At 48.9% G+C, this 71,325-nt stretch overlaps 2 protein-coding genes and 1 long non-coding RNA gene across 8 annotated transcripts; 1 reads left to right on the top strand and 2 right to left on the bottom strand.

Annotated features, from left to right (window-relative positions):
* The first annotated feature begins 3,362 nt into the window (after positions 1-3,362).
* Positions 3,363-7,115, top strand: LOC111771459 (small integral membrane protein 10-like protein 2A). Of its 2 annotated transcripts, none has more exons than XM_070257208.1 (3): positions 3,363-4,075; positions 4,991-5,154; positions 5,940-7,115. In XM_070257208.1, the coding sequence occupies exon 1, from the start codon at positions 3,534-3,536 to the stop codon at positions 3,768-3,770; it is 237 nt and encodes a 78-aa protein (XP_070113309.1). In that variant the 5' UTR covers positions 3,363-3,533; the 3' UTR covers positions 3,771-4,075; positions 4,991-5,154; positions 5,940-7,115. The 2 variants fall into 2 exon arrangements, with proteins under 2 accessions (XP_070113309.1, XP_070113308.1); XM_070257207.1 differs by having other exon boundaries at positions 5,780-7,115.
* Positions 7,116-33,542: 26,427 nt separating this feature from the next.
* LOC102147668 (uncharacterized) lies at positions 33,543-43,714 on the bottom strand. 2 transcript variants are annotated; one of them, XR_011434672.1, is made up of 3 exons: positions 40,197-43,714; positions 39,333-39,475; positions 33,543-39,119 (listed from the first exon to the last, which is right to left on the bottom strand). It is a non-coding gene; the product is annotated as an uncharacterized lncRNA (long non-coding RNA). The 2 variants fall into 2 exon arrangements; XR_002805572.2 differs by having other exon boundaries at positions 39,333-39,472; positions 40,197-40,490.
* A 10,796-nt stretch (positions 43,715-54,510) lies between these two features.
* On the bottom strand, positions 54,511-66,043 carry LOC111771466 (uncharacterized). Of its 4 annotated transcripts, none has more exons than XR_011434671.1 (4): positions 65,766-65,880; positions 61,840-61,959; positions 60,975-61,114; positions 54,511-60,761 (listed from the first exon to the last, which is right to left on the bottom strand). XR_011434671.1 is itself a non-coding variant. In XM_070257205.1 (4 exons), the coding sequence occupies exons 1-4, from the start codon at positions 65,922-65,924 to the stop codon at positions 60,477-60,479; spliced, it is 744 nt and encodes a 247-aa protein (XP_070113306.1). In that variant the 5' UTR covers positions 65,925-66,037; the 3' UTR covers positions 54,511-60,476. The 4 variants fall into 4 exon arrangements, 2 of the variants coding, with proteins under 2 accessions (XP_070113306.1, XP_070113307.1); XR_011434670.1 differs by having other exon boundaries at positions 61,840-62,133; positions 65,766-65,875; XM_070257205.1 differs by having other exon boundaries at positions 61,840-61,999; positions 65,766-66,037.
* Positions 66,044-71,325: the final 5,282 nt, after the last annotated feature.

Below are 71,325 nucleotides of genomic sequence, written 5' to 3'. Positions count from 1 at the left end.
AAAATTACAGAAGAAAATTTGAAGTGAGTTTCTTGTAGACAGCATATAGTTGGGTCATGGTTTTTGTTTTTGTCCTTTTTTTTTATGTTTAGGAAGATTAGCCCTGAGCTAACTGCTGCAAATCCTCCTCTTTTCGTCGAGGAAGACTGGCCCTGAGCTAACATCCGTGCCCGTCTTCCTCTATTTTCTATGTGGGACGTCTACCACAGCATGGCTTGGCAAGCAGGGCCATGTCCCCACCCGGGATCTGAACAAGTGAAGCCCGGGCCGCCAAAGTGGAATGTGCGCACTTAAGGGCTGCGCCACCAGGCCAGCCCCTGTTTTTGTCCTTTAATCCACTCTGCCAATCTATGTCTTTTAATTGGTATACTTAGACCACTTACATTTAAAGTAATTATTAATATATTAGGACTTAAGTATGACATTTTATTATACGTTTTCTGTTTATTTATTGTTTCTTCTTCCTCTATTTCCCTTTTCTTATCTTCCTGTGAGTGACTTGAACATTCTTTAGAATTCTGTTTGATTTGTCTATAGTGCTTTAGAATATATGTCTTTGTATAGTTTTTTAATGGTTACTCTAGGCATTACAATATACATATTAACTGATCATAGTCTACTGATATTGACAAGGTAAATCACTTCCAGTGAGGTGTAGAAATCTTACTTCCATTTAGGTCTATTTAATTTCCTTACTTTTAAATATAAATGTCAAGTATTTCCTCTACATACATTAAGCACCACATTAGATGACATTATAATTTTTGCTTCAACCATCAAAATAATTTTAAAAATTCATGAGGAACATAGTCTATTATATTTACCCCTACTTTTACCCATTCCAGTTTTTCTTTTTCCTTCCTAAAGTGCCATTCTCCTTAGGTTATCATTTCCTTTCTGTTTAGGGAACTTCTTTTAGCCATTCTTTGAGGGTAGATCTGCTTGTCAAAATTTTTCTTTTCCTTCATCTGAGAATATCTTTATTTCCCTTCATTTTTGAAGCATGTATTTACAGACATAACATTTGTGTATGGATGCTAAATTGAATCACCAATTAGTCTTGCTCCATACCACCTCCTTTAGTTTTCTTTTTTCTTTCTTTGTAAACATGCTTTATTTATTTATTTATTTATTTATTTATTTATTTTTGCTGGGAAAGATTTGCTCTGATTTAACATCTGTTGTCAATCTTCCTCTTTTTTTTTCTCCCCCAAACCCCAGTACATAGTTGTATATTTTGCTTGTGAATTGTGAACTGAACCTGGGACACTGAAGCCGACCATGCCGAACTTTAACTACCAGGCCATCAGGGCTGGCTCTCCTTCAGTTTTCTTGATACTTCAGGTTTGCCTTTTTTTCCTTGTGGCTAGGACAACTGCCCAATCAGTGTATATGAATCTGCTGGGTTTCTTAAATAGTCACATGGATACCATAGATGATACCGAACCTCTTAATCTCAAGTTCGTGTGCCCAACAGGCAGTAAGCCAATCACTGAGATACCAGTGCTTGGAGATGGAGAAAGGCTTATTAAAATTGGCCAAAACAAGAAGGCAGGAAGATAGGTTCTCTCAAATTTTCCCTAATGAGAGAAGAAAGCAGGGGTTCTTTATAGAGCTAAGGGGCTTGGGAGGAGGAGTTTCAGAGAAACAAAGGGGAAATTTGTCTTTCTTTCACTCCAGGTAAGCCCTTGGACAATCAGAATTCTGGGCATCAACAGCAGCTGGGGGCTGGTTATCTGGTGATCATAACTTCTTTAACGGTATTTTTTCTTCTGTAAAACAAGCTCATAAATCCTTGTGACCCACAAGTCACTCCTCCGGTTAAACAAGAAAACAGCAAGTTAACAAGATTAACTTCTTTTCATCTGTGTCTGTGTGGGGATCAAGGATGAAGGGTAATCATGTTCTTATTAAATATTTACAGTAACCCTGAGGTCCCCAACTTCATAGAGATGTTCAGGTGTGACAGTGAACAGGCATTTTGAGAGGGCCTTAATACTCAGCCCAGCCTTCCCTGTGAAAACTGGGATGGGGTCCTGGTAAATCTACTTCTTGCAGACGGCTTTTAAAACTCATGACTATGAGGAAGCGTGAGCGTTTCAACAGTCTTGAAAACATGATGGAGTTTCGGTTGGATTTGGCTTAGACTAACAAGTTTAGATGCAACAGTGAAAAGGCCTTTATGCCCAGGAGCAAGAAAAAGGCTATGAACCAGAGCAAATGAGACCCTGAGAAGCTCCTGTGCAGCTCGCAGGGCAAACAATGGATGAAGAGCGTTTAGAAATCACTAGGGGGGAGCAAGGAGTTCAGGACATGCCACTCCAAAGTATGCCACCTTAGATATTTTGATTATTTTGAGCTGAAGCCACTTGAAAAACAGCAAATGCAGGGAGAGGCTTTCTCTGAAATCCCCTTATCTGCCTAAAGACAGATCCTCCAGAAGGAACTTGACCGGCCTAAGTCCCTTCCTTGGAAGTTTCACCAGCCGGGGAAGATAGCCTCTTACTAGAGGAGAGGGGACTGTTAGTGCACACCACCCCAGGCAAACTGGCACAAATCACCGCGCCTTCCATCTGCTCTTCTAAGGACCCGTTCATCTTTTCTGAAAATCATTCTCTCCCCGAAATTGCCTACATCTTCCTTCCTCCTCCCCTTTTAAGATTACGGTATATAAGCTTGCAAATCTCACTGCCTTTCTGAGTGTTCACTGTTTTTTCCCTGTGATGCTCCTGTGCACGTAATATTAAGAATTAATAAATGTGTATCCCTTTTCTCCTGTTAATCTGCCTGTAGTGGGTTTATTGCACAGACCGAAGAGGGGTACTGAACCTAGGAGAGTAGAGGGAAAGTGTTTCAACCCCTACAGGTGAAAGGAAGGACAATGGGGCAATTCACGAATAAAGAAATACACATGAGCAGCAAACACACCAGAAAGGAAAAAACGCGCGTGTGGGTTTGCTGACGCTCCACAGAGTTACCAGAGAAATGAATGCGAATTAGAGAAAGCTACAACGGGTTGGCTGGCCGGGTTTTCTGCGGAGACGCGGGGGAATGGTGTGAACGGCGGAGCGCGCTGTACAGAATCAGCATGGCGGTGCAGACCCCCGGCCCTCCACTCTGCCCTACAGCGTTCCGCTAGAGCGATCTCTGCGGGTCACCGACTTCCAAGCCGCTCAGGCCCTGGGCTCCGCTCGCGGGAACCCGGGAGGGGACGGCCTCATGGGTGGGGCTTGCCGTGGGCGTGGCCGTGGGCGGGGCTGTGTCGGCGGCGGCTCTGCGGCGCCCGGCAAGGGGCGGGGCTCCGCTGGGGGCGGGGCTCCGCCGGCGGCCTCCGCTTAGGGAGCCGGCGAGGGGGCGGAGCCGTCCCTGGGCCGCGGAGGAGGGGTGGCGGCTGCGGCACTGGCTGTGGCCCGAGCCCAGCCGGGGAGCTGGAGGCTGAGGGCGGGCCGGGGCGGGTCGCTCTAGACCTCGCGTCCACCTGCCCGCCCGCTCGCGCTCCGGCCGGTCGGCGGGGCCTGCCCGGGCCCGGGCCCATGGCGGCGTCGGTGGCTCTGACCGCGGCGGCGGCGGCGGCGGCCCTGTCGGGCCTGGCGGTGCGGCTGTCGCGCTCGGTGGCGGCCCGAGGCTCCTATGGCGCCTTCTGCAAGGGGCTCACGCGCACGCTGCTCACCTTCTTCGACCTGGCCTGGCGGCTGCGCATGAACTTCCCCTACTTCTACGTCGTGGCCTCCGTGATGCTCAACGTCCGCCTGCAGGTGCGGATCGAGTGAGCGCCCGCGGCCACAGCGGCCCGGCCCGACCCCCTACCGCCACCGACCCCCTGCGCCAGACCCCGACCCCTAGCCACCGACCCCCTGCGCCAGACCCGAGCTCCAGCCTGGGCCGTCACCAGCCCACACGCGTCGCGGCCGATGACAGATTGCACAGAAACTCGCAAGACGGGCCCTTTCGGTCGGGCTCGAGAAAATTATTTGAGTGCAGCCAACCTGTTGCCTCACATTGGCCGAGGGGGTAGGGGACCAGAAAGAAGCAATTCTGCAGCAGGAGCTCGACTCAGCTGGCCCTGACCACCAAGGTAGGTGACCAGAGGTTGGACTGGCGGGCTGGAGGGAGGCGGTTGCCATGACATCTAGATGTCCAAGTCCCTTGGGGGTTTGGGGGAAGGGACCCCAGGAAGCCCTCCCGCAAAGCTGCGGAGCCGAGCAGGGGCAAGGCAGGGCAGACGCAGGCTCTCTTGATCCCCGTGTCATGATGGCAAGATGGGGGGAGGGGCGGCGGCAGCCTAGGCAGCTCGCATCTGCATCTCAGAGGGTCAGCCCATCACCGACAGAGACCGGGGCGTCCCTTCCAGTCCACAGCCCAGTCCCCACCCCCCTGGGCCGGGAGCAGACCCTAGAGGAGAAAAGATGCTGCCACCCTTCTCCTCCACCCCCTGGGGTAGACCACCTGGAAGGATGGTTGTATTCTTGGCCACACATTCCCCAGGTCTGCCCCCTTCTGGGTCCTCAGGCCCCTGGGGCTCTCTGCAGCTCCTGGTACAGCCCTTTGCAGACTGCCTCCTGCCCTGTCTTTGGGGCCAGGGACCGCTCTCTGCCTGCTCCTGCTGTCCCGGTTGCTCCCCTCCGCCCTCTCTGAGGACCTCCCCCAAAGCCCTGCGTTTGCAGACAGGGAAGAGTGGGAAAGACTCTTCCTCTCTCGCCCTCCCCCCAGGGTCTTGCTGTTCCACCATCTCAGCCATGCTCCCTCCAGCCCTCCCAGGGCCCTCCCGGTGCCACAGAATGCCCTCCCCCAGCCCTGGACGGCCTCCAGCAGCCCACCGTGTACCCAGAGGATCTGGGGAAATGGGAATCTCCTTGAGCAGAGGGCAGCTCTCTGGCTGGGTGGGGAGAGCAGAGGGAGAAGGGGCTTGTAGAGGAATCAACAGTTGGGGAAACGGGGACCTCTGGGGTGGCGGGCAACTCTCAAGTCTCCCTCTCTTTCTATCTTTCAGGAACTGCTGTGTGTAGGTGGTGACCCGCCCCTTCTCTGGCCTTGTCAAGAGAGTCAAATTGCTGCCCAGGGGCGCCCCTGAACCTAGAGCTGCCTGGGGAGCAGCTGAGGGAAGGGCCTGATGGAGGAGGAGAGGAAGGGCCTTCCAGGCAGAGGCCCTGAAGGGTGAGGTAGCCCAGTGGTCAGGTTCCGGCATGCGGAAGGACAGACCCTGTCATCTGGGCCCTGAGATCTCCCAGCAATACCATGAGGGGGTTCTGTTCTCCCCTACGGATTGGGGAAACTGGGGCTCTGTGGGAGATAGGGATTGTCCCTTGTCACACAGATAAGAAGTGGTGGAGCTGAATCTGCCCTTAGGCCTGCACTCCCCCAGCTGACCCTCAGGCTTCTCCAAGACCTGGCACAGTGGGATGTGGGAGGGGAGCACAAGGCTCCCAGGGGACCTAGGGGGAGAGAGGTCCAGGGTGGGGAAGGTGTGGAACCAGCTTTACTTGGAGCCATATGAGAGGTCAGAGGGAAAACCAGGAGGCCAGTCTGAGCTGAGAAGGGCACAAGAGAGATGAATCCCAGCACCCCCCCGCCCCCCACAGGGAGGCCAGTCCTCACCCACAGAGCCTGGCCTCCCCAATCCCCACCCCTACCTCAGGCTTGACCAAGGGCTCCACAGCAGTTGGGTGGCACAAGCCTCTGAGTTTGGGTGGAGGGGTGGGGGTGGGACATGATGTAACCAGGAGGGTGAAGGGCTAACCCTGGGGTGGGATGGGACATGACCCCATCTCTCTGTCCCCAGTCTCAGCCCAGGATCACACAGGAGAATCTCCTCTGGATGGGCTTGGATTGGTCCTAGAGGCCCTGGGTGTGCTGCTGACTGGCATACCAGGATGGCCAGGGGCAGCCCAGAGGGGCGCCAGGAGAGACCCTGGCCCTCACCACCCACCCCGCTCCCACAGCTGCTCTGACACTGGTTGCTCCAGGCCCACGTACTCAGAGTCCCTGGGACTGAAAACCGCAGCAGCCTGTTCAAGCCCAGAGACAGTGGCCCACTCCCACACCATGTGCCCTCTTCAGCTGCCCAGCAGGAGCCTGAGTCCTGGGTGAAGATCTCCGCCTCTCATCCCAGGGACTGAGGCTGGACCAGAGCCACCATGTGGCCCCCGCAGTTTCCCACAGACGGGGCCTGATGGCTTCCTTCCTTGTGCCAAGTCTCCTGGGAGCCCCCGTCCCAGTGGTCCCCTTCCACCCCAACTCTGCCCACCCAGGACCACTTCTGGGAGCCTGCCAGCCTGCTGACTCCATCCATCGATCTCCGGGGCAGCCTCTGAGAGATGAGAGCAACACAGGGCTGCATGAGAGGAGAGGAGGACGAGGGGCCTCCTTGGGGCTGACACACAGATGTGCCCCTTTCAAGCCCAGGTGTCACCCTCTGGGTGACTCCACCATCTTTCTGAGCCAGCCAGGCGGGGAGGAGGAAGGCCTGAGAATGGCATGAGGGAGGCTCTTCACTGAACGTGTGTGCGAGTGTGAGTGTGTGCGCGTGTGTGGTGGGGTGGGGTGCTGCTGTGGGGCAGGATGAGCGCACTGGGTGCCTGGCCCTCCCTGGGCAAGCGGCTCAGCTGGACCTGCCTGGGGCCTAGGAGGCCACTTCCCCACAGACAGGGCACAGCCTCAGGGGCCCTGGCCTCAGAGACCTCCTCTCCTCAGAGAGCCCCACCCCACACAGAGGGGCGCAGCAAGTCCAGATGGCTCTGGCTCTGGCTGGCTGGGCTCAGAGGGGTTGGCGGGGGGTGGGTCCTCAGCCTGAGTTCCTGCCCCTGCTTTCCTTACCGTCTGGCCTTGAGTAGTTAGCACGCTTCTGCTCTCCCCCCTTCCCTCCTCCCCTGGGCCCTGGCTGCTCGACGGGCTCTCAGTGCACTTTATTTATTTGCAGCCTGCTTTTCAGGCAGCAGAGCTTCTAGAAAATCAAAGACCGACCTGAGTAAGACGACTTTCCCTTTTCTGTGTGTGAACTCTGTACTGGCAGCACAATCTGGTCAGAGATAATGGTCTTGTTCCTGGTGTTGTCACATCTTGTTGTCTAAGTAAAAAATAATAAGTCTTTGAGTTCAATAAAATACAATAAAACTGGAGGCCTCCTGTTTCTGGTGTGATGTGGTAGCTTGTAGCTTTGGAGGAGAGAGGGGCGGGTGGTGAGGTCACCCTGCTGATGGCCAGGAGCTACGGAGGGGAGCACCCTCAGAGGGCTGTAGGGGGGTCGGGCTGTGGCGGGGATGTCGGGCCTGTTCAGAGGATGCTCGGAGGCCCGACTTGACCTGGACCACTGTCCCCGTGAGGAGAAGTCAGCAGCATAGGCCTGGCCCGAGAGGTGACAGTTTGTCCCAGACAGAACGTTCGTTTGAATAACCTAATACCTAAGTCTTCATTTTAGAGCCTGGTGTTAGAAAGCACTTACTTCAGTTCAACCCCGAGGGTGGGCTGGGGGAGGTGAGGTGAAATAGACTGCAGATGGTTTTGTGTCACCTGGAGGCCCCCCAGCGGCAGCAGATGGCAAGGTCCCCTGCCTCCCTGCTGGCTAGGAGGATGCGGAGTTTTGGAGAGGATAAACCACCAGGACCAGAAACCTGCTTCCCTTCCCCCACTCTAGACCCAACCTGCCTCTTCAGAGCCCCCCTCAGGGCCTCCCCAGAGAAGCCGGGCCAGGGGCGCTGAGGCTGCTGCAGGGTAAGGGTGGGCAGGCGGGCAGAGGGCTGGATGAGGGAGGCCGGGGCGGAGCGCAGCATCTGCAGCCGAGGAAGGAAGGCCCACAGGCCCCAGGAGGGAGGTGGCCTGAGGACACGGGGTTATGGCCACTGAGGAGCACAGCCTGGGGCAAGGCACCCTGACAAGAGGGACCCTTCCAATATCTGCCACCTGTCAACCAATTATGAGGTAGACTCTGATAGACTTAAAAAGATAAGTTTATTTGGGGTTTGTTAGGACTGCAGCCCAGGAAAAACACAAATTCAAGTAGCCCTTGAATTGTGTTTTCTGCCACTGAAAGGGAGAAGGAAGGTTTTACAGTCGTGGCTAACAAGGACAAAGAAAAAACAGGGAAGGAATGTCCTTTAACAAATTCCAGGCACAAGGTGATTAATCATCAGTGTGAGGGTCAGTTGAAACAAGCCATTAAACTTAGGAATGTGGGAGATGACTCTGATAGGAATGAGGTTTCTGTCCCGATAATTTTATCATCCTTGGAATGAGGTCTTTGTCTTGATAATCTTATCATCCTTGAGAAGACTTGCAGATGCATTTCAGTCACCTAATGAGTTCAAGAATTCATCCTGAAGTAGGAATTTGTTCCTCTCCTCTTCCTGTCCGCCCAGCTCCATTTTTGTGCCTTAACATGAGAGACTCCATCTTTCTTCTATTCCCACACCATAGGAGGGATGGACCCCAGTCCCTGCCAGTGCCCTGAGCTTCACTCTCCTTTGTCCAGATGATCCTGTTCAGTCCTTGATGGTCCAGCACCCACTCCAGGGTTCATGTAGGCTGGCACAACCAAGACAGGACAGGATCAGACCAGAGCTCGGGGTCCAAGGCCCGCTGAGGAGGGAGGACCACCGTTTCCTGCTATGGAAGAAGGCAGGCAGGGTCGTCCTGCTCTGGGTAAGAGTGGAGCCCTGAGCCTAGCCCTTCCACTGAGCACGGCGTGGCCCCAGGCCAGCCTTGTGCACTCACGCATTTTCAGCAAGGAGCCTTCAGGGTGGTTGTGGGCATTCAGTACGATGATGCCTATCCAATGTTTGTCCTCATGTCTCACCTGGAGCAGCCTTGTCACTATGAGGAGAAGAAACCAAGTAAAGGGAACCGACATGTGATAAGAGCCCACCCAGCGCCAGGCACATGCTGGGTGCTTTGCTTCCACAGTCTCATCATAGTCACCACAGCTGCCTGTTGGAAGAGGTCATCAAGAGGATATGACTGCTGGTTGACCCACAAGCTGGACCTGGGCAATCAGAGGCTCCTCACCCCCTCCCCTGTCCTTGAAATGGATGTTCCACCCACTGTTCCCATAGTTGGAGCTGTTTCAAGGACACAGCCAGGAGAGAGTAAGGTGCTGTTGAGAACATGTGACAAACTCCATTTAACCTCTATATAAACTTTCAAGATTCTGGGGGTCGGGGGCAGGGGCAGAGATCTACTCATCTTTCGGCCTCCCAAGACAAGCTTCATATGTAAGTTCCCTTGCTCATTATACCCGCCACCTACCAATCTGGAGTGGTCTGCCTCTTTCTTCAGTCTCTCCTTGCCCTCTGTGTATGGGGGCCAGTTTGTGAAACAACAATTTGGTGAGCCAGCCAGGAGACCAGAGAAATGGGTCTTTGGAAAGAGGCATCTGTGGGGGAAATCCCAAGTTGGCCATCAACCTCTATGTGGGGAAGGGTGGCCCCTATGTTAGATGCTTGTGGACTGCCATATGGGTACAGGGATGCCCAGAGATTGCCAGCCAGTTTGATGCACTTGTTTGAAGAACTGTGCATAGTACACTGCGGCAAAGAAGGGAGACAAATGGCTGCTACAGTGGGCTGGCCTCTACTGTAGGCAGTTCAGCTGACCTCCAATGCCCAAGTAGAAGCTGAAGCTTGAGTTAGAAAGTTGGAAGAAGAGCCGAGATTAGAGAAGGACATGCAGTTGTCCACTACTCTAGTACATTCAGGGCTGGCAGACAAGGTAGGAGAGCAGGATAATAAATTGGAGACCTTATTGTACCATTTTGCAAAGCTAGGAGAGTACCAGTTGCTGCGATTAAGGTCCAAGTGCTGGTGACAAAGCCTGATTGGGACATTAAGAGGTAGAATCCCTGGGAAAGTGAGGAGAGCAAAGAGGAGGATGTTGTGGTGATTGCCAGTGAAACGGACAAAGCGCCCCATGTTGTCCAACCCCTAATACAAAAGAAAGCAACAACAACCCCAATCAGTGGGGCAGCCCCCAGTTCAGAAAACTTTCTTGATGAGATAATATATTCCCGCTGAGCTTATTGATATAGCTGCCACATTTCAGCAAAAGGCCAGGCAAAGTATCCAGGCATGGTTAGCATGGCTATGGGATATGAGGGGGCTATGGCATTCTCTAATGGGGCAGGAGACAGAGAAAATTAGCAATACCACCACATACCTTGCCCCCCATCGGCAGCACCTGCATGGTGCTCGGGGGGTTCAAGGTACTCACTCCCTTATAGATTGGGTTATTCTAACCTGCAGGGAGGCTTGGCCCATGAGGGGGATCTCCCTGGGCACGCGGGACCCTAGAAATCTATAGAGAAGGTACAACAAATTCTTAGGGAGTTGGGAATGAGACAAGCCATCTATGACCCTGTCTCTGAAGGCCTGATCGGACCACATAAACTGCAGGAATGAAAGCCGAGATACTCCAGTCTGCCCTCAGCACCTGGTATGGAATACTGATATCCAGCTGAGCCCAGTGGTGGGACAAAACATTTATGATGTTGGGCAGTCCACTGCTGATCTGGGGGAAACTGAAAAACCCTAGGAATGGGTACTGGCTGCAGGAAAGACCCAAGACAGAGGGAGCTCAAAAAGTCAAAAGGCTATCTCAATGGCCTGTAAAGGGTCCAGTAAAAGTAACCCAGAAACAAATGTGATTTAACCTCATTGCTGCCGGGACCCCACCTGAGTAGATAGACCGACAACCCAATGCTGTGTTGGTCAGCCCATGGAAAGCCTTAAAATCTGAACAATTCAGACTTGCCCCATCTGCCCCTACCACCTCTGATGCCTCACCCGCTCCAGCAGAGACCTCAAGGCTACAGTCCTATTCAGGGTAGGTGCCTCTCATGCCTTGGGTATAACATGCAGGCCAAGATCGCCTCCAGGTGAGGGCCACTGGTGGCCATCGGGGGCCTCATGTTGAGCTCACTATTCACTGATCCCTTAGAAATGAAAAAAAAGTGATGGCTCTAGTTGATACTGGAACCGAATGTACTCTAATACATGGTAACCCTCGGAATTTTTCTGGACCCCTCAACACCATCGCTGGTTACAGAGGGCAAATGGTTATGATCAGGAAGGTCCCTTTGACACTGCAAATTGGGCCTTCTCCCCCACAAGAATATGAGGTTGTTATCTCTTCAATATCAAAGAACATACTGGGTATTGATATCCTATAAGGTCAAACTTCGCAAATCTCTATTGGTGAATTCTGCTTCTGGGTTAAAGTAATCAAACCAGTGCTGAGGGGAAACGTCAACCAGTAAGTCTACCACCTCAACGAAGAGTAGTAACTGTCAAACAATATAAAGTGCCTGGAGCGGGGTGGGGGGGTGCATAAGGACACAGCAGACATTATCCAAGAGCTGCACCAAGTGGATATTGTATACCTTGCCCATAGTGCTTTCAACAGCCTAGTATGGCCAGTAAAAAACAAGCAGATGGCTCGTGGTGGATGACCATGGACTACTGAGAATTCAACGAGGTAGGGCCCCCATGTGGCTGTGCCCAACAGTGCCACCAACTTAGACGCCTTGGCCACGGTCCTAGGAGTGAACCATGCTGTACTAGACTCAGCAAATGCTTTTTTCAGTATACCCTTGGCCACTGAGTCACAAGCTCAATTTGCCTTCATGTGAGAGGGGCAACAATGGACCTTTCAAGTGCCTCCACAAGGCTACCTGCACATCCTCACGCTATGTCATGGGATGGTAGCCTGAGATCTGTCCCTCTTCTCCTTCCCCACATCAGTAAAACGGGCACATTGCATTGATAGTATAATGTTACTATGTGAAGACTTGCCTCTGCTGCAGTACACTCTGCAGACCTTGCTGGAATATAGTGAGACAGAGGATGGGTAGTGAACCCACAGAAAATTCAAGGCCCAGGCACTGCTGTACAGTTTTTGGGAGTCGTTTGGTTGGGTAAGATGCACGTTGTCCCAGAAGCTGTAATTGATAAGGTGCAAGCCTATCCCACCCTTAAGAACATGAAAGAAGTGCAAGCCTTTGTGGAGGTTTCGGGGTTTTAGAGAACTTTTATTCCCCACCTGGCACAGTGCCTCCACCCTTACACTGCCTGGTAAATAAAGGGCATGTGTGGGACTGGGGATCAGAGAAGCAAGCCACCTTTGAGAAAGCAAAAATACTAGTGAATCAGATTAAAGCTCTAGGCATCTCCTAAGCTGGGCTACCATTTGACTTAGATGTACCTGTGACTCCAGAAGGCATGGGTTGGACACTCTGGCAGAGACAACAGGAGGAGACAGTACCCCCAAGATTTTGGTCCCAGACCTGGAAGGGAGCAGAAACTCAATCTACCCCCATAGATCAACAGCTCCTAGCAGTGTACACAGTGTTGCTCCAGGCAGGGGTTCTCATGAAGAAACAGCATATCATGGTAAGAACTTCCCTTCCTATCAAGGTGTGGTTTGAGAATATATTCCATCGACTCACCTCTGCCATGGCTCAAACTCCCACTTTTACTAAGTGGCATGCCTATTTGCAGCAGAGGAGCACCCTGTCCACCAGCCCACTGTCTCTCGAAGTGCTGGTACTACTAGGCCCTGTGTAGTATATAGCTCCTCCAAATGCCCTTCCCCTATTCCTGTGGTGGCCACTGTAGAGAAGGAGTGGGGGAAATTCCCACTGATGCCTCGTATACAGATGGGTCTAGGGGCAACCCATCCACATGGACTGGAGTCGCTATTCAGCCAAATACTGACACCATCTGGATGGAAATAAATAGGTACAAATGTAGCAGCCAGTGCACTGAACTCAGAGCGCTTTGGCTGGTGATCACTCATGAGCCCTAGCAGTTAACCCTTTGCACTGACAGTTGGGCTATTCTAAAGGGATTAACCCTGTGGCTTGGACAATGGGAAGCCGAGTGGAGGATGATCATGAATAAGCCCTTGTGGGGGTAAGATATGTGGAAAGACATTTGGGTTCACCTGCAAGAGCCTGAGGTAGTCCTCACTGTCTTCCATAAGGCTCTCATAAGGCATTCATAAGGTGCATAAGGCGCTGACATCCCCTGGCAATCAGGAAGCCAATGTCCTAGCTTGGGTATGAGCTGTAGCAACTGATTCTTCAGTAGGTACAGTAGATTGGGTGCATAGGAAAAGCGGCCACCGCAGTGTTGGGGTGGGATGGTGTATTGACAAGGATACCAGATGGCCCTTGAAATACAGTGACTTGGTTAATGCAGTAACAGCATGTCCTGTGTGTTCTAAACAATGCCCAAGGCAACTGCCAAAAGAGTCTGGGGCCATTCACCAGAGTTCCCAACCAGTAAGGGATTGGCAAATTCATTCTATCAGCCCCCTCCCTTCAAGTGAGGGTTCTAAATATGCCTTGGTTTGTGCGGATACTACATCTGGCCTAACCCAAGCTTTCCCCTGCTGAGCAAACTAGGCTGCCACCATTAGGGAATTAGAAAAGCTAAGTAACATGTACAAGTACTCTCATCGAACAGACACTGATGGGTGGGGGTCACCTTTAAAGGTCATGATAGGCAAGACTGGGCAAAAGAACATGACACTGAATGGAGGTTCCATCCACCCTATAACCTGCAGGCAGTAGGGTTGGTAGAAAGGAAGAATGGAATGTTAAAGCAACAGATTAAATTACTAACAGGTAAAACCACCTTGGCTGGGTGGACTAAAGTACTGTCCTAGGCTTTACTACACGTGAATGATCAACCAGTAGCTGTTGCCCCATATACCAGACTGGGGACTCCTGCCGAGATGCCCACCATCATACAGGTATGGAAGTTGCAGGAAACAGCCAGTGCCCCGACTCTCACTTTGGATCAACATGCTATGCTGCTGAGAACACCATGCCCCACCACACCTGAGAAAGGGGTCATCTACTGGAATTTGAAATGGGATGTCCCACCAGGATGCGTGAGTTACTTCTCACCCCTAGGTGAGGGGAACTACTCAATCTCCACTGGGATCCTGTTATCCTGCTGCAAGCCGGACCTGTGGAAACGCACTATACCTGGAATGCAACATGCACCACTGAAAGAGGGGAGAAGGTGAGGGTCCTGGTCTGGCACATCCTGCCCCCAGTCTATCTCCTCACGTTTGACAGTGCTTCCTCTCCCGGGCAACATGTATGGTATGCACAACCATGTCAGACTCCTAAAGCTGCCAATCTCTCTCTTCAAGGCCAGGTGGGCACATTCTGTTTTCCATTGATATGATCATTTTGCCACTGTCATTGTTCCCTCCATCAGCCTGGAGGACATTATAGCACACATAGAAGCCCTTACTACATTCAGCCAGGAAGCCTTAAATGACAGCCAGCCAAGTCCGTCTTTACTGAACATCAAAATGTCTCTAATGAGAAAAGCTGTTCTCCAAAACGAGACGGCCTTGGATATTACTACTGCCATGCAAGGAGTCACCTGTGCCATTATCCAAACAGAATGTTGTGTGTTCATACCTGATGAGTCTGCTAATGTAAATCCATATTTTTTAAGGAATTTTTTTTTAAGATTGGCACCTGAGCAAACATCTGTTGCCAGTCCTCTTCTTTTTATTTTTTTCTTCTTCTTCTCCCCAAAGCCCCTCAGTACATAGTTGTACATTCTAGTTGTAGGTCCTTCTGGTTGTCCTATGTGGGACGTCTTCTCAGCATGGCTTGATGAATGGTGCCATGTCTGCACCCAGGATCTGAACTGGCAAAACCCTGGGCCACCAAAGCGGAGCACGTGAACTTAACCACTAGGCCATGAGGCCAGCCCCTGTATCATCCTTATTAAATCACATGAGGATGCAAGTGAATGCCCTGAGTGATCCGACCCCCAGCCTAGGGGCCTTAATAAATCAGTGGTTCAAATCATGGGGCTCTTGGTGGGAAAACCTGTTACTTATATTGGGAATCATTGCCTTAATCTGTGTTTTCTCTTGCATGTGCCTATACTGTTGCTGTGGTATCTGCCTTCAATGCAGCCAGACAGCTGCCGAACGAGCTACCTCCATGCTAATAAAACTCCTTGCTGACTGCCTAGGGCACATTGTGAAAGAGGAGGGCGTACTGTAAGATTGTAAGAGTCAGTCACGAGGGGTGGTGTCTTGGAGGAGGTCATGGAGACAATGTGACCTCCAGTTGACCAGACCTGGACCTGGGCAATCAGAAGCTCCTCACTCTCTCCCCTGTCCTTGGAATGGACATTCCTCCCACTATTGCCACAGCCAGAGCTGTTTGAGTGACGCAGCCTTGAGAGAGTAAGGTGTTGTTGAGACTGTCTGGACCGTATACGTGACTGAACCCAGTTAAGGCCTCTATATAAACTTTTAAGATTCAGATGGGTGGAGGCACAGATCTACTCATCTTTCAGCCTCCCAAGACAGGCCTAGTATGTAAGTTCTCTTGCTTATTAAAACTTCCACCTACCAATCTGGAGTGGTCTGCCTCTTTCTGCAGTCTCTCCTTGCCCTCTGTGTTCACTGCTGTCGTTAGACGCATACAGGTTGGACTGTCCATCTTCCTAATAGATATGTTTTATCAGGATTAAAAACCCTCTTTGTCATGTTTCATGTGTGGTTCTTTGACTTGTTTTGTCGGGAATTAAAAATGCCATTTCATCAACCATTTCTCCAAGGTTCTGTGGCCCTGTTTATTGGAGAAATTAGTGTTTAGAAACCAAGATCTTATTTCTATATCCATTGAAAATCCTGAGATTGCATCAGTACCTCTCATATCAGTCCAAGAGCAGAGGGATCACCCAGGTTTTGCCCACTTTCCACCATTCCGTGTTTCTAGCTCCCTCAGACATGGAGACCCCCGCCTCCCAGCCTCCTCGCACATTTGCTACTGTGCACAGTCCTCCTGCGTGCACTCTGACCCTCGGGCAGTCTTCCCACTAGCCTCTCATTCTCTCCTCTCACAGGCCCTGGCTTCCACCAGGCTGCCTTCACACCTTTTGGGGGCAGACTCACAGCCACCACTCTACCCTTGGGGCCCACCCTCCAAGGAAGGCAGGCTTGGGGAGAGGAAAGGGCTAAGCAGCGGCCTTCTATGGCAAACTTTGCTGAGACTCAGCCAGCTCTGCAGGCATTCAGACTTGGCTGGCACAGAAGCTGCTGGGAGAGTCGGGCAGCGGGAAGGCCGGGTCTCCACTGAGAGAATAATGCTCACCAAAGAGGCGTCTCTTCCAGAGGCCCATCCTGAGCACACTGGGCAGTGACTCCTGCGGGAGGAAGGGCCTCTGGGGCGGGGATTGCCCAGGGCAGGAAACGGCTGCTGGGCCTCAGGGTCTGGGGGAGACTGGCCCCGTGTCCTCTCCTTCCTGCTTGTGTCTCCCTGACTCGGCTGTGAAACGGACTTGACAAGACTCTGGCTGCTCCCCTGGGAGTGTTTTGAGGATTAAATGACACGAATGCCCTTGAGGCCTCGGGCCCAGTGCTTGGCGCAGACAAGGACTCGACACACATTGGAACTGATGCGATTCAGAGCAGGGATGCCATCACCCCACCAAACCTCAGCTTTAACGGATCCCCACCCACAAAACGACGCCTTCAAAGTGTCCCCAGTCATCCACTCAGTGCCAATTCTGGGGCAGGTTTTTAGGATACACAGGTGAGCAAGTTAAACACACCTCTGTACTCCTAGAGGTGACAGATGGATGACTGTCCACTTGGCTTCAAATACACGCACGTTTGTGACACAAAGTCAAATGCACCCTCAAATCAGGGAGACGAGCTCTACTGGAAATATGGGGACGAATCCGCTGCAGGAGCTTCTGGGGAAATGCAGGGGAGGGGAAGTGCTCCTGCGGGCTTTTCTGCCACCTCCCTCGCCCCTTTGGACCGATTGGGGACTTTGACGCTTGGGTGGGTGCAGACCCAGCTCCCTGGGACTCAGGGACACCCCCCCCTCTCATGGACACAAGATGGAGCCACGCCCTACCTCCCGGGCAGGAGTGAGGGAGCCCCCTGGGGAGGGTACTTGTGTGGGAGACAAGGGGACCGAGAGGGTACCTGGTGGGACCCCAGGCTGCCTCGGGCACTCCTCCTCCGCAGAGTCCACCCTCCTCTGGAAGAAGGTCACAACCTTGGGCAGAAGCCTGAGCATGGTCCTGATGTCCCCAAGGCCTGGGCACACACCACAGAGACCAAGCACGAGGCCTGCCTCTGTGGCAGCTGCTGCCTCACAGATGCCCGCTAGTCACAGTGGCCTTTTAAGAACCAGCGCCTCCTGCTTCCATTCCTCAGTCTCTGTGCTCCTGCCCCACTGGACACTGCTTTCACCATAGGAGCTGGCACGTTCCCCACACTCGGTGCCTCTGAGCACGTGTCATGCGGGGCCCACCCCCACTGCCATCCAGCCAATGGGGGTGGAGTGGGCTCTTACAGTCACTAAGAGCTGGTGGGCCAGGACATTCTGGCACCTCCCATCACTGGTGAGGGCACAAATATGGCGGCCATAGGGAAATAGGCTGGAGTCTGGGCTCCTCTGTGTGCCTCAGGGGTAGAGGGGCTCCTCTGTGGGGTCCCTGGGAGCATAGGAGCCTGGCATGGAAGGTATGGCTTTTTGAGCAGGGCTGCAGTCTTAGAAGAGGCTGGTGGCTCCACATCCCCCTACACTGGGAGTCTTTTTCTTCTGCCTCATAGACAACATCCTCTGTGAATGGGAATTAAGGAGACCAGGGAAGACCTGGTCCAAACACCCTAGGGATATATACCATGAGCAAGTGGGATTTATCCCAGGAATGCAAAGTTGGTTTGATATCTGAAAATCAATTAATGTTATACTCTATATTAATAGAACAAGGAGGGGGAAACATGTCCATTGCAGTAGATGCAGAAAACAGATTTGACAAAATCCAACACCCATTCATGATAAAAAACTTTCAACAAATTTGGAATAGAAGGGAACTTCCTCAACTTAATAAAGTGTCTACATAAACTCACAGCGTGCATCGTACTTACTGGTGAAAGAGTGAATGTTTGCCCTAATATTGAGGACAATGCAGAATGTCCACTTTTGCCATTTCTATTAAACATTGTACGGGAGGTTCTAGCCAGTGGAATAAGCCCCCCACCAACACCAAAACAAAACCCTACTGATTGGAAAGGAAGAAATAAAACTGTTTTTACTCACAGATGATCCTATATGGAGAAAATCCCAAGACATGCACACACAAAAAAAAGCTACAAGACCCATAAACAAATTTAGCAAGGTCACAGGACACAAGATCAATATTACAATATCAATTGTATTTCTATATACTAGCAACAAAAATTCCAAAAATGAAATTAAGAAAATAATTTGATTCACAAAAGCCTTAAAAAGAATAAAAGACTTAGGGAGAAGTCAGATAAAATATGTGTAAGACTTGCATACTAAAAATCACAAAACATTGCTGGGAACATTTAAAGAAGCTCTAAATGAAGAGACATTTCATGGATTGGTAGACTCAATATTGTCAAGATGGCAGTCTTCCCCAAATTTATCCATAGATTAAACACAATGTCTATCAAAATCTCAGCGGACTTTCCTGTAGAAATCGATGAGCTGATCCTAAAATGTAGGTGGAAATGTATATTAACTTAAACAGCCCTACACTTTGAAAGAGAAGAACAAAGTTGCAGGACTTACCGCATCTATTTCAGAACTTCTTAGAGAGCCACAGTAATGAACACAGTGTGGCATTGGTGCAGAGAGAGGTGCACGATCAAGGGAACAGACTGAGAGACTATAAACATAGCCTTACATTCGTGATCAATTGAGCTTTTTATTGTGGCAAAACACATATAACATAAAATTTGCCATTTTAACCATTTTAAAGCAGGCAATTCAGTGGCATGAAGCACATTCACAATGTTGTGCAGCATCACCACTATCTAGTTCCAGAACATTTTCATCACCACAAAGGGAAACGTCATACCCATTAAGCAGTCAGTCTACTTTCTTTCCCCACCCCAGCCCCTGGCAACCACATATATGCTTTCTGTCTCTGTGTATATGCCTATGCTGGATATTTCGTAAAAATGGGATCAGATGACATGTGACCTTTTATATCTGGCTTCTTTAACTTAGCGTAACGTTTTGGAGGTCCATCCACATTGTTGTGTGTATCAGTACCTTGTTCCTTTTTATGGCTAAATGATATTCCATTTTATGGATAGACCACATTTTGTTTATCCATTCATCTGGTGATGGACGTTTGTATTGTTTCCACCTTTGGGCCATCGTGAATAGTGCTACTGTGAACGTTCATGTACAAGTTTTGTTTGAACACCTGATTTTAATGTTGGGGGTCCATATCTAGGATTAGAATTACTGGGTCACATGGTAGTTCTGTGTTGAACTCACTGAAGAACCACCACACTGTTTTACAGAGAGGCTGCACCATTTTACACCCCCACTAGTAATGGATGATGGTGCTAATTTTTCCACATCCTCTCCAACACTTGTTATTCTCCTTTTTTAAAATTATGGCTATCCTAGCGTGAAGTAGCATCTCATTGTAATGTTAATTTGCATTTCCCTAAAGACTAATGATGTCAAACATCTTTTCATTTGCTTGTTGGCCATTTGTATCTTTTTTGTAGAAATATGAACTTAGGGATAAATTCGACAAAAGATATGGAAGAACTGAAAACTACAAAAAATTAAAGAATACATCCACAAACCAATGGAGAAATATACCATGCTCACAGATTTGAAGACAATGTTGCTAGAGGTCAGCTCTCCCAACCTGATCTGTCGATTCAGCGCATTCCCAATAAAGTCACAGCAGGACTTTTTAAAGAAACCGAAAGGTGATTCCAACGTTTCCATAGAAGTGCAAAAGGCTTGGGACAGCAAAACAATTTTGAAAAAGAACAAAGTTGCAGGACTTACACCACCTGGTTTTAAGACTCGCCATAGAACAACAATAATGCAGGCAGTGTGGTATCGCATAAAGCAGAGATCAATGGAACAGAACAGAGAGTCCAGAACATTCTCACAACTATGTGGACAACCGACTTTTGACAGAAGCGTCAAGGCAATCCAACAGAGAAGGGATAATATTTTCAACAAATAGTGCTGGAAACATTGGGAAAGCATCTCTTTAAAAACGAAACTTGACCCTTACTTCACACCATATATGAAAATTAACTCAAAATCATGACATACATGTAAGAGACAAAACCGTAATACATGCCACCTTCGAGTTAGTGCAGTTCGAGGACGCTCTGCTGGGCGCGCTTAGCCCCGATGTGACATTTAATAAAAAGTCAGACCACATCACCCTGGGAGTCGCAGCCAAACGGGCTAAAGCCGAGGCTCTGCAGTTTCACACTGACGCTCACTGCCCTCACTCCCTTCCTGTGCCCCAAGATCTTTCTTCCCTTCCCCTTACCCAAACCTGCTTGCCAGGGTGACTGTCCCTCTCCCGGAAGGCCTTAGGACCACCACCCCACCCCACCACTTCCCCTCCCCTCCCACGCGCCGGGGCTCTCTGATGTAGGTCAAGGGAGCAGCCAGTAGATGGCGCTGCTCCACTAGCACAGGCCACACTAGGGCTGGCGCAAGGAGCATTTCACGCTGCTTTGACAGTATTAACTTTCCGTAAATGAATAAGCCGTGAAGATGAGATACGTAGGTTTTCAAAAGTTATACAAGGTGCAAGATCTTGAGCAAATAAGAACCTACGAACTGATTATGTGCTTCCGATTTCTCTGCAGGCCACAACAGTGATTCTCACACACAACCAGGAGCAAGGCTGCCCCGGAAGGCACCAGGGTCTTTTCAGAACACCATTAACACGGGGAGGTGGTCAGTCTCATCTTTAAACTAGGAGCAATGCGGTTCCAGCAGGCTCCAGAGGGGGAAACCAGCGGGGTTTGAACCCTGGCTTTCTGGTTATGAGTGGGGGGACACTGTCCAGGTCCCCTACACTCTCTGAGCTTCACTTTCTCCATCTGCAAAATGATTAGTAATTCAAAATAACTAGTAATTCTCTGAGGAATCAGCGAAATAACGCAATCTGTCAGTAAACACTGAGCACGCTGCCTGGCAGGTGGAAGCGGCCAGCAAATGAGGGCTAGTCTTTACTAGCCATTAACCTTATTCGTAGTGAGTCCTACGAGCTGTTCAGTCTCAGGGATGGCAAAAGGCCACGCTGTGTCAGTAGCAAGGGCGCAAACTGTGTCCTTAGATACAGCAGCTCCACCACCTTATAAGGGCTGTGGGAATACCACTCCGCCTCTCTGAGCCCAGCTTCGTGACTGGTAAAAGCAGTATGTGCAGTGGCCGCCTCGCAGGCTGTCATAGGGATCAGGGGCCGCTGTGTGAGTGCAAGTGCCTGGCACGTAGGAAGGGCCTAGAGGTGGTGGCTGGGGCAGCCACCTGCACAGCTATGGCACCACCACAACGCACTAGCCCGCAGAAACAACTCATTCCCTCCGCCTTGTCTGCACCTCCTTCATCCATTTCTCATCGGCTCGTTCTCGGCTGCAAAGAGGGGTAGCAGACATCGAATAGGAGAAAAAAGGAAACATAAAACAGAGGGAATTCTATCCATGCACAGTTTTCCAGCTTTGGAAAAGACAAAGTCACACTTTGACGGTTGTACTACTGCTTGAATCCGCAATGAGCCTCCCTGAAGCTCACAGTCTTCCTCTGCTGGCTCCCAGTTTTGCTAGAAACGTCCTGAGACCTAGTATGCCTGCACCCCTGGCCTCCGGCAGCCACGGGAGCAAGCCTTTTGCTGCTGTCTCTCCTCACCAGCTGCTCTGCGAGGACAACTGAAGGACAAGAGCTTGGCCACATTCCTTCCCCCACTCCCTTCTTCCCTCTGCCTCTATCCATCCCTCTCTATGCTTTCCCATCACCTCTGTCTTCCAAGGAGCATAGGGATTTGCTCAGCCTCTTATGCCACAGAGGGCTTAAAACTGCAAAGTCAGCCACATTTCCTTTCTCTGGAACCCTCAGGTAACTTTAGATCCTATGCCTCACCTGGGGCTCCTGAGGTCTTTATGTCTCCACTATCCAGTTAAAATACACCTTTCCTGGGATCCTTTTCCCTCAGGAACACCTTCTGTTTTCTAATTCATATTGGTAGTTTATCCTGACCATTATAGTTCTCAATCACAAAAGTTGATTAGTATTCTAGTTCGTAGATCAATCCCTGTGAGTTTGCTTCAATTCTTTTTTTTTCCTCCCCAAAGCCCCAGTGCGTGTTTGTATATCCTAGTAGCAAGTCCTCCTAGTTATTCTTTGTGAGCTGGTTCCGCAGCATGGCAAGTGATAGATGGGTGGTATGGTTCCACAACTGGGAAAGGAACCTGGGCCATTGAAGCAGTGAGAGCGCCGAACTTTAACCACTAAGCCATCAAGGCTGGTTCTTGCTTCAATTCTTGACTCACAAAAATGAGTTCATTACTCTGCAATTCAGAGCATTAGCCCTTAGACATGGCAGACAAGCAGGTTCTGATCATAGATCCAACTGTCTATGGCACACTCAAATGTTCAAACTCAAAATGTTCCAAGTTGAACTAGTCTTTTCTAAAATCAAAAAATATCCTCTTTTCTTCCTTGGTTGTCACCACCATCCACCCAAAAATCGGGAGTCATCTCTGAGTTTGCTGTGTCCATCTCTGTCATGTATCCAGTTAGTAAGACTCTACCTCCTGTGGTTCCCGGAATCCATCCCCACTTTCCATATCTATCAGTCTTGCCTTGGTTTAGATACAAATTATCTCCATGTTTACTCTCTACAAGTTTCCTGTCACTGTCCACTTGTTCCAAGGTTTTCAGCCCCACCCCTCCACCAATGCCAAATTCATTCTCCTCATCCTGGATAATGTGATTCATGGAAAACATAAATTTGGCCGTGCTAGTCTCCTCTCAAACATCTTTCAACAAATCTCAAAGTTTAAGAATGGGCCACATCTCCAGAGCCTCTGAGTCCAATTTGCAGTGCACAGTGGTCACTGGGAGGTTTGTTTCCCAGAGAATAACAAACTTAAAAAAGTGCTTAATGTTCAGGAAGTCCTGAATTCGTGGTTGCTCTCCAAGGCAGATTGCATTTCACAAACATCATGGAAATGATCAAATGCGTGGAAGTTGAAAAATAATGCAGAGAAACTGCATGTGCACATCATCTATGTACAATAATTATCAACCCATGGTCAATCGGGTTTGATCTCTTCCCCCTCCCCTTTCCTACTACCATGAGATTATTTTCAAACCAATCCCATACATCCTGTATGAGTATGTATAAAAAAGCTGCTTTCAAAAAGAGAACCAGAAAGTCTTATGAATAACACTAAGTGTGCAATTTTCAGATCTGTTGTACTCATCCATTTTATTGGCTTGTGAAATACTTCAGACATCCCCAAGCCAGAACGGGGCTGCTGGGGTGGCTGATGCAGGGATAATTTTTTGTGTCTAGGTACATGAAAGGTATCCAGCCCTATAGGAGAAGAAACTTTTGCAGGCCACACTGGCTGTGATGCAAGCCAGTGTACCAGGCAGTGTGATGCAGGGCATGAGGGTGCTGCACTGCATATCAGGTTGCCGTATGAAGCCCATGGCAAGCCACAAGAGGAGATTCTTCCTAACGTATACTAGTGTTTTAGAGGAAGCCCATGCTCTCTCCATCTTTTCATTATCCCCTTTGGATCAATACTAGGCCCTGATGCTAGGAGACTGAACGCCCCACCATGTGACACCAGGTCCCCCAGGCTGCCCTGCACAACTGATGATTCCTGAGGTTTAACACTTTATTAAGGAAAGAAAGGGAGTAGGTAAATTAATAGCTCGCTATGAGAAGTGGTCCTTTGGGCCACTTCATGAAGTCCACAGATACTTATTCGAGGATTGTAGGGGTATGGAGGGAAATCTCCTGACCCTGCTAAGGGTAAGGCAGAGGTAGGGTGACTAGTATGGTCCTATACAAGATCATGTAATAAGTTAGGAGGATCTGACACCAAAAGCAAAAGCAATGAAAGCAAATATAAACAAGTGGGACTACATCAAACAAAAAAGCTTCTACATAGCAAAGGAAACAATCAACAAAATGAAAAGACAGCTTACTGAATGGGAGATGATATTTGCAAATCATATAAGGGGATATGGGGATATTTAAAATATATGAAGAACTCATACAATTCAATGGCAAAAAAATAATCCGATTTAAAAATGGGCAGAAGGGGCCAGTCCAGTGGTGTGGTGGTTAAGTTTGCATGCTCTGCTTCAGTGACCCAGGGTTTGTGGGTTCGGATCCTGGACCTATGCACTGCTCACCAAGCCATGCTCAGGCGGTGTCCCACATACAAAATAGAGGAAGATTGGCACAGATGTTAGCTCAGTGACAACCTTCCTCAAGCAAAAAGAAAAAAAGGGCAGAAGCTCTGAATAGACATTTTTCCAAAGAAGACATACAGATGGCCAACAGGTACGTGAAAAGATGCTCAACATCATTAATCATCAGGGAAATGCAAATCAAAACCACAATGAGATATCACTTCACTCCTGTCAGATTGGCTATTATCAAAAAGCCAGAAATAACAAGTGTTGGTGAGGATGTGGAGAAAAGGGAACCCTTGTGCACTCTTGGTGGGGATGTAAATTGATGAAGCCATTGTGGAAAACAGTATGATAGTTCATCAAAAAATTAAAAATAGAACTACCATATGATCCGACAATCCCACTTCTCAGTATTTATCCAAAGAAAACAGAAACAGCAATTTAAAAAGATATCTGCACTCCCAGGTTCACCGCAGCATTATTAACAAGAGTCATGATATGGAAACAACCTAAGTGCCCATCAGTGGATGAATGGATAATGAAATTGTAGTATATATATACAATGGAATATTATTAAGCCATAAAAAAAGAATGAAATCTTGCCATTTGTGACAACATGGATGGACCTCGAGGGCATTATGCTAAGTGAAATAAGTCAAAGAAACAAATACCATATATTCCTCTTATATGTGGAATCTAATATATATATATTTATGTGGGTGTATATATATATGATATATGAACAAATATATCAAATATGTATGAACATACATATATATAAACAAAACTAAGCTCATAAATACACAAACCAGATTAGATTGATGATTGCTGGGGGGGGGGGCAGGAGAAATGAGTGAACTGCTTTTTTTTTTAGTTTAAATATTGAAAAAAAAAGAAGCAATGGTGTATTTAGAAATGCAATAACTCAGCAGTGAAAATCCAAAGGAGAGTGGCAGAAGGCTTGTATATCAGTGCCAGCTGTTGGGACCTACTGACTAATGCACACTCTTTCTTCCAGATGATCTTCTCAGACCCCTAGTAGATGAGAATTCATTACACAGGGTGCTTTTGTAAATAAATCTATGTTCTTATGTGTAAAATGAACTTTGTATTAATGAAAGGAAAGAGAAAAAAAAGAGGAAAGGAGAATGAGAGCTTTTATAAAAAGCCCTAAGCATATATATTTTTCGTTACCCTTATACTTAGTGAGTTGGGGTGGAGGGGCACCATTTGAGTTCCAATAGTTTCAGATGGTATCTATCTTTTTTTTCCATCTTAGTTGTATTTCTAGATAAAGCAGCTATATCATCAGGAGAAACTTCTTGAAATATAGACGTCATGATTTCCAAGTTCAAATAAAGTTGAATAAATAATTTGAATTGTTGGTTGGAGCATTATACTCTGTAGATGAACACAATTCTTTCTAATGTTGCTCAGCACAAACTACTATGAAGATGAGAAGTAATCTTATAAATAAGTGCAATAAACCAGGGGCAAAATATTAAACACAAGACTGTGCTAATGAACATAAAAGTATGAGTTTAAATAATTCTTATTGGAAAGAAAAAAGTCTTAGAAGTGCTATAAATGAGATTTTATTTATTTATTTATTTATTTTGTGAGGAAGATTGGCCCTGAGCTAACATCTGTTGCCAATCTTCTTCTTTTGGCTTGAGAAAGATTGGCACTGAGCTAACATCTCTGCCAATCTCCCTCCACTTTATGTGGGATGCCACCACAGTGTGGTTTCACAAGGAGCGTTATGTCCACGCCTAGGTGCGAACTGGAGAACTCTGGGCTGTCGAAACGGAGCATGTGAACTTAACCACTACACCACTGGGCTGGCCCAGAGATTTATCTTATTAATGATATTTAAAAATTATTATTAGCAGTCATATATTGGAATAGCTAAACGATATATCATCGTCACTATTAAATTTTATTAAAGATAACTGTACCAGATTTCAGGTTGTGACTTTTTTCTGGTTTGAACTGATGCAAATCAACCTTTTTCTTGACCTCTCTTAGGGTGGTATCTATTGAGTTGACGCAGTTCACTGGATTGTTAGGACAGCTCCTTGAACAGTGAGGCCAGCCTTTTAGGGTCCCTCTTCTCCTAACATAGACATGCCTTGGAAAAATGCACCCAGCTTATTTTGTTCTAACTCTACTTGGTCATGTAGACACAACTTTGGTCTTCAGTTGAATTTGGCAGCCATGGAGTTTGAGGCTCTATATAAAATCATCCAAATTGGCAGCTTCAACCACATAGTTGGGACTAATATTACAGTGAACAGTAGTATACTCATGGCAAAAGGAATCAGGCAGAATTTCTGAAGTCACTACAATTTTCAGACATATTCTCACCTTCCTGAAAAGTGAAAAACTGGTCCTTAAAAAACACAGTGTTTACAATTAGCCTTCTAGAGTCTTAATTTATTTTTCTTATATTTTTATATATCCATTCTTAGGGTCATTAAAAACACACACATACACCTATTCTCAGCCAATACTTGGATTCAACTCACTGTCAAAGCTACTATTCCTTTTGCTTTGCTCTCCACATCCTTGTAAAAAGAAAACAACAAAAATCAACCCCCAAATCCCTTCCCCCTATGAAAGAACTTAAAAAAAAAAGTAAATAAAACAATATGGAAACAGAAGACTCACTGTGTTTGATTTTGGAATGAAAATGTCATAGTGGATTTAGTGCATGTTATTTACCTCTGAGGACGTACTGAAGTCAACCATGTAAATCAGACTGTGTAGCCAGACCTAATCAGGAGATAGCCAAGCGAAAGCAACTTTAGCAAGCTTTGCTGCTCTCTTTATATATTATAGATTTTTATGAGATTTTCTTAGGAATGCTGTTCTGTGGGAGTGCTTTCAGCATACCCATCTGATACACACACGCATACACACACACATTTCTTCTGTAGAGAGCTGCCCAGGTGTTTTCAGATGCATGTAACTTCAGATCTAACTTCAGGCAATGGGATGGAACCTGTCAACTTAAAAAGCAAATTTGCCAGTTATTTAACCCTCAAAACAAGTTTATTTGAGAATAGCCAAAAGAATTGCAATTTAGGATGTGCAAGCTACCGCAAACCATAAGCAAATCCAGAAAACCAAGGAGGGAGGGCAGCTGCTTTTTCAGAGAAAGAGAGAGAGTAGGAAAGGGCTGTTTTAAAAGAAAGTCCATTGGAGGAAAGTTAACAGCTCAGGGCAGCAACAGCTTCTCATTGGCTGAGCTGTGGGGTTTCTCATTGGCAGGGCTGTTGCCAGGTGGGGAGAAAAATCTTCCTTCATGAAGGTAGTTTTACTTCCCGAGGAAGATGTAAGCATCTCTGTCTTCCTGTTTGGTGTAACTGAGGATGTGTGATAGGGGGTGAGTTCCCCCACAGGCCTTCTCGACTCCAACTTAGTTAAGGTTTCTCATTAATTTCCACAAACTGGAAGCCAGACTCCCATTGCAGTCTGGTCAGTTGGCCATGGGATTATGGGATCATTTTCATGTGGAAAAAAAAAGTCAGGAGGACCAGAACTGAAAACAGTGGGCACACAGTTAAATCCTGTTTAAATTGATATCAGAGGCTTGGTCCCTTATCTCTGAAGAGTTTCTCATTACATCACAGTGCCTGGTTTTATAAAATCTTTGTAAGGACAGAATTGAAATAGGTAAGTCAGAGATCTACTTCTGGCATGGCAATATAAGGAGCTCCACAGACCCACTCCTGACCGAAATTAGTGAAAATTATTTCAAAACCAGCCATTTAAAATCTCTGGAAATGGTGCTAATGAAATACAGCAAATGAAGAAACATTTATTTAGAAAATCATCAGCTCTTGATGGATTTGATCTGCTTTGTCTTTGGGGGCTGTGACTTTGGGTTTGTCTTTGTCTTTCCATTGTTTTCATTGTTTACAATACATGCATTTGTGCTTACACAAAGGATCTTGGAATTTTATATATGGAACTATGTCAAAACATCTATGTCCTGTATTTGTATCCTACAGGGTGAAGGCAGTAGTCACAGGCTGGTTGGTCTCTCCAGCAGGCACCTTTTCTCTGAGAACTGCCCACTGCATACACACCCTTCTCTTGGTTGTGTGACTGAGTCCCCCGGCCATAACTACTTGGTTTGATACTTGTTTTGTTACCTCACCCTAGTTGAGCCAATTATAGTCTTTGTCCTATTAATTTCAGAGTATTGAACTAGACCCCAAGACTGAGTGGTTTCCTGCTAAGTCTCTCTAATGCCATTTCTTTAGAGAATTTTACTTAGGAGACCTACTGTTGATTTCTCCTGAGTTACCCTCGTGACACCCTTTTGTTGCTTTGGTTTCTTGGATTTTGTAAAATACTTGTGTTCTAATAAAATTTGTTTGTTGGAGAAGCTCCCACTCGCAGATTTTTATTATTTGCAATGTATACAAGTGTGATCAAGGAAGCTTGTGGTTCTGTCATCAAGGGTGTACAATGTCAGAGCTCCGAACTCTGTAATCTGGGGCACTGATGTCAGGGGTTTGAGTCAAGGTGAGGGGTCTCCAGGCCAGATTGAAGTTCTCTCCTTGTTAAGGTAAAAAAGGTAGTAGAGGGGCCAGCCCCGTGGCCAAGTGGTTAAGTTCATGCGCTCCGCTTCAGCGGCCCAGGGTTTCACCAGTGCAGATCCTGGGTGCAGACCTAGCACTGCTCATCAAGCCATGCTGAGGCAGTATCCCACATAGCAGAGCCAGAAGGACCTACAAGTAGAATATACAACTATGTACTCGGGGGCTTTGGGGAGAAGAGGGGAAAAAAAGGAAGATTGGCAACAGATGTTAGCTCAGGTGCCAATCTTGAAAAAAAAAAGGTAGCAGGTAATCTGTCACCTTTCTATGAAAAGTGATCCTTTTGGCCACTACATGAAGACCCCAAATACATGTTCAGATATTCTAGGGGTGGTGGGGCATATTCTGTTGCTGCTCATGGGTAAGGCAGAGATAGAGTGACCAGCACGGTTCTGCAGAACACCAGTTGAGAAGTCATGAGGATCAAAACCAGAAGCAGCAGGCATGCAGTTAATTCCCAGTAAAGCCTGCATTAGAATCTTGGTCCCTTAAGTCTGAAATGTTTCTCATTGTACCACACTACCTGGTCTTATAAAGTCTTAGTAAGGGCAGAATCCAGAGAGGCAGGTCAGTGAAAGATTATTCGTGGCATTGTCCCTTAAAAATATCAATACCTTTTCCACTACTTGCATAAAATTTCCAGTTGACTAAAATTGTATGTTCTCTGTACAGCTTGCCATAGTTTAAACATTCATCAAATAACCTGATCATCATGGTCATTAAAATTCCGCGCCTCCCAAGAAAGGAGAACAAGACTGCGGCAGTCTGTCCCACCTCAAGATGTGCCATGCTGGGTGGCTGGACACTGGTCTCCCCTTGAGATTTCATAAAGATTTTGGGCTGCAGGTGTCAGCAACTCTCTTCTTGCCATCCCGTCTAGAAGGGCCCAAGCTGCAATGTCTCATGTCCTGCCTGAGGGGTTCCTCAGCATGCAGAGCTCAAAGAACCTTCCCTGGTCTCCTACAGCAGCTGGAAATGTATTTACATCCCTATCATCACCCTTTCTATGTTAAGGAATGGGTTTCCCATTAGGCTGTAGGCTACTCCCATCCAGCGAGACTCAGCCTCACCCCAAATAGTATACTGTCTCCGTAGTGTGTCCCTCTTTCTAGAGATTCTCAGAAATACTGTTCTGGGTGGTGAGCAGCTTGTAAGGGACTAAGGAGTTAGATGAGCAGATGGTCAATGACATGTAGGGTATTACTACTAACCAGACTCCATGTCAGCACTGGCACAGCCACAGGTGGCAACAGATGGCCTTCTCAAGCTTGTGATAGGAATTCTGTAATGAATCTTTGTCAAAATTCAGATGTGGCGTGGATCCTTGCTCCACTGGCTGCCTAGCCAAGTGTATGATGTCCTCCCTCAGCTTTTGGCAGTTCTCTCAGCTGTCACCATCCAGAGACCAGGGAGTACTTAGGGCTGGTTCACTCTGCCACCCTAACTTCCCCAGAGAGACTTCAAGTGGCAATAAGAGGTGTCAGACCGGATGGAGGGGGCCTGGGCCTGGGGAAACAGACATTACTAGGAGTGGGGGCAGGGGTGGGAGTGTTTTAAACACCCTCAATATAAAGGTGGGACCTGCAGGGCGAGAACCAAGAGAAAACTTCGGGAGTCTTGGGGGACTTCTCACACCTGCTCTTCATTTTGGATCAGCAAGCATAAACAAACAAACCAACATACACATAAACATACAAACAAATAAATAAATAAAACAGGCAGGTTTGGTGTTTGCTCCTGACAGAAAGCTGAGACAATCAGGGTTCACCTCATGTGTTTTTTCACTCTTAGGGAACACCACCCTGGCTGGCTACTTGATGTGCAATGTCAGAAAACTGTTGTTTCATATACTTACAATGTTTTATTTTCACTTGCGAATTATTCTGGGTTAGCCAGGTCCACAAGAGATATTTTGCTCTTGGAAGGTCATAGGGACACCAGGTACTATTGCAACTCAAGCAGGTGGAGGCAAATTTGCTGTCACCTTGTTAGTATGGGACAGCAGCTGGCTCTGTAGCTCATCTAGTTGCAGCTGAGTCTACTCCTTCAACTTTTCCAACTCTTTTTTTTCCCTCCCCAAAGCCCCAGTGCATAGTTGTATATTCTAGTTGTAGGTTCTTCTAATTCTTCTATGTGAGCCGCTGCCACAGTATGGCAACTGACAGACAAGTGGTGTGGCTCCAAGACTGGGAACTGAACCGAGGCAGCCAAAGCAGTGAGAGTGCCGAACTGTAAGCACTAGGTCATCAAGGGTGGCTCTCAACTTCTCCAACTCTTGAAGCAGCATGTGCACCTCCTAGGGTAGCAACTAAGTCCATACCTCCTCTGTTTCCTCACACATTACTTTTATTCTTACACATGAACGTGTATAAAGTCATGTTTGGAGGCATCCAACCTCTCTTATGTTTGTTTTTCAGTTTCTATATTGATTATTCTCTTTTGGTCTCTTAATATAGCAAATTAAGAGGTTTCTTAACATTTAAGAATCATTAATATTTAAGAAACAATTTAACATTCTTCCTTACATTTTTTAAATATGCTGCTCTGGATTATGTTAGCTAATATTTGGGGTTTTCCTATTAACGTGCCAAGCAATTACATCTGCTGCCTGGGTGCCAATAATCTCTGGCTGACAGATGCATAAATAAGCAGGAAAATGTGCTCACAGGGCCTCACAGGAGGGGCGTCAGGAGACTGAGGGTCCACTGAGGAACTGGGAAGGGCAAGTGAGTGGCAGGTACGCAGGGTGAGCACAGAGGGGAATCCTCACATCCAGAGCACTTGGACCCTCTGCTCTCCACTTACAGTGGGCTTCTCCCTCACCATGTGTATGGGACCAGGTATCCTGGGCTCCTCCCCTGGTCCCAAGCCCTCATCCAAAGCCTGCCTTGGGAAACTTCAGCCCCGCCCCACCGATTCCACCAGGAAACTCTGACCCAACTCCACCTCCAGGAGCCCGCATTAGACCCGCCCCTGCATCTTGCTAGTCCCCTGCTAGAACTAAGTATTATGCCTGCACATCAGGGACTACCAGTTTCCTAGGCTAACCCTGCACAAGTGCCTTGTGCTGGCCTAGCTATCCCCTGACCTGGGTCCACCTCCAAGGACAAGAACTTCTGGTGATAACTGGGAATGTCATGAGCAGAGTGGCAATGTGATTTGGTTGTCGTTGGTAAAGAGTAAAAGCCAATGCCTCTGGTAGCGTCACACCCACTGAGCTGAACTAGGGCCAAATGGGGAAATGGTCGGAGTTTACTGTGAGACTCACTCTGTAAAACAAGAGAGGATAAGAAAAGGGATATGAATAAAGGTCCAGTTGCAAGTGGAGAAAAAGAGAAGTGATTTGAACTATGCATACAGGTGAACTCCCTCAGGCAGGATATGAGACATTGCAGCTTGGGTCCCTCTAGAATGGATGACAAGAACACTTGCTGACACCTGCAGCCCAAGATCTGCATGAAATTCCAGGAAGAGAAGCACACCCAAAAACCCAACAACTTCTGGACTGATCTTCTCTAGAAGCATGCTGGCTACCCCACCCTGCCTTACCCTTGAAAATATCAGGATATCTCCCCCACTCTACAGTCCCCACATCTGTGCTGATGGCCTTCAAGAAGTGGCTCAAAGGATCACCCCACATGGGGACGCATTAGATTACCCACTACCTGTAGGGGAGTACTTCCCTAAACAGAGGGGCCAGCTTAACGAAGGGGAGAACTTCCATCAGGGCCTGGAGGGCTCATTCCCCTGCTACCAGGCCCCTGTCCTTGATGCATCAGATTCTATAGCTCAGAGCTCTGCCCTGGTGCAAGTGATGATGCACATGGCACAGCCACAGCTCCCTTGACCTGAGGGTGTTGACTGTGAAGAAAAGAATCGACAAGTGGGATCTTCTGAAACAAGTAAATTTTATTGGAATAACGTAAGCGTTCCATAGAATGCAAGAAATTTAAGAGCAAACATATTTTAAAGACACAGAAATGAGGATTGCTCAGGGAAACTCAACACTATGTCTTTTAAATTATATGCTCTGCAGTGAAAGGATATTAATGATTATTTGCAGGCTTCCACTCATGCTTGGGATCTAGTCTCAAACTCTAAATGTAACAAAAGTATGATTAGCTCACCAGGATAAACTGAAAAGTATCAAACCAAACACCTATGGCCGGGGAACTCAGTCACACAGTAAACAGGGGTGAGGGAAGGTCTTAGAGAAAAGGTGCCTCCTGGAGAGACCAATCAGCCAGAGACCTCGGCCATCACCCTGTAGAATACAAATATAAGACAGACATATTTGGACACGTCCACATATGAAAAATACTTCAAAAGATTTCTTGAGTAAGCACAAAAGCACATATTGTAAACAAGGAAAACAACCCAAAGCCCAAGCTAATCCCAAAGTCACAGTACTCTGACGTCAATATCTGGTCACATGACAAATAGTTGGTGTCACAGGGCCACTCCTGGAGTCAACCTTCTGCAGTTCACCTCAGTCCATGAAACTCAACACCGTATGGACTAAAGGTTGTCCTTATACACGGCCAATGCCAATGCTACATATAAGTGGAAAATTCAAGGCAAAATAAGAATAGAGACACAGTAGACCGTATTACCTGTTTATCGATGTAGAAGCAATCTTCCCTGCAGTTCTAAAATTTAAAAAGTCCTCGGGGTGAGCACTCATATATAATCATGCGCGGGTCTTTATTATTATTATTTTAAACAACTTTATTGAGGTATGAAAGTGTGACTGACATACAAGACACAGTACATATTAAAGGTATACAACTTAATGAGTTTGGAGTTAAGTATACATCTGGGAAACATGACCACATTATATGCCATAAACATTTCTATCCTCTCCAGAGATTTACTTCACCTACTTTCTCCATTACTTTCATTCCAAGTACTTATTAATACTTAATAATATTAAATATTATTAAGGGGGATAAGAATACAACATAGCATTTACCCATATAGCAAATCTTTCAGTACCCAGCCCATCTCTCCTGGGCTCTGGAGAACTGGCCCAGCTGCGTGGTCCCCGGCTTTAACCATATTTCACACACGGCAGCTCAGCAACGCCCCCACGACAACAGTCCCCCAGTTGATCCGAGAGCTGGCTCGACCACGGGCCTTTCGGCACTCTGGAAGGCCGCTGTGTCTGACTGCTGGGGGACACTGAGAAAGGCAGTGACTCCCCCCAGGATTCACTGCACAGCGCCCACGGCTGTTCTCTGAAGTGGAGAAGCAGCAGCACGCTAGGTCTGCGCATGAAGAAGGAGAGGCAAGGGAAGCTCAGAAGGCCAAGGCAAATATCAACGTGGAGCTGGCCTGACCGGCCACCCTCGGGAATCCACACACTGTGCTCCTGGAGTCAGCACGATGGACTGAGAGGGCAAACTCGAATCCCGCGGGGTCTAGAGGAGATCATTCAAATGGTACGGGAGTGCCCACATTTGCACATTCTTTCCACCCTTTTGAGAGGACAGCACACGAACTAGCCATAACAAAGGATCAGAGTCCTCTCCTCCTACCAAGTGTCATGTCACCTCTTGTGTGTCACAACACACAGAGATCAACCCTCTGACTTCACCTGCAGACAAACTCAGTTCGCTGGGAAAACGGAAAATGACAGTTGTCACCACAATAAACATCTTAACTGGACAAGGGAGCCATATTATCTCATATCATGTCCATCAGAGTCCACTGTGACATTCTGGCCCACAGATATGATGACCCAAAGGTAGTGCGGGAGAATGTATGTAGGGGACACGAGAAACAGCGCTGAACCCACGATGCCCATCACAGCTGTCACACCAAAGTCCCTTGTCCCCCACACTCTCAATTTTTCATTCCACTCTCACAGTGTGCTTATATCTCCACTCGGCACTTATGTGCCCGCCTCAGACTTCAGCAATGGAGAGAAATCAACAGCGAAATATAGGAAAACCAGAGGAGGCGTCCTCTTCTCAAACTGCATCTGTCCACATCCGCTTGCCTCTCCATAGCTGAAGCACCCAACACTGTGCCGACGCCCCTCACCGTTGTGGACAGCACCCACTTCCCTGAGAGTGCACACAAGGTCCCCTCAAGGCAACATCACCACCCCTGTGAGAGGACCAGAAGGGCAGAGGGGCAGACCACCAAGCAGCAAAACCTTCTCACAGAAACAGGGGAAGGGACAGCCAGAGCCACTGACTACATGCTGTCCTATTCAGCAATGAAGAATAGGTGGGCAAAATCCTCCAGCCTGGAGAGCTCACCAGGCACATTCCTGGATATCCAGGCTCATCTGCGCACATCCATGAGGATCTAAATGTCCACGGCCTCATCTACTGTTCATGGACAGGGCCCAGTGACTCTCCTCTTCCTACCAATGTGCAGAGTGTACTCAGCGGAAGAGTGCCGACAGCTCACATGCAAACGCTTGGCTAAAGCTCCAGCCCAACTCCCATCCAGAAATTCAGCATCCCTAATGACTCCTAAGATGCCATCGCCCTGCATGGTGGACGACATTCTGTTCAGCACCTTCATGTCACAGCACGCAAGCCTGACGGCGGGCCACGGCCAATTTCTCCCCAGGGACCCAGAATTTCCCACACCCCACATTCGGCCATTGCCGGCATGCGCTTTTTGAGGGACTTGAAAAAGGCAATTGAGTCATGTGATGGTGGAAGGAAGAAGTGTCTGCGTGGTCTGTGGAAATATCACAGCAGCAACAGCAGCTCGCTTTCATCATTCTCTCCATGGGGACACAACTCATCAACAGCACGAAAGAGTGACTGGGCACCTCTACCAAGAGCGATTATTCACCAGAGACAACCATCTGAGTCCTCTCCTCCTACCAAGTGTCATGTCACCTGCTGTGTGTCACAACACACAGAGATCAACCCTCTGACTCCACCTGCAGACAAACACTCAGTTCCCTGGGAAAATGGAAAGTAAAACCCTGTTGGCAGAATAAACGTCTTAACTTGACAAGGGAGCCATATTTTCTCACAGCATGTCCATCAGTGTCCACTGTGACCTCCTGTCCCACCGCTATGCTGACCCTAAGGTGGTGTGGGAGAAGGCACATAGGGGACACGAGACACAGCCCTGCGCCCACCATGCCCTTCACGACTGTCGCACCAAAGTCCCTTGTCCTCCACACTCTCAAGTTTTCCTCCTACCCTCAGAGTGTCGTCATATCTCCGCTAGGTACTTCTGTGCCAGCCCCAGACTTCACCAATGCGGAGAAATCAAAAGCCTGAAATAGGAAACACAGAGGGGGTCTCCTCTCCTCTAATTGCGACTGTCCTCACCCTCTTGCCCCTCCATAGCTGCAGCACCCAACCCTGTGCCGACGCCCCTCACCGTTGTGGACAGCACCCACTTCCCTGAGAGTGCACACAACGTCCCCTCGAGGCAACATCACCACCCCTGTGAGAAGACCAAAGGGGCAGAGGGGCTGACCACCAAGCAGCAACACCTTCTCACAGAAACAGGGGAAGGGACAGCCAGAGCCACTGACTACATGCTGTCCTATTCAGCAATGAAGAATAGGAGGGCAAAATCCTCCAGCCTGGAGAGCTCGCCAGGCACGTTCCTGGACATCCAGCCTTATCGGCACACACCCATGAGGATCTAAATGTCCACGGCCTCATCTACTGTTCATGGACAGGGCCCAGTGACTCTCCTCTTCCTACCAATGTGCAGAGTGTACTCAGCGGAAGAGTGCCGACAGCTCACATGGTAACGCTTGGCTAAAGCTCCAGCCCAACTCCCATCCAGAAATTCAGCATCCCTAATGACTCCTAAGATGCCATCGCCCTGCATGGTGGACGACATTCTGTTCAGCACCTTCATGTCAGAGCACGCAAGCCTGACGGCGGGCCACGGCCAATTTCTCCCCAGGGACCCAGAATTTCCCACACCCCACATTCGGCCATTGCCATCATGCGCTTTTTGGGCGACTTGAAAAAGGCAACTGAGTCATGTGATGGTGGAAGGAAGAAGTGTCAGCGTGGTTTGTGGAAATATAACAGCAGCAACAGCAGCTCGCTTTCATCATTCTCTCCATGGGGACACAGCTCATCAACAATACGAAAGAGTGACTGGGCACCTCAACCAAGAGCGATTATTCCCCAGAGACAACAGCAGTTCTCTCTCAGAAGACTCCCTCATGTTAATGTACTACACAACAACGTAGGAGGGCAAAGAGCCAATGTTCCTCGAGCCATTATTCACAGGCTAAGTCAGTGCACAGAATCAGGCAGAAACAGCAAAGCATTCCTCAGCAGCAAAGTCCAAAATACTCCTATTGCACAAGTCAGCAACAGTCCCCATCGTCAAAATTTCATCTTGGCCAGAGGGCCGTATGTTCTCATGTCACACTCAACCATCTGCATTGTTATCTTTTATCCTCCAGCCATGCTGATCCCTGGTAGTGCCATGGATGGGCCAGCGGGCAGGAGGCACTCTGGAACATACAAAGGCCAACACGCCTTTGACACTGAGGGCGCATACCCTCCTCTCTGCTCTGTCCTCCTGCTCTGAGAGCAGCTCTACAGAGGACACTCTGTCCAGCCCCCTTCCCAGCTCTAGGCTTCAAGCACCGGAAGCAAGGAGTTAGTCCTTCCATCTTTCCTGATCACAGAACCCCCTTCCCCACCAGAGCCTCCAACCTCCATCATTCTTCTCCTCAAGAGAACAGACAATCAGAAGTGGCTGGAGAACCAGTCACGAAATCTCTTTAGTTCAAGAAGTGTTCCCCCATGTAAACTGCTTCAGCCACAATGGAAAACAGTATGCAAGTTCCTCAAGAAGTAAAAGGAGAGCCACCCCATGATCCGGCAATCCCAGCCCTGGGTGTACAGCCAATGGAAACGAAATCACTGTCTCAAAGCCGTGTCTGCACCCCGGTGTTCAATGGCGCACTCTTCACAACAGCCGACACACGGAACAGGCTCGGTGTCCATCAACAGATCAGTGGGTAAAGAAAATGTGGTACATACATACAATGGAATACTATTCCGCCATAGACATTTTGCACAGAACAGGGAACCAGTATAACAAGGAATACACTCCATTTCAGGAGCCTACCCTTAAGGGGTCCAATATAATCCCTTCTCTTTCCAACCCCCACAGCAACAAGAGGAATGAAAAAATACATATGGCAAACGCGACTTTGACATGGAATACTTCACACCAAAAGCTACAGCACATTAACACTCCCAGGAGTGAGCAGACATTCATGAGTACATGTCTCACTGGGTGAGTGACATGGCTCGCCTCAGAACGAACTCCTGGGAGAGAACCCGATCAGCTTCTCTTTCCCTGAGAGTCTTGATTTTGAGAATGTCATCAATTAGAGTCACTCTTTTGGAATCCTCAAAGCCGTCACTTGTTTTCAAGTGCCAATACTCAGCAGATTGACCCTGAAACCATTCATCTAGGTCTTTCGCACCCCTCCCGCCATGAAGGGAGCTCAAATGAATGTCCTGGGCAGTGGGCCCTAGTGTATGTGGAAGGGGAAGAAGGCATCGCAGTTACGGTTAAGTTTCACAAGTTGAGTTTTTGACTAGCAACCAGGCCAGTGATGGTCACTGTCATGTCACTTGGTGAAGGAACATGGGCTTGAGCACAGGTATTTCTAAGTATCTCAGGTCTCAGGTTTTCACTGGGCAGACAACATAATGACCCCTATCTTCTGCAAATCTTATGTGATCCAACCAATCAGAAGGATCAGTAATGACTTTGAAGTGTCAGTGGGCTGCATAAAGGCAACATACTTTAGTCTCTACTCACAAAGAAATGTGGATTGTTTTCACCCTTGGTGAGTGAACTTCAGCTTCTGTGATGCGACCTTCTGGATGAAACCTGTGCCAATAAAGCAATAGAGGAACCGGGAACCAGAGCCATCCATGAGACTAAAGGGCAGAAGCGTCTTGGAACGCACCTTACCTAGTGCAGATTTGTATCAAGAACTCCCTCCCAATTACCCAAACTCTTCACTTAAGTTTCAACAAATTAACCACCCCCCAGAAAACAAGTGACTTTATACAGACAGGGAACAGAGGAGATCTTGGTGGCACTGCCAGTGAACAAGAAGCCTCCAGCCTGAACTTGGTGCTGAGCCACATCAGCTTTGACGAAAGGTGTCCATGTTGGCCGGAAAGACTGCAGCTCAGAGAAGGCAAAGTCCGAATTGCCCGGCTTTCCCCTGGCATCACAGGAGAAGTAGAGAAGTTGGTTTCTAGAGAGATGGAAGGAATCGCTGAGGAAATTTGCTGGTCCTGTGAAAGGAAACAAAACATTTCGTTGAAATGATGCCTAGGGTCTCAAGAACTGAAGTGGAAGCGGGGGCTCACAGGGAGGGAGAGGACCTCAACCAAGCCACAAGGGTCTGCTCTAATCTATGGATTCTGGAAGTGCTCAGCTACTTCCTTCAGGACCCGCTGCATGCCGAGCACTTACAAGGATCATCACACTTGATTCTCACAACATACCTGATAGCAAGGTGTGCTCCCCATCTCCATCTGTGGAAACTCAAGCTCAAAGATGAGAGCTAGAAAGGGCCAAGGGTCTTTCTCACTCAGATACCAGAAATCTATTGTCCACGAAACACAACGTCTGGTCTCAGCAACATCTGCTAGGCAACAAAGTGGCCAACAATGTTCGGAGGGGTAAGGGCGTGAACAAGTACGGACCTATTCATTACTTCAATTGCTAGACTATGCCTGCAGGACCACTGCTACATAAATGCTCACCCACCCACAACCGGGGTAGACTGGCAGATTGCCATTGTCTGGCACCCACTTGGTGGACGGGTCTCACCTTCTCCCCCGTTTCCCACTTAGACCCGGTCTTAAATCACATCCAAATCCACGATCTCACACCCGAGATAAAAAGCACATGAGCAATCTCCCACAATCTTTGGATTCCTGAAGGTTGTGTTTGACCGTCCCATCTAGTCCATCCTGCTTCTGCCTGGTCTGGCAAAGGTTTTCCAAAGGATAAGACAGATCAAAACCTTGACGTGAAAATGTCAACATCGGTTCTTTTTGAAATCTGACAGTCTAATAAAGTCAAGGTGTCTGTAACAGTGGCACCCACAGGAAACAGAGGAACACCAATAGGGACTGGAAAAAGATGCCACTGACTAGTCAAGAATTGGTGGTAGACCTAGCATCTCAGCCAAGGGGTTCATAAGCAGTGCCCAGGGAGTGCCCCCGACGTTCCCGGAAATTCCCCTCTTAGACACTCAGGATAGGGATTTCCACACCATCTGAAATAGCGCTACAGCTAACAGGAGATCAGTGCTACCCTCCCCCCAACACCTGTGGCCTCCCATCACACGAGATGGCACTTACTTGTCTGCCTGCTCTTGACAGTTGGTTCCAGTTCCACTCTCTTCTCCGTACAGGCCCACAGGATGACCTGGACTGGACTTTGCCATCACAGGTCCTGAAGGGGATGGTGATGGTAGAAATCTGCAAGGAGACTTGACTTTGGGTGGACAGCCCAGCACAACTGCAGGAAAAACAGTTTACTTGCCAACTCATATAAGTCAAGCGGCTCAGGCGAACTGGTTCTTTCCCTTATCCTGAGAAATTTCTGAAAATGGTCGGTGAGGCCAGAGGACCCACTCACGCACCTTGTGTGAGCTAGGCCAAAAGAGTGAAAGACACTGTCAGACAGGCGCTCCATGAGTCAAACCACAAGATAAGACCACTGCTTTAGAGGCCTCATTGCCCCTGCAAGTGAACCAGGGTTCATCCCGCTTTACTCAAACACGGATGGGATTCACTCAACATTATGTTGACAGGTGTGACCAGTGACTGGCTAGAAGGCGGGGGGGGGGGGGGGCCGGGTCTCCCAACTCCATTTTTTCTCTTCAGTAATAAGGGAACTGACTCACACATAAAAGGATGGTAACAAACCTTTGGAATGTGTGCCTGCTCTCACTGTGTTCCCAATTACTGACACTTACATGCCACGCAAGATTACGGGTAACAATACATTCACATGGGTTCTGTCTTCTACTTAATAGACCATGAGATGCACATTAGACAACTGGGTCGTTATATTAGTCTCAGTAATTGGTAAAAGATTAAGTTCAAAGACTGCTAAAACTAGGCATGAGCTAACTGAATTCAGAACAATTTCATGAAGAATTTCATATAGTACATAACGTTACTACCATCCAATATCGAACATAGGTCTTTGAGGACAAAACAACGGAAACAACTGGACATCTGGAAATACACAGATTGGGGAATTTGCTCTTAATTTGCAATACGTCCTACTGTACTATGGGCCATGGGCACGGATTAAAAGCACCTTCATTCCACACGTAGGTATTGATCCAGGTCTGGGGCTCTGCCTGAAAAGGCAGGACTCACCGGCGAGGTGAGTGAGTGTCCCAATTCCTGAAGTTGGTATTCCTGCCAGTACCAACTGCGCAGATAAAGGAAGACCAGCAATACAACCAGTAAAGCAAATACCAGCAATACATCTGTCCCATTTCTAAATGTGATCAAGGTGGATTTAGACAACACCAATGCCCCACCAATATTCAAGTCATTAAATCATCTCTACATGAGCTAACATACATAATTCAAGTCAGTATCAAGAATCAACCTGCAAGAAGGCTCATAAGCCAACTCAACCATCACCATTATGCAGAGGAAGTAGTTGCTTTCCTTGACAATTCTGAGGTTACTGTCAGGCGATAGTGTCCTCAGGATTTTGAGGAAAACAACAATGTTCCTTTAATTTAATTCTCCCCTTGAATACACAGTGGATGTCGCAGGACGGAGGCATGAGGATAAACACACGGGCACTGTCGATTTCTTAACCCGACATTGTAACACTTTGAGCCACTAAGGCACAGTCAGCACTTGTGTGCAAAGAGGCAAGGACAGCACCCTTTGACGTGGGGGTGGGGCAATGGTACTCGCAGTCTGGCCCAGGACCTCAAACAGATGGGATAGCAGTGGTCCTGGGGCAGACCGGTCAGGACATGAATTGGCCTATCCTGCTTTTCTGGACATAGAAACTACACAAAACGTTTCTTCTCTGGGACAACACCAGGGAAGGAGGAACCAGGCCAACACTTAAAGAAATGACAACGGAATAAATGCACAATTATTGCCCTCCAGTAATAGACATAAGCATGCCCGATGACCTGCAAGGGCCATTCCCTCTTAACAGCACTCATTCTGGAGGTGAATTTCCATCTCTGTAAGTGGAAAATGCCCCACGATTTTAACAGGAAATGCATGAAAAGACTCAGGACAGAACCCAATCGAATAACGCGACACGCAACACACAACGATTGCTGGAAATGAAATCCCCGAAGAACCCAAATGACTTCCAGTGTTGACCAGTGAGGCGCACTTCCGGGAATTCAGTGTCGTAAAACAGCACCGCTCAGCCAGATCGACAACGTGTGAATTTTTAACATTGAAAACAAACCTTTCTTAATTTTTATTAGAGCTATGAAATAAGAAACGTAAAAGCTAAAATTTCAAAACTTTAATGGTATGAAAAACCCTTAACAGTAAATAAAATGCAAGATTAGGCTAGCGGACCGCTTGAAGCCGCTAAGTGTCGTAAAGCAAAACGCACAGACACAATTAGGACCACCTTGTCCTCATTTGTCAATCGAAGGTGACATGAAAAACTTTAACACAAAGCTTACGAAAAGGATCAGGACGTATCTTTAACAGAATAAAATGACCCCAAACGCCATTGTTCCGTAAAACACAATCCCACCCCGGGCCAGGGACGCACGTCAACATACGGTTAAGAGCATTCGCTGTCGTAAAACAACAAGGACTCAGCCAACTGAAAGTTCGGCCCTGTACGTGGAGAGGACCTCAGAACGTTGAGTTTTTAAGAAAAGTTAGGAAGACGGAGAAACACCAGAATAGAACAATATAAATCAGGTCAAACACGCAATTACATTATAAACTTACGACACTCTATCAGAGGGTACATTCCAGCTCTGTAAATTAAAATTTCCCTGAAACCATTTAAAGGACGTTTATGGGGAGGGTCAGGACCTCCTCATTAAACGCATGGGGAAGGACATGCAAAATTCAGTGCCCAGCAGGGTCCAGTCCTGGTTGACAAGGGTGGCTAAGGGGCCTTCACACAGACTGGAACACTTCTGGTGCTCAGCCGCACAAATCACTTCCCAAAGGGCACACGGAAGAGACTATCGTTTGAAGAATGCTTAGGAAACCCAGCTGAAATCCACATTAAACACATACAAATGGCCACAAAATCACGAGGAAGACAAAAACACCCCGCGCTACGGACGGACGACATTACAGAATGAAACCAGCAATAGAAGCCCCGGGGCCGTGATGCCCCTCAGGGACTCGAAGCAACAAGGGCTCGCCCATCACACCGCTGGGTTTCACACTGGAAAAGCGTAGGGAACACTACAGTTTGCATGCAAACACACTGACAGCGTCTGGGCCACTCTCCACTCAGCGCGATGACATTAGGTCCAGAAGGGCTTTGCAGAAATACGTAAAACAGCGTGCAGTGCTGACTGAAGGGGACTCGCGGGGTCAGGGAACAAGCCAAGCCCGAGCTGAGCAGGCCGGCTGTTCACTCTTTCCCCCGACGTTATCAGGGTGTCGTTCTTTTTCAGCCGCACGGGAAGAAGAGCATCCCGAAATGGGAGCAACCAATGAAAGGAAACGCGCACTCACGCTGGGCAGGGAAACCCAAGTCTGCGCTCACAGGCGGCCACGGGCCACCAGCTGTCACCCTCGCACACACGCTCCCTGAGCGCGTCACCTCCCTCTGTCCGAGTCGAAAATCACCGAAATCCCGACCCTGACGAAAGGGCTCACGGAAACGGACAGGACCCGGATTTCCGCAAACACCCGGGGCCAGCCTCCAGCCCACGACACTGGACAACCAAAGGCCACACCCGCTCCCTGGCCGCCAACGGCCACGGCCCGTCCTGGACCCACGGCCACTCGGCCCTCCGCCCCAGCCCCTTCCTCCTCTCCAAGCTGCAGACACCTCCAGTCCTGAAGACCACCAACAGGGGGGTCAAGGCCCACATCGCCACGAGCAGACGAGCTGAGCCTTCCATCAGGTTCTGCCGCAAGCTCCACCGGGGGCCCGGACGCCGCTAAGGGGCCTTCTCTGCCGTCCACCCAGAAGCCCGCCCGGGGGACACTGCTTGTCAGAGGAGCTGAGCACACACCGTCCCCCCGCTTCCCTCCAATCACCCTACAGACAGCCAAGTAGGAAGTCAAGGGAACTTACACTTTGGGGACAGCAGGAGACGGAGCCGCCATGTTCCCCCATCCCGGAGGGGAACGGTCCACGGAAGCCGCGCTGCACAATCCACGTTTTAAAGAGCCCGGTCAAGCGTTTCGCTTCCCTGGACAGCGTTCCTTTGGCCCCGCCTTCACACGTCGTCATTGGCGGGTCTGCGACGATTGACAGCGAGACTGGCCACTCGCTCCAGCTCCAAGAGCGCAAACCCCGCTCATGTCCCAAGGCTCTGCTTATTGACTGAAATCTTTGCTCTTCTTGTTCTTTCTTTCTTCTTCTATGTCCATCCCTCAACGCCTAGCTCTGCTTCGAGGCTTTTCACGTATCTTTTCCTTAGTTTCCTGTCTTCTCAGACTTTGGAAATCTTGATCACTCAGGCTCTTCAAGCCTAGCTCCGTGCCATCCTCTTCCAGGAAGCCTTCCATGCTTCACTCCTCCCATCCCCAGAGGTCGATGTGAGTTTCCCTTTGCTCTTCGACATGGACATGAAGAAACCTCCGAGCGGCGATTCAGGGGAATCCTGCCATCTCTGGGATCACGGAGTACTTGCTGGGCACAGTGTGAAGGACACCAAGTTGGCACTCGCAATCTTGGCAAGACGGTTACTGTTGCACACGTTTGGGAAGAGCAGCGAAAAACCAGCAACAGAGTGACTCATAGCAGCCTCCCAGGATTGGTCCCATCAGTGAATTCAAACAACTCCCAACCACCCCTTTCAGGATTTTCATATCCTTTCCTACCTTTCTACCTCTGGAACTCTTGCCCACTCGCCAAGGCCCAGGCATAAGGCACTACCTCTCTGAGTCCCCGTCTGGTTTCACGTTCCCACTCCCAACCCCAAGCAGGGTTCTTTCTTCTGTCGCTGTAGGATGAAAGTTAAGGGCACTTCATTTCTCTGCTGCCAGGTCACTAAGCTTCCTGATTATGAAGGTGAGGTTGGAAACCCCTTTCTTTTCAGGAGGCCATCTGCTGAGGAATTTTTGCAGCTGCTCTCAATTTGAGAGTTGGACAAAAAGAGGGGCGTGGCCCCGCTAGCACTGACTACCTTGAATGATCAACTCACCTGCACTCTCCCTTGGTTGGTGGACCACATAGCCACGGGATGAGGCTCGATGGACTGCACGCTCAGAGTGGACAGTGCCTCTGGGAAGGACACAATAACGCGAACCCTATCCTGCCCAAAGAAAAAGTCATTTTTGCCGTGGTGGGGGTGGGGAGGCGGCAAAGGTGTGGGAACAGTGTCATGCAGTAGTCCACGGTGTTGCCCTACCCACCACAGTGGTGGCTTTTCTATGTGACCTTGACTGGCCACGGGATGCTCAGATTAAACATGGCTTCTGCTTGTGTCTGGGAGGGTGTTGCCGGAGGAGGTTGGCATTTGAGGAGGTGGCCGCAGTAAGGAAGATTGCCCTCCCCAGGTACGTGGGCATTATCCAGTCCATTGAGGCCTGAATACAACAAAAGGTGGACGAAGGCAGACATGCCTCCTTTTTGCCCGCCTCACTGCTTGAGGTGGAACATCTCATCTCATCTTCTCCTGCCCTTGGCCTGGGATTGATCCCATCGGCTCCCCTGCTTCTCTGGCCTTCAGACCGGGACTAAACTATGCCGCCAGCTCTCCTGGGTTTCCCGCTGGCACACGAGAGACTCCGGGACTTCTCAGCCTCCACAGATGCGTGACCAAAATCCTCATAACAAGTCTCCTTTCCCATAACTTATCATACTCCTATTCTTGCTGTTCCTCTGCACATCTCTGACTAATATACCTTGAATTTCGCATCCGCTGCTGCTGTTAGAGAGGGCTTCCCAGTCCTCAAGTAGATCTCTGAAGAAAGGGCAAAATCCAAAAAGTTAACATGAGTTCCAAACTGTGGATGAGGAAAGGACACACCAGAAACAGACGGCCAGATATCTGGGCAGTGCTCAGAACACAGCCACTGGCCGCGATGGGGGTCTTATCCGCTAGAGTCAGGCTGGTCGTTTGCCAGCGCACAGAAAGCTGATAGCTGACCTCTTCCAGAGCTGGGATCGTGGGTCACACTCTGAGGAAGCTCCAGAGGGCAGGAGAGTTGTGGCAGGCTTTCTCAGCCATCACTGAAGCCATGTGGAGGGAAGAGAGGGGAAACTCCAGCTCCTGATGTGACTCCTGTCTCCAGGATCTGCCAGCTCTCTCAACACCTGGCACTAAGGCTTATCTCTGTGACTGGTTCTGTGGATGGACACATGCTGGGCTCTCTCAGTGCTTGCCACAGGATGGCCAATACCACACAGGTCCTGCTTCTCGGATCACCCATTGCTTCTTGATTTTTATGCCACCAATCTTTCCAGCCCCACTCACACTTCATCCCAGGCCAATGCCCTGGGCTCCTGCCTGTCTGGGAAGATTCGGCATTCGCTACTCACCGACTACTCATTTTGGCTACTGGATCTGTATGCGGGCTGGACCTTTGCTCCCTGGATTCATACACCAGCTCTTCCTCTCATCAGATGGGTAACGTGACATGATTATTGTGCCTCTATTTCTTCATGAGTTAAAGCAGTGAGCCAATAAGAACCGTCTCACTGGGCTGTTCTAAGATGCATTGAGTTAATGCAAAGCCCTTTCTTGGTGCCTGGTACATACCAAGCTCTCACCTAACTATAGTTGTCATTTTGTTATCATCATCCTTCATGTTTCAAAGCAAACCTGCACTCTTACCTGCGCCATTCCCCCACTAAAGCAGCTCGTATGACTCTGCATTTTCTAATGACCACGGAAAGCACCTTCCAGGTTCCAGGTTCCCATCTTCCAGGCACTTTCTAATTCTCCCATTGTTAGTTCCACATCTTTATCACTTTCATGTATGGCCATTTCTGCATGCTAATTGATAAATCTAATCGTCCTAAGTGTTTAGATATATATGCACACATATGTGTATATATATATCATCTCTCCTCTCCAAAGTTCCCACAAATTTCTCCTATAGAATAAGATCAGATCGCTCTTTATGTAGCATGGTATGTAGGGGTATTCTGTAAGTGCACATGTAGATAGTGAAATAGTGGTTTTCACTGGCAGATCTCCAGAAATACTCCCGCTGGAGGAATTCACAAACTCCCTTGTCTGCTGACCGGTTTTGCCAGAAGACTCAATGTCAGTGGTGTTCTGATAGAGAAATTGGCAAACGGCTCTGGGAGATTTGGTTGCGTCCCTCGGGCCAGTCTGTCAGGAGACGAAGCACCAGGCTGAACCGTGTCCTGCCCCAGAGTTGACGTGCTACACAGGAGAGAGAGGAGGCTGTTTCAAGGTCCAGGGAGGAGCAGGTGCACGGGAGCAGGGGTCGGAAACAACATGGCCTCCTCAGGGTAGAATGCACAGCGTGGTCTGATTAGAGAAGGGAGTTCAGGATGTAAGATGAGGGGAAAGGCAGTGCAGAGCACACAACCCTGGGTGGGATGTGGAAGGCTTCATTAAGAATTTAAGGCCTTGAGTAACAGATTCCATTTGCTTTAGAAATGTATCCTTTGGGTGTCAGTGTGCAGAGTGGATCCAAACAGAGTCATCTGAAAAAGGGAGGCAATATAGTCATAGGGAGGCTGTTAGAGTCGAGGTGGGGGTGAAGGAGTGCCGGAGCTCCTCCAGGTGCCGTGAAGATTAAATGGAAACACGGGCCAACAGGGCGTGCGGTGAAGGTGCAGTGGCAGCCATGTGAAGGACGGGCAGTCAAGGAGTCAGGGGCTACTGCCAGTTTGATGGAGCTGCTGCCTGGATGGATGGCGGTCCCCCCAAGTGAGAAAAGGCACATCGTATCAAGGGGGGTGGAGAGCCAAGGGGACAGCAGGAAGGCAGCAGAAAATGCCTCCTGTCACAAGTCAAGAAGTACTCATAAAAGCATATGATTGAGAAAAATGGAGGCAACCGCTCAAAAGACATGCGTAGTTTTGGCCTCTGGGATGGGGAACCGAGAGAGCAGAGGGGGGGCAGGAATTCACTGCTTTCACTACAAGCCCTTGTGTACTATTTGATCTTTTAAAAACTATCTATGCGTGTATTCCTTTGATCAAAATTAAAACTTACGAAAAAGGAATTAGAATTAGAAGGAAATTGGGGTAGGGGACTTTAGGGAGTGGCACATGAGGCCAGATGGCTTCTGCCTTCCTATCTGTCTAATAGTGTATGTAGGTCCTAAAATGTTCCTGAGTTATCACGAGACATGATTTCCGTACTTTCTAAGCAAATCACAGACCATAAGGAAATGCTTTAAAAGTAAAAATGGCCAGTAATCTGCAGGTAGCCCAGATCTTCCTAACTCTAGGGAACTTTGCGTGAGCAATAAGGTGAAAACAAAACAAAGATTGTGATTAACTTTTCAAAACTGAAACACTCAACAAATACCCCATGGTGATCATCCAAGGGTCCCACATTTTAGTGTTGGTCATAACAGCAAGACAGCGGAAATAAACTAAATGTCCAACGCTAGGAGCTTGGCTGAAGAAAAAACGGACATTGATAGACTAGAACACTATGTAGCCATTAAAAATAAGGAGAAATAATTTACCCAGGTGGAATGAATTTAATAGATGTCAAGCCCCCTCACCACCAGCTCGAGCGATTGGACCAGAGACAGAGAGAGAGAGAGAGAGAGAGACTGAGTGCACACGTGCACTCACACACTCCACCTGGTTGTAGAGACATAGTGATACCTGGGAACGTGATTGCACTGTGACGAAAAGCCAGGCCGGGGCCTAAGCACTTTCTACACATCATTTCACGTGATCCTCACAGCGGACTCAGAGATGCGGACCGTTATCACCTCCGAGTTGCAGGAGAGGAGCCAGGCACAGAGAAGGATAGTGCCCGAGTGACGAAATACTGCAAACCATATCATCCTGCCCACTGATACCAGACATTCACTGTCATGATTCGTTTTTAGTCGTATCTTTATTACTTGAAGAGTGAGGCCGCCTTTGAAATTTTCGTGGAAAATTCCCTCTCTAAGTGGGCGCGACGGGGGCTGGAATTTGGGGAAAGCAGGGCTGGGCAGTCCATTTCTGCAACCTCAGTCGATCCTCCCAAGTTCTTGCTTGGCACACACTCACGGAGGCTCAGGCGGAGCTCAGAGGCACCTAGAGCGCACGTGAATTCTAACCAGAAGGAGAAGCAGGAACGAAACATCAAAGCATTCCTTATCACAGGGGCTCCAATAAAGCAAGCGGGACTCAATGGGGAGATGTCACTAATAAATACCACTTTCTCCTCAGCACAGGCTGGGGTATACCCCTTAACAGAGCAAGATCAATTATGCATATTTCTCAACAGGTCCAGTTAAAAATTTTCACTTGCAAGGAGCTCAGGCCGTTGGGTTTGTCTTTCACTTTTCAAATCCTTTCCCCCGATTCACGGCAGGGCTGTTTCTCCCGTCCCACAGCCAGAAGAAGGAGACAGGCAGCGAAAGTCCAGCATCCTCGGACTGATGGCCTGTTCTCCTCCGTGACCCACTCTCACGAGCTGAGTATCTCTGGCAACGTCTGCCGAAGGCTACGTTGGACAGTTAGGGGCTGTCTCTGGAGCTCTGCTGACAGTCCCCGAGTGCAACAGGACATGTCCTTCACCTCAGGCTTTCCTAAGAGGTAGTTCTCTGAGAGCACCACGTGGGACAGAGCTCCTCTCTGACACCAGATCAACAGAATTCCTTTTCTACCTTTCTCTATCATTTCCCCCTTCCTTTCCTCCAGGTCCTCTCTCGATAGGACCAGACTTCCGACTCTACAGGCACAGAGGCAGCTTCCGGGCCCTGCACTTCCCTGAGGCTGGTCCACAGCCTGGGCTCTCTGATGTGACCCTTGACCCCTGCCCTGGACACAGTTCCCTCACTGCCTCCACTCTCAAACTGGTGCTCGCACCCTGATGACTACCGGCGTCCGCTTCCTACTCCAGCAACGCAGGCAGCCTCTGTCTAGAATCCTCGTCCCCAGGGTAGGGGTGGGAGTGCTCAGAGACCGGTATCCATTCTGTCTTCGAGACATGACTGACCACAAGTCCCCGGTTTGGGTAGTTTTACTGCAAACCTAAGAGCTGCCCTTCAAATCCTTCCTGAAAACTGCCTGGGAACCCGGAGGCCAAGTTCATAAGCCACATTTGGTTCAACCAAAGAATCTGAAGGATTCAGGGCAAGGTATTGAGGTCTGAAAAGGTGGAGGCTCCACGACAAGCCAGGATGTCAATACTCGGGGGCTTGACTGGATGCTGATGTCTGGCCCTCTGCTGTGTTTCTACCTCAACGACTCCTGTGGTCTGGGGTAGTGCAGCCTCATGATTTTCGGCAGGTCCCAAAGGAGGGGATGTTAGGTAGACAGAAAAATAATATAGACAATAATCACCGGCTGCTCTTTCATTTCCACACAGCCTTCTTCCATTCATACGATTCCAAAAATGCTCCCTCCTGCCATGACTTGATCACTCCACATACAACCAAGAGGTAACCGGACAGAGACAGCATATACACACCTTCCACCGTCATACTCAGAGCTGAAGTCATGGGGCCTCTGTTTACAGTTAATCTTCTCCCAGTGATGTCTCTTCTTTCTCTTGCTCAGTCATCATCCCAGCGTAATGTGGATATGCTACAATTCCACGACCTAAATGTTGAATTCACCAGCACCACCTCTCCGTGCTATTTACATTACTAAAGTAGAGCTGAGAGAATTGAACTAAAGAACGTGCATAAGCAGGGAACAGAGGTAGAGAGTACAGTCCTCATTTCTGCACACAGCCCTGAGGTGGTCCTGTTAGCTATGACTTCTCCATCAACTCCACGGCCCTTTTGCCTTACCCTCTGGGGAGGCTCAGTCCTTCACTCCTGGGGTCTGAGTCCTTGGTGCTCCTTTCTGGGGTTGCAGTACTCTGTCGGGACCTACTCAGGACTGGAGGATAAGAAGCCACCTGAGGGGACCCCCTGAGTCTCACCCGTATTCCTCCTCGGCCTCATTCTATAGCGTAAACACCACAAGCACCTGTTTTGAGAGGCTCCAGGAGCTAAGAGCGGCTTCAAGTATAGTGGAACCAATATTTCCTCCCATACGGGATGGGTTTCTTCCTAGGGGACCAGAACCTCTAACCAGCAGAGAGAAGAGTTGCAGGGCGGGGAGGTCAAACTGTGGCAGCTGAGTCAAGTGTGCGTCCGAGGGGAGATCCAATAGCTTCCATTTGCGTCTTCTTACCCTAATACCCTTTCTCCAGGGCACAGGCAGCCAGTGTGGGGGCAGGTATAGGAGACGGACACCTGTCTCCACCGGGAGACTTCTCGAGTCGAAGGCTGGCTGGAGCACCCTGTTCCAGCAGGGAGAGCAGGGACCACAGCGAGGAAGACTTAGGAAGAGAAGGATGGGGGTAAACTCCTACTCCCTGCCTGCTCCCTGCCTCCCTGGAATTCGGTCGCATCAAGGCATGCATGAGTAGACCGACGTGAGGGGAAGGAAGGAGCACCCATGGTGCTCAGCCCAGGCCATGCCCTCACATGCCACCAGAGGCAGCCCTGTCTGCACATAACAGCAGAGGCAGACCTGCCCCTACGTCCCACCAGAGGTAGACCTGCCCTCACATCCCAGCACAGGAGGCACGGCCCTCACATCCCAGCACAGGAGGCACGGCCCTCACATCCCACCCCAGGCAGCCCTGCCCTCACATCCCACCACAGGCAGCCCTGCCCTCACATCCCACCACAGGAGGCACTGCCCTCACATCCCACCATTGGCAGCCCTGGCTCTTCTTGGCCCACAGGGGCTCTTCTCCTCTGTCTTGTGGGCTCACCAGCAGTGCCATATCCCACTCATGGTCTGCCACCAGCATCTACTCACATACACTTTCTAGGAGCTACTCTGTCATTCCAATGACACAAAGCAGGTATGTCCCCACTGAAAAGGAGTGTGCAACAATGAATCCACGTGGTGCATTCACGGGGCGGGTTTGTGGCCGGGTTTCCTTCCTCACACAATTCCTCGCCTTGCCTTGCCTTTACAATGAAGCAGCACCGCTGCAGGGAGTGCAAATTCCTCCCCCCGTATGGGGAATAACCCTGGGCAGCATCTACCAAAGCGAAACATAAGCATCCCTTGTGACCCAGCAATGGGAACCCCAAGTTCTTTACCCCGCACAAATGTGTACAGATGTTCAACCAAAGATATGTACAAGATCTGACTGCATAGAGCAAGGAGGAAGAAGAGACACTACTGACGGGGCCATTAGAATAATCCAGGAGAGTGGTAATGGAGGCTCAGACAAGGGCAGTGACAGCGGAGGTGCAATGACCCGGGCACATTCTGGTTGCTGTTGAACGTAGAGCCGAGGACTTGCTGACGGAGCTAATGTGGGCCATGAGGAAACGTGGTCATTGAGGAGGTCACCACGGTGTTTGGCTTGGACAATAGGAAGGACAGAACTACCACTTGTCGAGATGGGGGAGACAAGGAAACGGCAGTTTGGGAATAAGAAAAAGCAACCAAAGGCTTAGTAAATAAACCCTTAACAAATACTAAATAATTCTATTTATTTTCAAAAGTAAGCCTATAAACTCAGCGCAAATGTTTCCCTTAAATGTGCCAATACATGAAAGATACATTAATTCGTGAATTCCAACTCTGAAGTCATTATTCAACTACGTATTTTAAAGCGGAACAACAGGTGCCAAATCGGCTTTGGGCCGAGCTGTTGTGGGAATCCACGGGGTTGACCTGCACCATTATCTCATAAAAACACAGGACTTAAGAAACTGACGTGAGTGTCATTGCCCTGACTAAATGCTACATGAAGTTAGACAAAGTGATGGAAGGATCAGAGTGGTAACTCCATTTTCTGGTGTTGGCGATCGATTAAAAGCAAACGCCTCTGGTCAAATAATAACTCCTCTGATTTTCATCTTTTCAACATCTATGGAGGTGATTGCATGATATCCTCTTTCTCTCTCTGAACGCAGTGAGTGAATACATTTCTTAGCATTGAACTCCCCTGACGTTCCCTGGCCATGGTGCATTCTTCGTTGAATGTGCTGCTGTGAATTATGTGGGCTGATGTTTGGGGCCTTCCCAATAATCTTGGAGGCAGTATCTGTGGCCTGTGGGCCAAAAATCTTGGGCTGACAGACGCATGAATGAGCAGGAAAATGTGTTCACAAAACCTCCCAGAAGGGGCATCCGGAGGCCAACGTTGACTGAGGATGTCAGAAGTACAGGTGGGTGGTGGACAGGGAGGGGGGGGCACCACGCGGACGCCTCAGCGCCTGAGCACTTGGATCCTCCCCACTTCACTCCCTGCAGCCCCCGCCTTCACCATGCATATGGAGCCCAGTGGCCTGACGTCTTCTCCTGTGACCCAGTCCTCATCCACCGCCCCTCCTGAAAACCCTCAGCACCTCCCCTCCGATTCTGGCCACGCCTCCCGCGATTCTGGACCGGCCTCCACCAACAGGCATTAGAGCCACGCCGGCGTCTCGCTCGTCCACTGCCTTGGGTACCTACTGCGCCTGCGCTGGAGCGACCACAGCCTTTGTGGGCAGAGACTGCGCAGTTGCTGGGTACCGCCCACGGCCCCGCCCTCACCAACCCGGACCCCCCTCTGAGGAAATGAACTCCTGGTGTCAACCGGGAACCTCGCCATCAGAGCAGCAATGTGATTTGCTGGTCTTTGGCAAAGAGGAAAAGCCAACGTCTCTGGTAGCGTCATACCTGCTAACCTGAACTAAGGCCAAAAGGGGAAATGGTCACATTCGAACGTGAGACTCATTCGGTAACACCAGAGAGGGTCAGAAAAGGGATATCGATAAAGGTTCAGTTGCAGTGAGGACAAAGAGAAGTGATTTGAACTTTGCGTAACGATGAACTCCCGTTACAAATGGGACATTGCAGCTTGGGTCCCTGTAGACTGGATGGCAAGAACACTTGCTGACACCTGCAGCCCAAGACGTGTATGAAATCCCAGGAAGAGAACCAGACCCAAAGACCCAACCACTTCTGAACGGACCTTCTCTAGAAGCATGCTGACTACCCTACCCCGCCTTACCCCTGGACCTATCAGAAGACCTCCCACCCTTACTCCACAGTCCCCACATCTGTGCTGATGGCCTTCAAGAAGTGGCTCAAAGGATCACCCCATAAGGGGAGGCATTAGATTACCCACCACCTGTAGGGGAGTACGTCTCTAAACACAGGGGCCAGCTTAACAAAGGGGAGAACTTCCATCAGGGCCTGGAGAGCCCCTTCCCCTGCCACCAGACCCCTGTCCTTGATGCCTCAGGATCTATGGCACAGAGCTCTGCCCCGGTGCAAGTGATGATGCACATGGCACAGCCGCAGCTCCCTTGACCTGAGGGTGTTGACTGTGAAGAAAACAATCGACAAGTGGAATCTTCTGAAACAAGTGAATTTTATTGGGAGAACACAAGGGTTCTTTAAAATGCAAGAAACAGAAGCAGCAAACACATTGTAAAGACACAGCAATGAGGATAGCAGAAAAGTATCCCACCGAGTTGGTATGGCCAGGGAACTCAGTCACACAGTAAACAGAGGGTGAGGGAAGGTCTCCGAGAAAAGGCTCCTACTGGAAAGGCTACTCAGCCTGAGACCTCGGCGGTCACCCTGTAGAATACACGGACAGGACAGACACATCTGGACACGTCTCCACATGTACAGTATTTCAAAAGATTTCTTGAGTAAGCACAAAAGCACATGTTGTAAACAAGGAAAACAACCCAAAGTCCAACCTAATGCCAAAGCCACAGTACCCCGACATCAATTTCTGGTCACATGACAAGTAGCTGATGTCACAGGCCCCATCTCTGAGTCGAAGTCCTTCAGGTGAAGTTCATGGGTTCTGGAGAACCGCTGTGAGTCTAGGAAAGTCAACACCCTGTGGACTAAAAGTTATCCTTACACACGGCCAATGCTAAGGCTCCATATAAGTGGAAAATCCAAGGCCCAAAAGAATCCACACGCAGTCAACGCCGTTACCCCTTTAACCATGGAGAAGCAGTCTTCCCTTCAGTCCTAAAGCTAAAGACATTTGAGAGGGAGCGCTCATCTGTAGTCAGGGGAGGGCCTTTAATATTATTTTCTGAAACCACTTTCTTGAGGGATGAAGGAAAGAATGACCCAAAAGAGCTGTACATATTTAATGTATATGATTTAAAGACTGTGGAAATAGGTAGACATCTGTGAACCATTACCAAAACCTGTGCCATAAACAGACCCATCCCCTCCAAAGTTTCCTTCCACCCTCTAATAATAATAATAATAATAATAATTACCATTATTATTATTTTGTGTAATAAGAAGACAACATAGAATGGACACACGTAGCAAATCTTTCAGTACCCAGCCCATCTCTCCTGGGCTCTGGAGAAGTGGCCCAGCTGCGTGGTCCCCGGCTTTAACCATATTTCACACACGGCAGCTCAGCAACGCCCCCACGACAACAGTCCCCCAGTTGATCCGAGAGCTGGCTCGACCACGGGCCTTTCGGCACTCTGGAAGGCCGCTGTGTCTGACTGCTGGGGGACACTGAGAAAGGCAGTGACTCCCCCCAGGATTCACTGCACAGCACCCACGGCTGTTCTCTGAAGTGGAGAAGCAGCAGCACGCTAGGTCTGCGCATGAAGAAGGAGAGGCAAGGGAAGCTCAGAAGGCCAAGGCAAATATCAACGTGGAGCTGGCCTGACCGGCCACCCTCGGGAATCCACACACTGTGCTCCTGGAGTCAGCACGATGGACTGAGAGGGCAAACTCGAATCCCGCGGGGTCTAGAGGAGATCATTCAAATGGTACGGGAGTGCCCACATTTGCACATTCTTTCCACCCTTTTGAGAGGACAGCACACGAACTAGCCATCAAACAGGATCAGAGTCCTCTCCTCCTACCAAGTGTCATGTCACCTCTTGTGTGTCACAACACACAGAGATCAACCCTCTGACTTCACCTGCAGACAAACTCAGTTCGCTGGGAAAACGGAAAATGACAGTTGTCACCACAGTAAACATCTTAACTTGACAAGGGAGCCATATTATCTCATATCACGTCCATCAGTGTCCACTGTGACCTTCTGGCCCACGGATAAGATGACCCAAAGGTAGTGTGGGAGAATGTATGTAGGGGACACGAGACACAGCCCTGAACCCACGATGCCCATCACAGCTGTCACACCAAAGTCCCTTTTCCTTCACACTCTCAATTTTTCATTCTACTCTCACAGTGTGCTTATATCTCCACTCGGCACTTATGTGCCCGCCTCAGACTTCAGCAATGGAGAGAAATCAACAGCGAAATATAGGAAAACCAGAGGAGGCGTCCTCTTCTCAAACTGCAACTGTCCACATCCGCTTGCCCCTCCATAGCTGAAGCACCCAACACTGTGCCGACGCCCCTCACCGTTGTGGACAGCACCCACTTCCCTGAGAGTGCACACAAGGTCCCCTCAAGGCAACATCACCACCCCTGTGAGAGGACCAGAAGGGCAGAGGGGCAGACCACCAAGCAGCAAAACCTTCTCACAGAAACAGGGGAAGGGACAGCCAGAGCCACTGACTACATGCTGTCCTATTCAGCAATGAAGAATAGGTGGGCAAAATCCTCCAGCCTGGAGAGCTCACCAGGCACATTCCTGGATATCCAGGCTCATCTGCGCACATCCATGAGGATCTAAATGTCCACGGCCTCATCTACTGTTCATGGACAGGGCCCAGTGACTCTCCTCTTCCTACCAATGTGCAGAGTGTACTCAGCGGAAGAGTGCCGACAGCTCACATGCAAACGCTTGGCTAAAGCTCCAGCCCAACTCCCATCCAGAAATTCAGCATCCCTAATGACTCCTAAGATGCCATCGCCCTGCATGGTGGACGACATTCTGTTCAGCACCTTCATGTCAGAGCACGCAAGCCTGACGGCGGGCCACGGCCAATTTCTCCCCAGGGACCCAGAATTTCCCACACCCCACATTCGGCCATTGCCGGCATGCGCTTTTTGAGGGACTTGAAAAAGGCAATTGAGTCATGTGATGGTGGAAGGAAGAAGTGTCTGCGTGGTCTGTGGAAATATCACAGCAGCGACAGCAGCTCGCTTTCATCATTCTCTCCATGGGGACACAACTCATCAACAGTACGAAAGAGTGACTGGACACCTCTACCAAGAGCGATTATTCACCAGAGACAACCATCTGAGTCCTCTCCTCCTAAAACGTGTCATGTCACCTGCTGTGTGTCACAACACACAGAGATCAACCCTCTGACTCCACCTGCAGACAAACACTCAGTTCCCTGGGAAAATGGAAAGTAAAACCCTGTTGGCAGAATAAACGTCTTAACTTGACAAGGGAGCCATATTTTCTCACAGCATGTCCATCAGTGTCCACTGTGACCTCCTGTCCCACCGCTATGCTGACCCTAAGGTGGTGTGGGAGAAGGCACATAGGGGACACGAGACACAGCCCTGCGCCCACCATGCCCTTCACGACTGTCGCACCAAAGTCCCTTGTCCTCCACACTCTCAAGTTTTCCTCCTACCCTCAGAGTGTCGTCATATCTCCGCTAGGTACTTCTGTGCCAGCCCCAGACTTCACCAATGCGGAGAAATCAAAAGCCTGAAATAGGAAACACAGAGGGGGTCTCCTCTCCTCTAATTGCGACTGTCCTCACCCTCTTGCCCCTCCATAGCTGCAGCACCCAACCCTGTGCCGACGCCCCTCACCGTTGTGGACAGCACCCACTTCCCTGAGAGTGCACACAACGTCCCCTCGAGGCAACATCACCACCCCTGTGAGAAGACCAAAGGGGCAGAGGGGCTGACCACCAAGCAGCAACACCTTCTCACAGAAACAGGGGAAGGGACAGCCAGAGCCACTGACTACATGCTGTCCTATTCAGCAATGAAGAATAGGAGGGCAAAATCCTCCAGCCTGGAGAGCTCGCCAGGCACGTTCCTGGACATCCAGCCTTATCGGCACACACCCATGAGGATCTAAATGTCCACGGCCTCATCTACTGTTCATGGACAGGGCCCAGTGACTCTCCTCTTCCTACCAATGTGCAGAGTGTACTCAGCGGAAGAGTGCCGACAGCTCACATGGTAACGCTTGGCTAAAGCTCCAGCCCAACTCCCATCCAGAAATTCAGCATCCCTAATGACTCCTAAGATGCCATCGCCCTGCATGGTGGACGACATTCTGTTCAGCACCTTCATGTCAGAGCACGCAAGCCTGACGGCGGGCCATGGCCAATTTCTCCCCAGGGACCCAGAATTTCCCACACCCCACATTCGGCCATTGCCATCATGCGCTTTTTGGGCGACTTGAAAAAGGCAACTGAGTCATGTGATGGTGGAAGGAAGAAGTGTCAGCGTGGTTTGTGGAAATATAACAGCAGCAACAGCAGCTCGCTTTCATCATTCTCTCCATGGGGACACAGCTCATCAACAATACGAAAGAGTGACTGGGCACCTCAACCAAGAGCGATTACTCCCCAGAGACAACAGCAGTTCTCTCTCAGAAGACTCCCTCATGTTAATGTACTACACAACAACGTAGGAGGGCAAAGAGCCAATGTTCCTCGAGCCATTATTCACAGGCTAAGTCAGTGCACAGAATCAGGCAGAAACAGCAAAGCATTCCTCAGCAGCAAAGTCCAAAATACTCCTATTGCACAAGTCAGCAACAGTCCCCATCATCAAAATTTCATCTTGGCCAGAGGGCCGTATGTTCTCATGTCACACTCAACCATCTGCATTGTTATCTTTTATCCTCCAGCCATGCTGATCCCTGGTAGTGCCATGGATGGGCCAGCGGGCAGGAGGCACTCTGGAACATACAAAGGCCAACACGCCTTTGACACTGAGGGCGCATACCCTCCTCTCTGCTCTGTCCTCCTGCTCTGAGAGCAGCTCTACAGAGGACACTCTGTCCAGCCCCCTTCCCAGCTCTAGGCTTCAAGCACCGGAAGCAAGGAGTTAGTCCTTCCATCTTTCCTGATCACAGAACCCCCTTCCCCACCAGAGCCTCCAACCTCCATCATTCTTCTCCTCAAGAGAACAGACAATCAGAAGTGGCTGGAGAACCAGTCACGAAATCTCTTTAGTTCAAGAAGTGTTCCCCCATGTAAACTGCTTCAGCCACAATGGAAAACAGTATGCAAGTTCCTCAAGAAGTAAAAGGAGAGCCACCCCATGATCCGGCAATCCCAGCCCTGGGTGTACAGCCAATGGAAACGAAATCACTGTCTCAAAGCCGTGTCTGCACCCCGGTGTTCAATGGCGCACTCTTCACAACAGCCGACACACGGAACAGGCTCAGTGTCCATCAACAGACCAGTGGGTAAAGAAAATGTGGTACATACATACAATGGAATACTATTCCACCATAGACATTTTGCACAGAACAGGGAACCAGTATAACAAGGAATACACTCCATTTCAGGAGCCTACCCTTAAGGGGTCCAATATAATCCCTTCTCTTTCCAACCCCCACAGCAACAAGAGGAATGAAAAAATACATATGGCAAACGCGACTTTGACATGGAATACTTCACACCAAAAGCTACAGCACATTAACACTCCCAGGAGTGAGCAGACATTCATGAGTACATGTCTCACTGGGTGAGTGACATGGCTCGCCTCAGAACGAACTCCTGGGAGAGAACCCGATCAGCTTCTCTTTCCCTGAGAGTCTTGATTTTGAGAATGTCATCAATTAGAGTCACTCTTTTGGAATCCTCAAAGCCGTCACTTGTTTTCAAGTGCCAATACTCAGCAGATTGACCCTGAAACCATTCATCTAGGTCTTTCGCACCCCTCCCGCCATGAAGGGACCTCAAATGAATGTCCTGGGCAGCGGGCCCTAGTGTATGTGGAAGGGGAAGAAGGCATTGCAGTTACGGTTAAGTTTCACAAGTTGAGTTTTTGACTAGCAACCAGGCCAGTGATGGTCACTGTCATGTCACTTGGTGAAGGAACATGGGCTTGAGCACAGGTATTTCTAAGTATCTCAGGTCTCAGGTTTTCACTGGGCAGACAACATAATGACCCCTATCTTCTGCAAATCTTATGTGATCCAACCAATCAGAAGGATCAACAATGACTTTGAAGTGTCAGTGGGCTGCATAAAGGCAACATACTTTAGTCTCTACTCACAAAGAAATGTGGATTGTTTTCACCCTTGGTGAGTGAACTTCAGCTTCTGTGATGCGACCTTCTGGATGAAACCTGTGCCAATAAAGCAATAGAGGAACCGGGAACCAGAGCCATCCATGAGACTAAAGGGCAGAAGCGTCTTGGAACGCACCTTACCTAGTGCAGATTTGTATCAAGAACTCCCTCCCAATTACCCAAACTCTTCACTTAAGTTTCAACAAATTAACCACCCCCCAGAAAACAAGTGACTTTATACAGACAGGGAACAGAGGAGATCTTGGTGGCACTGCCAGTGAACAAGAAGCCTCCAGCCTGAACTTGGTGCTGAGCCACATCAGCTTTGACGAAAGGTGTCCATGTTGGCCGGAAAGACTGCAGCTCAGAGAAGGCAAAGTCCGAATTGCCCGGCTTTCCCCTGGCATCACAGGAGAAGTAGAGAAGTTGGTTTCTAGAGAGATTGAAGGAATCGCTGAGGAAATTTGCTGGTCCTGTGAAAGGAAACAAAACATTTCGTTGAAATGATGCCTAGGGTCTCAAGAACTGAAGTGGAAGCGGGGGCTCACAGGGAGGGAGAGGACCTCAACCAAGCCACAAGGGTCTGCTCTAATCTACGGATTCTGGAAGTGCTCAGCTACTTCCTTCAGGACCCGCTGCATGCCGAGCACTTACAAGGATCATCACACTTGATTCTCACAACATACCTGATAGCAAGGTGTGCTCCCCATCTCCATCTGTGGAAACTCAAGCTCAAAGATGAGAGCTAGAAAGGGCCAAGGGTCTTTCTCACTCAGATACCAGAAATCTATTGTCCACGAAACACAACGTCTGGTCGCAGCAACATCTGCTAGGCAACAAAGTGGCCAACAACGTACGGAGGGGTAAGCGCGTGAGCAAGTACGGACCTATTCATTACTTCAATTGCTAGACTATGCCTGCAGGACCACTGCTACGTAAATGCTCACCCACCCACAACCGGGGTAGACTGGCAGATTGCCATTGTCTGGCACCCACTTGGTGGACGGGTCTCACCTTCTCCCCCGTTTCCCACTTAGACCCGGTCTTAAATCACATCCAAATCCACGATCTCACACCCGAGATAAAAAGCACATGAGCAATCTCCCACAATCTTTGGATTCCTGAAGGTTGTGTTTGACCGTCCCATCTAGTCCATCCTGCTTCTGCCTGGTCTGGCAAAGGTTTTCCAAAGGATAAGACAGATCAAAACCTTGACGTGAAAATGTCAACATCGGTTCTTTTTGAAATCTGACAGTCTAATAAAGTCAAGGTGTCTGTAACAGTGGCACCCACAGGAAACAGAGGAACACCAATAGGGACTGGAAAAAGACGCCACTGACTAGCCCAGAAATTGGCGGTAGACCTAGCATCTCTGACATGGGGTTCATAAGCAGTGCCCAGGGAGTGCCCCCGACGTTCCCGGAAATTCCCCTCTTAGACACTCAGGGAAGGGATTTCCACACCATCTGAAATAGCGCTACAGCTAACAGGAGATCAGTGCTACCCTCCCCCCAACACCTGTGGCCTCCCATCACACGAGATGGCACTTACTTGTCTGCCTGCTCTTGACAGTTGGTTCCAGTTCCACTCTCTTCTCCGTACAGGCCCACAGGATGACCTGGACTGGACTTTGCCACCACAGGTCCTGAAGGGGATGGTGATGGTAGAAATCTGCAAGGAGACTTGACTTTGGGTGGACAGCCCAGCACAACTGCAGGAAAAACAGTTTACTTGCCAACTCATATAAGTCAAGCGGCTCAGGCGAACTGGTTCTTTCCCTTATCCTGAGAAATTTCTGAAAATGGTCGGTGAGGCCAGAGGACCCACTCACGCACCTTGTGTGAGCTAGGCCAAAAGAGTGAAAGACACTGTGAGACAGGCGCTCCATGAGTCAAACCACAAGATAAGACCACTGCTTTAGAGGCCTCATTGCCCCTTCAAGTGAACCAGGGTTCATCCCGCTTTACTCAAACACAGATGGGATTCACTCAACATTATGTTGACAGGTGTGACCAGTGACTTGCTAGAAGGCGGGGGGGGGGGGGGGGCCGGGTCTCCCAACTCCATTTTTTCTCTTCAGTAATAAGGGAACTGACTCACACATAAAAGGATGGTAACGAACCTTTGGAATGTGTGCCTGCTCTCACTGTGTTCCCAATTACTGACACTTACATGCCATGCAAGATTACGGGTAACAATTCATTCACATGGGTTCTGTCTTCTACTTAATAGACCATGAGATGCACATTAGACAACTGGGTCGTTATATTAGTCTCAGTAATTGGTAAAAGATTAAGTTCAAAGACTGCTAAAACTAGGCATGAGCTAACTGAATTCAGAACAATTTCATGAAGAATTTCATGTAGTACATAACGTTACTACCATCCAATATCGAACATAGGTCTTTGAGGACAAAACAACGGAAACAACTGGACATCTGGAAATACACAGATTGGGGAATTTGCTCTTAATTTGCAATACGTCCTACTGTACTATGGGCCATGGGCACGGATTAAAAGCACCTTCATTCCACACGTAGGTATTGATCCAGGTCTGGGGCTCTGCCTGAAAAGGCAGGACTCACCGGCGAGGTGAGTGAGTGTCCCAATTCCGGAAATTGGTATTCCTGCCAGTACCAACTGCACAGATAAAGGAAGACCAGCAATACAACCACTAAAGCAAATACCAGCAATACATCTGTCCCATTTCTAAATGTGATCAAGGTGGATTTAGACAACACCAATGCCCCACCAATATTCAAGTCATTAAATCATCTCTACATGAGCTAACATACATAATTCAAGTCAGTATCAAGAATCAACCTGCAAGAAGGCTCATAAGCCAACTCAACCATCACCATTATGTAGAGGAAGTAGTTGTTTTCCTTGACAATTCTGAGGTTACTGTCAGGCAATAGTGTCCTCAGGATTTTGAGGAAAACAACAATGTTCCTTTAATTTAATTCTCCCCTTGAATACACAGTGGATGTCGCAGGACGGAGGCATGAGGATAAACACACGGGCACTGTCGATTTCTTAACCTGACATTGTAGCACTTTGAGCCACTAAGGCACAGTCAGCACTTGTGTGCAAAGAGGCAAGGACAGCAGCCCTTGACGTGGGGGTGGGGCAATGGTACTCGCAGTCTGGCCCAGGACCTCAAACAGATGGGATAGCAGTGGTCCTGGGGCAGACCGGTCAGGACATGAATTGGCCTATCCTGCTTTTCTGGACATAGAAACTACACAAAACGTTTCTTCTCTGGGACAACACCAGGGAAGGAGGAACCAGGCCAACACTTAAAGAAATGACAACGGAATAAATGCACAATTATTGCCCTCCAGTAATAGACATAAGCATGCCCGATGACCTGCAAGGGCCATTCCCTCTTAACAGCACTCATTCTGGAGGTGAATTTCCATCTCTGTAAGTGGAAAATGCCCCACGATTTTAACAGGAAATGCATGAAAAGACTCAGGACAGAACCCAATCGAATAACGCGACACGCAACACACAACGATTGCTGGAAATGAAATCCCCGAAGAACCCAAATGACTTCCAGTGTTGACCAGTGAGGCGCACTTCCGGGAATTCAGTGTCGTAAAACAGCACCGCTCAGCCAGATCGACAACGTGTGAATTTTTAACATTGAAAACAAACCTTTCTTAATTTTTATTAGAGCTATGAAATAAGAAACGTAAAAGCTAAAATTTCAAAACTTTAATGGTATGAAAAACCCTTAACAGTAAATAAAATGCAAGATTAGGCTAGCGGACCGCTTGAAGCCGCTAAGTGTCGTAAAGCAAAACGCACAGACACAACTAGGACCATCTTGTCCTCATTTGTCAATCGAAGGTGACATGAAAAACTTTAACACAAAGCTTACGAAAAGGATCAGGACGTATCTTTAATAGAATAAAATGACCCCAAACGCCATTCTTCCGTAAAACACAACCCCACCCCGGGCCAGGGACGCACGTCAACATATGGTTAAGAGCATTCGCTGTCGTAAAACAACAAGGACTCAGCCAACTGAAAGTTCGGCCCTGTACGTGGAGAGGACCTCAGAACGTGGAGTTTTTAAGAAAAGTTAGGAAGACGGAGAAACACCAGAATAGAACAATATAAATCAGGTCAAACACGCAATTCTATTATAAACTTACGACACTCTATCAGAGGGTACATTCCAGCTCTGTAAATTAAAATTTCCCCGAAACCATTTAAAGGACGTTTATGGGGAGGGCCAGGACCTCCTCATTAAACGCATGAGGAAGGACATGCAAAATTTAGTGCCCAGCAGGGTCCAGTCCTGGCTGACAAGAGTGGCTAAGGGGCCTTCACACAGACTGGAACACTTCTGGTGCTCAGCCGCACAAATCACTTCCCAAAGGGCACACGGAAGAGACTATCGTTTGAAGAATGCTTAGGAAACCCAGCTGAAATCCACATTAAACACATGCAAATGGCCACAAAATCACGAGGAAGACAAAAACACCCCGCGCTACGGACGGACGAGATTACAGAATGAAACCAGCAATAGAAGCCCCGGGGCCGTGATGCCCCTCAGGGACTCGAAGCAACAAGGGCTCGCCCATCACACCGCTGGGTTTCACACTGGAAAAGCGTAGGGAACACTACAGTTTGCATGCAAACACACTGACAGCGTCTGGGCCACTCTCCACTCAGCGCGATGACATTAGGTCCAGAAGGGCTTGCCAAAAATACGTAAAACAGCGTGCACTGCTGACTGAAGGGGATTCGCGGGGTCAGGGAACAAGCCAAGCCCGAGCTGAGCAGGCCGGCTGTTCACTCTTTCCCCCGACGTTATCAGGGTGTCGTTCTTTTTCAGCCGCACGGGAAGAAGAGCATCCCGAAATGGGAGCAACCAATGAAAGGAAACGCGCACTCACGCTGGGCAGGGAAACCCAAGTCTGCGCTCACAGGCGGCCATGGGCCACCAGCTGTCACCCTCGCACACACGCTCCCTGAGCGCGTCACCTCCCTCTGTCCGAGTCGAAAATCACCGAAATCCCGACCCTGAGGAAAGGGCTCACGGAAACGGACAGGACCCAGATTTCCACCAACACCCGGGGCCAGCCTCCAGCCCACGACACTGGACAACCAAAGGCCACACCCGCTCCCTGGCCGCCAACGGCCACGGCCCGTCCTGGACCCACGGCCACTCGGCCCTCCGCCCCAGCCCCTTCCTCCTCTCCAAGCTGCAGACACCTCCAGTCCTGAAGACCACCAACAGGGGGGTCAAGGCCCACATCGCCAGGAGCAGACGAGCTGAGCCTTCCATCAGATTGTGCCGCAAGCTCCACCGGGGGCCCGGACGCCGCTAAGGGGCCTTCTCTGCCGTCCACCCAGAAGCCCGCCCGGGGGACACTGCTTGTCAGAGGAGCTGAGCACACACCGTCCCCCCGCTTCCCTCCAATCACCCTACAGACAGCCAAGTAGGAAGTCAAGGGAACTTACACTTTGGGGACAGCAGGAGACGGAGCCGCCATGTTCCCCCATCCCGGAGGGGAACGGTCCACGGAAGCCGCGCTGCACAATCCACGTTTTAAAGAGCCCGGTCAAGCGTTTCGCTTCCCTGGACAGCGTTCCTTTGGCCCCGCCTTCCCACGTCGTCATTGGCGGGTCTGCGACGATTGACAGCGAGACTGGCCACTCGCTCCAGCTCCAAGAGTGCAAACCCCGCTCATGTCCCAAGGCTCTGCTTATTGACTGAAATCTTTGCTCTTCTTGTTCTTTCTTTCTTCTTCTATGTCCATCCCTCAACGCCTAGCTCTGCTTCGAGGCTTTTCACGTATCTTTTCCTTAGTTTCCTGTCTTCTCAGACTTTGGAAATCTTGATCACTCAGGCTCTTCAAGCCTAGCTCCGTGCCATCCTCTTCCAGGAAGCCTTCCATGCTTCACTCCTCCCATCCCCAGAGGTCGATGTGAGTTTCCCTTTGCTCTTAGACGTCGACATGAAGAAACCTCCGAGCGGGGATGCAGGAGACTCATGTGAGCTGTGGGATCAGAGAGTACTTGCTGGGCACAGTGTGAAGGACCCCAAGTTGGCACTCGCAATCTTGGCAAGACGGTTACTGTTGCTCGCGTTTTGGGAAGAGCACAGTGTAACTCTCAGCAGCATCACAGCCATGGTCCCAGCAATTCATTCAACAACCCCGAATCACCCTTTTTAGGATTTTCATATCCTTTCCTACCTTTCCATCTATGAAACTCTTGCCCACCTGCCAAGGCGTAAGACACTACCTCTCTGACTCCTTCCTTGATTTCACGTTCCCACTCTCAACATTAAGCACAGTTGTTTCTTGTGATGCTGTAGGGTGAAAGATAAGGGATCTTCACACCTCTGCTGCAAAAGTCACTAAGCTTCCAGATGACTATTCGAGGTGACACTAGATGCCCATTTCTTTTCACGAGGCCATCTGCTCAGAAATTTTTCAGCTGTTCTCAATTTGTGAGTTGTACAAGAAGGAGGCTGCGGCTCCCCTACGACTGACTACCTCCAGTGATCAGCTCAGCTACACTCTCCCATGCTGTGTGGACCACATAGCCATGGGCTTGTGCTACACTCAGAGGGGACAGTGACCCTGGCAAGGACACTCTAATGATGGCACTGTCCTGACCACAGGAGAGATCGTTTTTGCAGGTTTAGGGGACCACGCTTCATATTTGAACAGTGTTATGCATAGTTTATGATGTTGCCCTACCCACTGTGGTGGTTAATTTTATGTGCCACCCTGAGTGGCCAAGGATGCCCAGATCAATCATTATTTCTGCTTGTGTCTCTGAGGGTGTTTCTGGAGGAGATTGGCATTTAAGTTGGTGGACGCAGTAAGGAAGATCGCCCTCCCCAGTGTGGATGGGCATTATCCAATTCATTGAGGCCTGAATAGAACAAAAGGTGGAAGAAGGAAGACTTGTCCCCCTTTTTCCCTCCTCACTGCTTGAGGCAGAACATCTCATCTCATCTTCTCCTGCCCTTGCTCTGGAATTGACACCATCAGCGCCCCGTGGTGTTCTGGCCTTCAGACTGGGACTAAATGACACCACCAGCTTTCCATGGTTTCCAGCTCACACACCTGAGACTGTGGGATATCTCAGCCTTCAAAAATGCATGACCAGGGGACGGCCCTGTTGCCGAGTGGTTGAGTTCGCACGGTCCAGTTCGGTGCCCCAGAGTTTCACCAGTTTGCATCCTGGGTGCCAACATGGCACTGCTGGTCAAGCCATGCTGAGGCAGCATCCCACATAGCGCAACCAAAGGCACTCACAACTAGAATATGCAACTATATACTGGGGGGCTTTGGGGAGAAGAAGAAGAGAAAAAACAAAAAGATTTGCAACAGATGTTAGGTCAGGTGCCAATCTTTAAAAAAAGAAATAATGCATGACCACATTCCTCATAAGTAATCTCCTTTCATATAACATATCGTACTGGTAAGATACCTTGAATATCGCACCAGCTGCAACTGTTAGAGATGGCTTCCTAGCCCTCCAATAGAACTGTGAGAAATGGCAAAATCAAATAAATTAAAATTATTTCCAAAGTATGGATGGGGACATTACACATCAGATGGCCAGATATTTGGGAGGGCTCAAAACACAGCCATTGGCCCAGATGGGGGTCTTGCCCACTAGAGTCTGGCTGGTCTTTTGCAAGCCCAGAGAAAGCTGATAGATGAACTACTCCAGAGCTGCGTTTGTGGGGTTGGACTTTGACAACATTCCAGAGGGCAGGAGAGCTGTGGCAGGCTTTGTCAGCAAACAGTGAAGCCGTGATCTGGGACCTTTAGCCACATGGGGAGGTGAGAGAAGAAAGGCTGGAGCTGCTGATGTGACTCCTGTCTCCAGGATCTGCCAGCTCTCTCAACACCTGGCACTAAGGCTTAACTTGGTGCCTTGTTCTGTAGATGGACACATGCTGGCCTCTTTCAGTGCCACACAGGTCCTGTTTCACAGATGACCTATGGCCTCCTGAACTTCATGTCCCCAATCTTTCCTGTCCCATTCACACTTTATCCCAGGCCAACGTCCTGGGCTTCTGCCTGTCTGGGAACATCTAGCAGTCAGTATTTATCGACTATGCATTATGGCTAGTGGTTCTGTATATGGGCTGGATCTTTTCTGCTTAGATTCAAATACCAGCTCTTCTTCCTATCGACTGGGTAAGGTTAGATGTTTGTTGGGCCTCTGTTTCTTCATCTGTTAAATGAGTGTGCCCATAAGGACCCTGTCATTGGGCTGCTGTAATATTCATTGAGTTAATGCAAAGCCCTTTCTTGGTGCCTGGGACACACCAAGCTTTCACCTACTATCGTTGTTATCTTCTTATCATCGTCCTTCATGTTTCAACTCAAATCTCCCCTCTTACCTGCACCATTCTTGCGCTAAAGCAGCCCACATGAATCTGCCTTTTCTACTGCCCGTTCAAAGTACATCATCTGCATCTTACAACACACTAACTCTCCAATTGTTTGTTCCACAACTTTATCACGTTCATGTATGTAACTTCTCCATGCTAATTAATAAATCTACATGTCCTAATTCTTCTTACATATACACATATAAGTCTCATCTCTCCTCTCTAAATTTATCACCAGCTTCCATGTATAATAATATCAGATAGCTCAGTATATAGCATGATATATGTGGGGATTCAATAAGTGTGTATATAGGTCCTACCTACATATGAAATACTACCTTTCATTGGCAGGTCTCCAGAAATACATTCCCTTGAGGAATTCACCAGCACTCTTGCCCACTGTCTGGCTTTGCTAGAAGGCACACGTGGGTGGTGTTGTGGCAGAGAAATTGGCAAAGGGCTCTTGAAGACTTGGTTGAGTCCCTCAGGCCAGTCGGTCAGAAAAGGAAGCAGTAGGCTGAACTGTGTATTGCCCCAGAGTTGATGTGCTACACAGGAGAGAGAGGAAGCTGTTTCAAGGACCAGGGAGGAGCGGGAGTGGGAAACAATAAGGCCTCCTCAGGGCAGAATGCATATTGTGGCCTGATTGGAGAAGGGCGTTCAAGATGTAAGATGAGGGGGAAAGGCAGTACAGAGCAAACAACCCTGGGTGGGATGTGGAAGACTCCATGCAGAATTCAAGGCCTTGAGTAACAAGACTCAGTTTGCTTTCCCAAACTATCCTTTGCGTGTCAGTGTGCAGAGTGAATCAAAACAGAGAGTCATCAGAAAAAGGGAGGCCGTTTAGTCATAAGGAGGCTGTTAGAGTCCAGGTGGGTGGACTGCATGCTGGAGCTCCTCCAGGTGCGGTGAGGACGAAAGCGAAACACAGGCGGTCAGGGCATGCAGTGAATGTGCAGTAGCCACTATGGGAAGGACAGGAGGTCGAGGAGTGAGGGGCTCCTGCAAGTTTGATAGTGCTGCTGCCTGGACGGATGGTGGTTCCCCCAAGTGGGAAAAGAGACACAAGGACAGAACAGTTTGGGGAAGAAAAGAAGGAAAGATAAGGAGTTCATGCTGCATCAATTTTGAGATGTCGACAGAATTCAAAATGAAGGTGAACACGAGTTAAGTGAACACACAGTCTGGAATTGAAGGATGAAGAGAGACCGAGAGCTGGGAGTCCTTGTGGGAGGTTCAACGTGGGAGTCCCTGCTGTAGATGAGATCTCCTGAGGACAGAGAATGGGTTGAGAAGAGAGCCACCCCACAACCCCAAGAATGGCTTAGATTTTAAGAGTGTGCGAACCAAGTGACAGCAAGAAAGGAGCTAAGAAGGAGGAGTCAGGGGTGCAGAAGCTAAGATGCAGCAGGTCATGGCTTGATTCTTTGTGCTTCTGCAATGCCAGGATTCTTACAGCATCCTGGTGACAGTGCTCTCTTCACTCAGGCTCTCACACCTGCCCCCCCCAAATCTAAAGCCGTCTCTGTGCTTCATTTACCTGTTAGTTCGGAGACGCATGTTCCGCCGTATTGGTCAGAAAAAGAAGAGACTCCAATGTATCAACAGGCAAAAGACCTGATTAGAAAATTGACCAACTGGTATGGGGTCAGTGCCCAGTAACAGACCTCTGGCTCCTTCTCCTCCTCCAGAGCCTTCACTGATCTATCTGGCTTCCTTCTCCTTTTCCATACAGCCCTGATCTGCTTTCTGCCTCCTTGCCTCCCAGGGGCCCTCAGAACCCACACTTGCTCCCTCTCCTCGTATACTGTTCTAGGCCATCGTGTCAGCTGCTTTGAGTGCTGGGTCCGATATAAGACTGGGCCATTTCAGGGTCATGGACTCATCGCTGTGCTACCTTCCCCATGAGATGAGTTTCTGGGATGGTCAGGATATTGAGCCACGTTTTCCATGTAGGGACAAACTTCTGGATGTGGATCTTCTGGGACAAAATGTATTTGACATTTATAAGGTTTTGACATGCGTAATGAAAATGTCCTCGAAAAACTGTGCCTACAGGAAATACTGTTGAAAAATCAGGGGCTGAGATCCAACATCCATTTATGATAAAAACCCTCAACCAAATGGGTATAGAAGGAAAGTACCTCAACATAATAAAGACCATATATGACAATTCCACAGCCAACATCATTCTCGACGGACAAAAGCTGAAAGCCATCCCTCTGAGAACGGGAACAAGACAAGGGTGCCCACTGTCACCACTCTTTTTCACCATTGTACTGGAGGTGTTGGCCAGAGCAATTCGGCAGGAAAAAGAAAAGAAAGGAATCCAAATAGGCAATGAAGAAGTAAAACTCTCACTTTTGCAGACGACATGATCTTATATGTAGAAAACCCCAAAGAATCCATAGGAAAACTATTAGAAATAATAAACAGCTGCAGCAAAGTTGCAGGGCATAAAATCAACATGCATAAATCAGTAGCATTCCTATACACTAACAATGAAGTAACAGAAAAAGAACTCAAGCACTCAATCCCATTCACAATCGCAACAAAAAGAATCAAATACCTTGGGATAAATTTAACCAAGGAAGTGAAAGATCTATACAATGAAAACTACAAGCCTTTCTCGGAAGAAACTGATGACGACATAAAGAG

This window comes from Equus caballus, chromosome X (assembly GCF_041296265.1).
Source record: "Equus caballus isolate H_3958 breed thoroughbred chromosome X, TB-T2T, whole genome shotgun sequence".
In the NCBI taxonomy this organism is placed as follows: domain Eukaryota; kingdom Metazoa; phylum Chordata; class Mammalia; order Perissodactyla; family Equidae; genus Equus; species Equus caballus.
Note: the sequence above shows the minus strand (reverse complement) of the source record. Positions and strands in the feature narration are given on the sequence as shown.

Coding starts and splice junctions, on each gene's coding strand:
- LOC111771459 (XM_070257208.1), top strand. CDS start 3,534: ATGGCGGCGTCGGTGGCTCTGACCGCGGCGGCGGCGGCGGCGGCCCTG.
- LOC111771466 (XM_070257205.1), bottom strand. CDS start 65,924: ATGACGACGTGGGAAGGCGGGGCCAAAGGAACGCTGTCCAGGGAAGCG. Junction 62,000..65,765: donor TCTCCTGCTGTCCCCAAAGT/GTAAGTTCCCTT, acceptor TTTTTCCTGCAG/TTGTGCTGGGCTGTCCACCC. Junction 60,762..60,974: donor GGAGCACACCTTGCTATCAG/GTATGTTGTGAG, acceptor TTCCTTTCACAG/GACCAGCAAATTTCCTCAGC.